Source organism: Salvelinus namaycush, chromosome 13 (genome assembly GCF_016432855.1).
Source record: "Salvelinus namaycush isolate Seneca chromosome 13, SaNama_1.0, whole genome shotgun sequence".
NCBI classification, from domain to species: domain Eukaryota; kingdom Metazoa; phylum Chordata; class Actinopteri; order Salmoniformes; family Salmonidae; genus Salvelinus; species Salvelinus namaycush.
Window position 1 is genome coordinate 45,617,053 of NC_052319.1, and position 72,089 is coordinate 45,689,141.

The window sequence follows — 72,089 nt, forward strand, 5'->3', positions numbered from 1 at the left end:
AGAGTCAAGACTACATTACCCATCCCCAAACACTGTCAACCAAGAGTCAAGACTGCATTACCCATCCCCCAACACTGTCAACCAAGAGTCAGACTACATTACCCATCACCCAACACTGTCAACCAAGAGTCAAGACTACATTACCCATCCCCCAACACTGTCAACCAAGAGTCAAACACTGTCAACCAAGAGTCAAGACTACATTACCCATCACCCAACACTGTCAACCAAGAGTCAAGACTACATTACCCATCCCCCAACACTGTCAACCAAGAGTCAAGACTACATTACCCATCCCCCAACACTGTCAACCAAGAGTCAAGACTACATTACCCATCCCCCAACACTGTCAACCAATACATTAAAAAAAATTGTAGAAGAGCTAGTAAGATGGGTCATTAAACACCATTAGAGATGCACCTGTCTGGGGTTGGACACGACTGGTTATTCCTGTAACTGAGTTATGGCCTGATATGTACTGTTGCTATGGTTACACCTCTTGGGTCTGTTCCAGAACATGAGAGTCCCTTTCAGAGGAGTTAGCAATATGACATGTTTGGTTATTTCTGTAAAGTGCCAAGGACTGTTGCTATGGTCCTACATGCATGAACCTGTCTTAAGGTGAGTACATGTCTGTATTTTTGAACTATTGGTGTGGCTCTACAGGTTCCATGCCCTAATATGAAACCAAACTAAACTTAGTGCAAGGCAATAAGATAACGGTGGCTAAATGCCAGAGGGGATGAGCCATTAAGAGGTGTGACGTAAGGAGGAAAAATGTATAAGAAGTAGGGCTGGGCGATATGGCAAATAAATTATCACAATATCTATATATTTTTTCATTCGATAACGATAATTATCACGATATTATTAATCAAATAATGTTTAAAAGCTGCATATTTGCTTTAAACTCGAGAATGCCTGAACAAACCGTGGTGAGAGCATTGGGCCAGTAACCGAAAGGTTGCTGGATCGAATCCCCGAGTTGATAAGGTAAAAATCTGTCGTTATACCCCTGAACAAGGCAGTTAACCCACTGTTCCCCGATAGGTCGTCATTGTAAATAAGAAGTTCTGCTTAACTGACTTGCCTAGTTAAATAAAGGTAACACTTTAAAAAATATATATGTGAGCTACATATGAAATTATATTTGAAGGAAAATTGTTCCGTGTTTGCGGCCAGGAAACACGTACCTGGGGTCAATTAAATTGATAAGCCTCTTGAAACCTTCCTTTTCTACTGTGCTAATTGGTAGCATGTCCTTAGCAATGCAATGCATAATAGCATTTGTGATGTCTTTGTCTTTTCGGTGTTTGCTTGTATGGCATAAACGCTGTCAGTGTTGCCTGATTCGGGCAAACATCCCTAGATTGGCTGGTGCTTGAGGGGCGTTTATCAATACCGTGGTGCAAACTCAAACTTCCTGCATGTTCCAAAGAGTGATTTTGCTTCAGATGTTGAAAAAGGTTTGCCGTACTACCAGACTTCGTAGCCACCTGTCTACGGCACAATTTGCACCGAACATTACTCTGCTCTTTGTCGGACTTCAAAAAGCCAAATCCCTTCCAAATAACTGAAACAGTTGAACCCTTTTTATCAACCATTTCTTCGTTGGAAGCTGCTCCTTCTCCATGGCTATCACTGACACTGTTTTTGCCTACAACACTAATTTTTCGTGGTTAATAGTGGCTACTCCATCACTCGAGGTGCTAAGTGGTTTTTAGTGGGCATATAACTCTCCACGTGCATATTGTCACTTCTCCGCACGTTCCTGCTGCGTCACAGAGGTGAAATGGCTGTACCTAATTATCGAAAATCAATCAAAACGTTTTTGTATCGTTATTGAGGGAAGTAATTACCTCGATAATTATTGATATTGATTTATTGCTCAGCCGTAATAAGAAGTATGTGCCAAGACTGGAAAGTAGTTGTATTCATGAACCAGCTCGACTTTTATAAAACTATATTTGAACTCACAGGCTCCGGTATTTGAGAAATATGATTGACTGTATATTTCCACGAAATAAACTGCCTAGCTCACAAACTAGAATCAGGGCACCCACTCCGACAAGGTTAATTGACCCACAGTCCCACACGGTGACATGATATCATTAACGTGACGTGCAAATGAGCGATAGAAAACCGATCGGGGAAATGTCACCATTCCAAATTTTTGGGTGCGGGTGCCCCGTGGTGCCCCCGGCAGGATGACTCCCTGGGTGGCTGCCCATGTTGCCTATACCTAAATCCGCCACTGCTTGTTCGCATGTACACTCGCACTCTCACACAGTACAAAGTTGATGTCAATCTATTGTGTAAAAAATATCCATAATTTTACTGGATGATCTTCTGTATTTCCCCCAAAAAATGTTTTCCTTATAATAGCTTTTATAGGTCATTTACATTATTTACCAAAACACGCACTACTGCCTGTTTGGTATTCGGCAGTGTCACTACAGAGACATCAGCCAATTGCCATGTTACCAACCTTTTGTTTTCGTGATAAGTTTCGCCCTGAAAGTTGAACACGCCTGTGGTAAATAATTTAGGGCAGCCAAACTGAACTGGTGGACTGCGGTTCGGACCGGACAACATTGTATTTTGTTATTTAAAAGTTAATACATTATTTTTAGACAGCTTATTATTAATTTTTCAACCCGGGGCGCAGTGGCCTCTATCTCAGCAATCTCTCTTTCTCGCTCTCTCTCGAAGCAACGCCCACCTCTACTAGTGCCCTGTCTAATCCAATCGCGTGGTTAAATGCAAATACAAGAGGCTGCATCTTACCCAATCACAATATTAACATCCTCTGCGGAACCTTGGGCACAAAGAAACAGCAGGGGTTCAAACTGTAGAATCCAGTTCCTACATTTGAATATAAACACTTATTTTTATCAAACTAAACTATGCTACATTTTATATCTGGGACCCTCAGGATGACAAATCAGAGCAAGATTACTGAATGTAAGTATATTGTTTACCTTCAGAGGTGAAAGTATCAAACCAGTTGCTGTGATACAAGTTTTGTTGTGCACTCTATTCAAACAATAACATGGTATTTTCACTGTAAAAACTACTGTAAATTGGACAGTGCAGTTAAATTAACAAGAATGTAAGATTTCTGCCCATATAAGACATGTCTATGTCCTGGGAAATGTTCTTGTCACTTACAACATCATGCTAATCACATTAGCGCAAGTTAGCTCAACCGTCCCGCTGGAAGGACACCGATCCTGTATGTCACGCTCGTCATAATTAGTAGACCAAGTCGCAGCGTGAGCAGAGTTCCACATATTTTTAATAAACCGAAACTCAGCAAAACAAAACAAACAAGCACAAAAACGAACCGTGAAGCTACTGTTGTGCACTCAGGCAACTAAATGTAGAGAAGATCCCACAAATACCAATGGGGAAATGGCTACCTAAATATGATCCCCAATCAGAAACAATGATAAACAGCTGCCTCTGATTGGGAACCATATTAGCCAACCATAGAAATACAAAAACACCTAGATGACCCACCCAAGTCACTGTCACGCCCCAACCAACAGAGAGAAAAAACAGCTTACTATGGTCAGGGAGTGACAGTAACCCCCACCCAAAGGTGCGGACTCCGACCGCAAAACCTGACTCAATAGGGCCCCGGACTAGGGAACCTCATTGTAGGCCCCGTACTGGGGACCCTCGCTGCAGGCCCCGGACTGGGGACCGTCGCTGGAGGCTCCGGACTGGGGACCGTCGCTGGAGGCTCCCCGCGGTAAGCACGGGGAGTTGGCTCAGGTCTATAACCTGACTCCGCCAATCTCCCAGTGTTCCCCTCCCCCCCCAAAAAAAATTTGGGGGCTGCCTCTCGTGCATGCTTTGTCGTGCCAACTCCTCGTATCTTCGCCGTTCCGCTTTTGCTGCTTCCAGCTCCTCCTTAGGACGGCGATATTCTCCAGTCTTTGCCCAGGGTCCCTTGCCTTCCAGTATCTCCTCCCATGTCCATTCCTCCAGAAAACTCTGCTTGGTCTTTTTGTGGTGGGATCTTCTGTAACGCTCGTCTGAAGAAGTGGACCAAGGTGCAGCGTGGTAAGTGTTCATGATCTTTAATACTCAGAACACCAAACAAAAACAACAAAAGGAATAACGAACGTCACGTCTTGCAGGCTTCACAGAGCTAACAAAAAAACAAGATCCCACAACATAGGTGGGAAAACAGGCTACCTATGTATTACATTTACATTTAAGTCATTTAGCAGACGCTCTTATCCAGAGCGACTTACAAATTGGTGCATTCACCTTATGATATCCAGTGGAACAACCACTTTACAATAGTGCATCTAACTCTTTTAAGGGGGAGGGGGGGGTTAGAAGGATTACTTTATCCTATCCTAGGTATTCCTTAAAGAGGTGGGGTTTCAGGTGTCTCCGGAAGGTGGTGATTGACTCCGCTGACCTGGCGTCGTGAGGGAGTTTGTTCCACCATTGGGGTGCCAGAGCAGCGAACAGTTTTGACTGGGCTGAGCGGGAACTGTACTTCCTCAGAGGTAGGGAGGCGAGCAGGCCAGAGGTGGATGAACGCAGTGCCCTTGTTTGGGTGTAGGGCCTGATCAGAGCCTGAAGGTACGGAGGTGCCGTTCCCCTCACAGCTCCGTAGGCAAGCACCATGGTCTTGTAGCGGATGCGAGCTTCAACTGGAAGCCAGTGGAGAGAGCGGAGGAGCGGGGTGACGTGAGAGAACTTGGGAAGGTTGAACACCAGACGGGCTGCGGCGTTCTGGATGAGTTGTAGGGGTTTAATAGCACAGGCAGGGAGCCCAGCCAACAGCGAGTTGCAGTAATCCAGACGGGAGATGACAAGTGCCTGGATTAGGACCTGCGCCGCTTCCTGTGTGAGGCAGGGTTGTACTCTGCGAATGTTGTAGAGCATGAACCTACAGGAACGGGTCACCGCCTTGATGTGAGTTGAGAACGACAGGGTGTTGTCCAGGATCACGCCAAGGTTCTTAGCACTCTGGGAGGAGGACACAATGGAGTTGTCAACCGTGATGGCGAGATCATGGAACGGGCAGTCCTTCCCCGGGAGGAAGAGCAGCTCCGTCTTGCCGAGGTTCAGCTTGAGGTGGTGATCCGTCATCCACACTGATATGTCTGCCAGACATGCAGAGATGCGATTCGCCACCTGGTTATCAGAGGGGGGAAAGGAGAAGATTAATTGTGTGTCGTCTGCATAGCAATGATAGGAGAGACCATGTGAGGATATGACAGAGCCAAGTGACTTGGTGTATAGCGAGAATAGGAGAGGGCCTAGAACAGAGCCCTGGGGGACACCAGTGGTGAGAGCACGTGGTGCGGAGACAGATTCTCGCCACGCCACCTGGTAGGAGCGACCTGTCAGGTAGGACGCAATCCAAGCGTGGGCCGCGCCGGAGATGCCCAGCTCGGAGAGGGTGGAGAGGAGGATCTGATGGTTCACAGTATCAAAGGCAGCCGATAGGTCTAGAAGGATGAGAGCAGAGGAGAGAGAGTTAGCTTTAGCAGTGCGGAGCGCCTCCGTGACACAGAGAAGAGCAGTCTCAGTTGAATGACTAGTCTTGAAACCTGACTGATTTGGATCAAGAAGGTCATTCTGAATGTATGATTCCCAATCAGAGACAACGATAGACAGCTGCCTCTGATTGGGAACCACACTCGGCCAAAACCAAAGAAATACAAAACATAGAATGCCCACCCCAAATCACACCCTGACCTAACCAAATAGAGAAATAAAACGGCTCTCTAAGGTCAGGGCGTAACAAGAGGACTAGAAGTATTGGGACAAATTCACTTGGGTATTAAAGTACTAAAAAGTGAAGTATTTGGGCCCATATTCATAGCATGCTATGCATAAAGCTTGTGACTCCACAAAGGGACATTGTAATGGTGAGAGGTTAGCATGTCTTGGGAGGTATAATATTTGTGCGTCTGTCTGTACATTTCTCACTCCTCATTATTCAGGATTCATTCCGGTTTATCCGTAACCATGGTAGCATCCACATTCATGTACAAGTGTTAAGAAACATTCTATTCTTATTTACAATAAAGTGACTTCAAAATGACACTATACGTTATATACCATTAATTTCTATTGGCACAAAATAATCTGAAACGCAACCAAAACAAACAGCAAATGCAGCCAACAAATGTGTAGAGTCGGAAGCTTGATGTAGTCATAGCGTGCTATGAATATGGGACCAAAGACTTGACTTCGCACTACTTTAATGCACATATTATTTGAATTTGTCCCAATACTTTTGTTCCCCTAAAATGGCGGGACTATGTACAAAAAAGTGCTGTAATTTCTAAACGGTTCACCCGATAATGATGGAAATACCCTGAGATTAAAGGTGACCGTCTTCACTTTAAGATCTGTAGTCATTGTATCATTTCAAATGCAAAGTGCTGGAGTACAGAGCCAGAAGGGGGGAAAAATGCTTCACTGTCCCAATAATTAGAGGGCATTGTACAGTGTATATAACTGTTAATGGTCTTACTCTGAGATGTTGTGATTACACGCCCTGCTTAATGACCAAATTGAGCATCATCTTCTTTTGTGACATCTTACGATGTGATCTTTTGTCTTTAAATTCTTATTTCAGGTGAGGGCTGATTCAACTGGCCCTTCGTAGCCCTGAGCTAATTCTTATTACAGATGAGGACTGATTCAACTGGCCCTTCGTAGCCCTGAGCTAATTCTTATTACAGGTGAGGGCTGATTCAACTGGCCCTTCGTAGCCCTGAGCTAATTCTTATTTCAGGTGAGGACTGATTCAACTGGCCCTTCGTAGCCCTGAGCTAATTCTCATTCCAGGTGAGGGCTGATTCAACTGGCCCTTCGTAGCCCTGAGCTAATTCTCATTCCAGGTGAGGGCTGATTCAACTGGCCCTTCGTAGCCCTGAGCTAATTCTTATTACAGGTGAGGGCTGATTCAACTGTCCCTTCATAGCCCTGAGCTAATTCTCATTCCAGGTGAGGGCTGATTTAACTGGCCCTTCGTAGCCCTGAGCTAATTCTTATTACAGGTGAGGGCTGATTCAACTGGCCCTTCGTAGCCCTGAGCTAATTCTTATTCCAGGTGAGGGCTGATTCAACTGGCCCTTTCTTTCTTTTATTCTAGAAGTGTCCTGGGGATCAATCCAGAACTGGGTCAAAGGCCGAGATGAAGGGGAGGAAAACAGTATCTGAACTGAACGACTTTGAAAATCCTTGGAAGCGTTGCAGTAATTGAATTACAGGCTATATTATATGTAGGTTATTGCAGTAGGCTGTTTATTGCTTATGCCATGTGCTTTGTGAAGAGGGCAGGTTAGAAGGAACACGCTGTAGTGAGCAAACAGTAGGAAGGACAGGCATTAAGAATTTAGATTGAAAGAATACGCTAATCTCTCTCCATCTCTTTCCCCTGTCTGTTATTCTTCCAACCTCCCAGCAAACCAAGATTGGTTCTGTTCTCGAAACACAAAAACTGTCGTTGTGCTGATAATTATAAAATGTTTTTATAATTGACTTAATGTTGCAAGAACGTTCCCAGAACACATTGTCTGTTCTTTAAAGGTTGCCAGAATTTATTTTACTACGTAAGTCAGTTAAGAAAAACTTCTTATTTGCAATGACGGCCTAGGAACAGTGGGTTAACTGCCTTGTTCAGGGGTAGAACGATAGATTTGTACATTGTCAGCTGGGGGATTTGAATTTGCAACCTTTCGGTTCCTAGTCCAACACTCTAACCACTAGGCTACACTGCCACCCCAGAATGTCCTAACCTGTGTTTGAATACCCATACTAAAATACTGTACATACTGAATGAGTGTATATACTATATTATTAGTTCATTTTAGAATTCTGTAAACTAACAGTATCCTTTCAGTTGAGTTTACTAGCTCTTCGCCTGTCTACCGGAAGTTGATGCTGTTGCTATGCAACCTCTTGCTAGCTAGTTAGCATAACAAATTACTAGTTAGACATTTTACGACTTCGGTTGTCTTCTTAAATTCAATCTGAAGTGCCAGAGTGCACTCGTAAATTCAGAGCATTGTACGTTTGTAATTTCTGAGCATTTGGCTCTTGTTCGGGCCGAGGAGTAGGGTTGATTTGAGCGCTCTGACCTTACAACGGCAGTTAAGCACCCAAGCTAACGTTGGCTAGCTTGCTAGCTACTTCCAGACACATGCAAGAACTCTGACCATTTTACTCGCCCTAGCAGAGCTGGTTAGGCGGTTTTTCAGAGCGTTGGTGACTGTAACTGTGCTGCTGGCAACAATTGAATGACGTTTTTTTTTGCCAATGTTTACTTACACGGCCATATTCAACTGGTGTTTAGCCCTCTTAAATGCAGTATTCTGCGCTCTGGTACACTCAGACGAGAGTGCTCTGAAATCGGAGTAGATAGCCAGAGCTACTTTACGAAAGCACCCGAATGTCCATCGAGAACGCACAACGACTATACCACTTAGCTAAGCTAAGAATGACGGGAATAATCAAGTCAATTAACGTTGGGTAGTTAGATAGTATATAGTTAATATACTGGCAAGTTTGATGTATAGATAGCCAACTAGCATTAGGTAGCTAGCTAACATACCGGTACATACTGCTGTAATGATATGCTATGTGGTTCGTAAGGACAGCGTAACTAGCAAATTGTCAGCCAACCTAACGTGTAAGGTAACATATTTGCAAAGTCATTACTTTATTACATTGCTCAACATTTTCTTAACATTTGTCATAATTAGTTTGTTAAAGACAGATGTAGGTTGTTTGTATCAAGTTGAGGGAGTAGAATAACCACATCCATATGTAAAGGACAAATGTAGGTTGTTTGTATCAAGTTTTGAACACTCTACCATAAAGGATCTCTGAGAAACTGATGAAACCATCTCCGGTCTCCCTTACGTGGCTGACGAGGGTTTCCGGTAAGTAAACTACTGTAAGTGGTACATTTGTCAACTGGTACTAGTGCACCAAGTAGGTTATTGTAGTATTCTGAAAAAAACGGTTGATATTGTTTTTTAATGTAATTGTGATGAAGTAACGGTTGATATATTGTTTTTAATGTAATTGTGACAAAGTAGACTATTCATCGGTGCAGGTGTGCCCTTACAGTTGATCAAAGGCTGAGTTATGGAATGTGATTGGCGATCTCCCTCTTCAGCGTGCTGTAAATGTTTGACTAAACAGATCTCTCAGTACTGATGATGATGATGATGATGTAATGTGAATATGAAGTCAGGGGAACTGTTGGTATTTGACATGATTCTTAAGAACAGGAATATAGAAGGATAATTTACTGGTTTCCTTTCTCTAATGTACAATCTTGTATACACATGTATGCACGTGCACTCACACAAACACACTCACACACACACATGCAGTACAAAGTTATTGTCAATCTGGAACTCTTTGGGGCTCTCAGTGAATCCATCATCCCAGAATCCTTTGGGGCACTGGAGCTCCTGAGATTGCGCTACATCTCCCACTGGGCCACAGGATTGTGTGTTTTTTATAGAGGCCCAACTCTATGCAAAGGAGATGTGACGCTGCATGCGGAAAATGTGGTCACACCAGTATTCAAACACAGCTCTAGACTGCCTCGGGCTTTTCCTGTTTTTCATTTAACCAACCTGGAACCAGGTGTGTTGAATTTATCTCTGATCTGATCAATTGGCTCAGTTGGTCAGGTGTGGTGCCTAGTTGGAACAAAATCCTGCAGTACCTTCGACACTCCAGGAACAGGGTTGCGTACCCCTGGCCTCGGCCCTCACATTGAGCAAAGAGACAGCTATTTTAACATGAGTTAAATGTCACGTATCTTGCTCTGTGGCAAATCTTTTTTTGTTTCTTAAACTGTAATTATTATTTATATTATTTTGATCTATATATGTTTTGTGTGTTGTGAGATAAAGCACTGCTACAGAGACCACTCGGGGTTTTAATTGTACGTTGAGACAACCCCTCGTTCCCTTAACAGCAGCTTTGTGTTGAATTTGTAATATTTTATGTTGTCAGCGGACAGATGTGTTTTTGGTGTAAAGAGCATTACCTCTCATCCTGTTAAACTGTTGTGCTTTTGTTCTCGTCTGTCATTTTGAAATGTATCTCTGAAACGTATGTTCTGTGTATAGACAGACGCTTAATGTTCATAGGTCTGGTGTCTGTTGTGAGGTGAGCCACCTCTGCCAGTGATGTTCTTGTAGAGTTGGTTCACTCCACACACACATATAGCAGGCTGGAAAAGGCCGTTAGAGATGGGAGGACAGACTCACTCACTGAGGGGTTTGGTGACTGGCTGTCCCACTAACACAGCTGTGTGTGTGTGTGTGGACACAGATAATAGTTATTGTCTGCCTGGCCTGTTGTATCAGAACTAGTCTGGTGGTGCAGAAAACGTTGTATTTTAACTACAATGACCATAATCCATTGCGCGCCCGTGTTTCTTTTACACCTGCTAGGTCAGCTTAGTGTGGGGCAGACACTGTGAGAAGAGACAGAAGAATGCGTGATGGACAGGGGTAGAAAGAAGTTGAATCGCAAGTTATCTGTACCTGAAAATACATGATCTAAGTGACTGATAGGTTGTATTCAGCAGTCATAAAAGTCTGCCTTATTTACTATGAGGAACTACTATAATAGTGATTTGTCGGACAGCATAGGCAACAGCTCTATAGAGATGAGGACTTGGCATGAAATGTCATCAAATGTAATATACACAAGTTAAATATTTGATTAAAGTAATGTGTGTAAATTATGGTTAATAAGTGATAAGCAGTAATGGACAGTCACTACCATTTTGGGACTTTTATTATTGTTTTACTCTGTGTTCCAGCATTTAACTCGCATAATGCAAAGTGCATTTAAAGTGAAAACGTTAATTATTCTTTTTTATTTTTTATATTAAGAACACTGGTTCTTAATGCAACCGCTGTGTTAGATTTAAAAAAATAACTTTAGTACAACATACAGCATGCAATATTGTGAGACAGCGCTCACCAATTCTTCGCCTTGTTGGAGCCAACACAAACCACAAAAATACGAAATAACATCAAAGATATTCTCTTACTTTTGATGATCTTCCATCAGAATGTTGTGCAAGGAGTCCTAGTTCCAGAATAAATCGTTGTTTTGTTTTAGAATGTCCATTTCTTCTGTTGAATTAGCAACTTTGGCTAGACATGTGGAGGGCACATGTCCAAGAAATCTTTGCGCCTGGAATGAAAAATTCCAAAATTCCCAATAAACGTCAAATAAACTGGTCAAACTCGGTTGAAAATCCTACTTATGATGTTTTTCTCATATGTATCCAATAAAATCAGAGCCGGAACGTTTCGTCGTGTATACCTAACGCTTTTCAGAGGACAATGTGAGGTTCCCTGGTGCGCAGTTGAATACTGACAAAAGAGCGGACCTGTCACTCCAAAAGCTCTCATTCGGTCTCACATCAAGCTAGACACCCCATTCAACATTCTACTGCCTGTTGACATCTAGTGGAAGGCGTATGAAGTGCATACAGATCCATAAATATAAGCCGGTTGAATAGGCAGGCCCTGACACAGAGCCCCATTTTCAGAATTTTCACTTCCTGTTTGGAAGTTTGCTGCCAAATGAGTTCTGTTTTACTCACATATATAATTCAAACAGTTTTAGAAACTTCAGAGTGTTTTCTATCCAATAGTAATAATAATATGCATATTGTATGATCTAGAACAGAGTACGAGGCCGTTTAATTTGGGCACGATTTTTTCCCAACGTGAAAACAGCGCCCCCTATTAAGAAGAAGTTTTAAGGTTTACACATTGCTATTGTACATTAACTGCTTATAATATTGCATTTATTGTTTGTATTGTTTATTTTTGCGAAACAAAAAAAGCATAACTAGTTACTTCTTTAAAATGGTTTCTGTTCAATTGCAAATGTACATACATTTGATACATTTCCCATAGATTTAGAGGGGGAAGGAACTTTGTGTGGAGGGAACACTATTTTAACATTTCTGTATAAAAACGATTTACTGTCAAAAAAAATACTGGTACAATTAACATTATTTTACAGACAGTTCCGTCAAACAAAATACAGAAAATACTGTATAAACACAGTGATTGTCCCTTAATAGACACAGCTGATATTTGGATAAATATTTTTTTTTTAAGTTGTTTTTTTTATGGAATTTCCCTTTAATCTGTTACACCGAATGTCAAAAAAACAAAAACATGTTCTCTTTTTTTTATCAATCTGTTATAATTCACCCCAAGCACTGTTACAACTAACCCAGACCATGGGGTTAATAACACTCCACTCCTTGTATTTCAGACAACACCATGCATTTGCAGTTTATTTACATATGGAATAACCACACCCATATGTAAAGGAGAGATGTAGGTTGTTTGTATCAAGTTTTGAACACTCTACCATAAACGATCTCTGAGAAACTGATGAAACCATCTCCGGTCTCCCTCACGTGGCTGACGAGGGTTTCCGGTAAGTAAACTACTGTAAGTGGTACATTTGTCAACTGGTACTAGTGCACCAAGTAGGTTATTGTAGTATTCTGAAAAAACGGTTGATATTGTTTTTAATGTAATTGTGATGAAGTAACGGTTGATATATTGTTTTTAATGTAATTGTGACAAAGTAGACTATTCATCGGTGCAGGTGTGCCCTTACAGTTGATCAAAGGCTGAGTTATGGAATGTGTTTGGGGCTCTCCCTCTTCAGCGTGCTGTAAATGTGTGACTCAGAAGATCTCTCAGTACTGATGATGATGATGATGTAATGTGAATATGAAGTCAGGGGAACTGTTGGTGTTTCACATGATTCTTCAGAACAGGAATATAGAAGGATAATTTACTGGTTTCCTTTCTCTAATGTACAACCTTGTATACACATGTATGCACTTGCACTCACACACACACACATGCAGTACAAAGTTGATGTCAATCTGGAACTCTTTGGGGGTGTCAGTGAATCCATCATCCCAGAATCCTTTGGGGCACTGGAGCTCCTGAGATTCTGCCACATCTCCCACTGGGCCACAGGATTGTGTGTGTTTTATAGAGGGCCCAGCAACCCCTACGTGTATTATTATTTGTATATTTTTCTACACTGAAGGCATGACGCATTGTATCCTGGCAACCACATTTGCATCTCGTCTCCTCTCTCGCCCAGACACTTACGAGAAGCCATCTAACTTAAGCCCTTGTCCTTGGAGGAAAATCCAAAATGTCCATCTGGACAGTTTACTAGAAACACCACTGCCAAACAAACACAAAGAATAACATGAATTCATATGCCCGCACTCTCACTGAGGCAAACATGCTCATATACTAGTCAGTAAACACAGTGGCTGTGTCCGAATACCCATAGTAGCGTACTTCATACTTAAACTGCATACTATTTACTATTTAGCACGTACTGTTTAGTAAAAAATATGTAGTATGTCGCAGCCCCAATGCAGTAGCGGCTCCTGATTGGTTGAATAGGTGGGGAGGGGCCGAGTGTGGGTGGATTTTTCCAAATCCAACAGAAATGCATCGTCGGACAGTATCTCATTCCCAATTTGATTAATTTCTTTAAACTCTGAATAGAGTAGGAATGGAGCTATAGGCCTAGTCAGGCTGCTTATAGACAGACTATCACATTCAACCTAATGGAGTTATAGACCTCCTCAGGCTGGTTATAGACAGACTGTCACATTCAACCTAATGGAGTTATAGGCCTAGTCAGGCTGGTTATAGACAGACTATCACATTCAACCTAATGGAGTTAAAGACCTCCTCAGGCTGGTTATAGACAGACTGTCACATTCAACCTAATGGAGTTATAGGCCTAGTCAGGCTGGTTATAGACAGACTATCACATTCAACCTAATGGAGTTATAGGCCTCCTCAGGCTGGTTATAGACAGACTGTCACATTCAACCTAATGGAGTTATAGGCCTCCTCAGGCTGGTTATAGACAGACTGTCACATTCAACCTGATGGAGTTATAGGCCTCCTCAGGCTGGTTATAGACAGACTGTCACATTCAACCTGATGGAGTTATAGACCTACTCAGGCTGGTTATAGACAGACTATCACATTCAACCTAATGGAGTTATAGGCCTCCTCAGGCTGGTTATAGACAGACTGTCACATTCAACCTAATGGAGTTATAGGCCTCCTCAGGCTGGTTATAGACAGACTATCACATTCAACCTAATGGAGTTATAGGCCTCCTCAGGCTGGTTATAGACAGACTATCACATTCAACCTAATGGAGTTATAGACCTAGTCAGGCTGGTTATAGACAGACTATCACATTCAACCTAATGGAGTTAAAGACCTCCTCAGGCTGGTTATAGACAGACTGTCACATTCAACCTAATGGAGTTATAGGCCTAGTCAGGCTGCTTATAGACAGACTATCACATTCAACCTAATGGAGTTATAGACCTCCTCAGGCTGGTTATAGACAGACTGTCACATTCAACCTAATGGAGTTATAGGCCTAGTCAGGCTGGTTATAGACAGACTATCACATTCAACCTAATGGAGTTAAAGACCTCCTCAGGCTGGTTATAGACAGACTGTCACATTCAACCTAATGGAGTTATAGGCCTAGTCAGGCTGGTTATAGACAGACTATCACATTCAACCTAATGGAGTTATAGGCCTCCTCAGGCTGGTTATAGACAGACTGTCACATTCAACCTAATGGAGTTATAGGCCTCCTCAGGCTGGTTATAGACAGACTGTCACATTCAACCTGATGGAGTTATAGGCCTCCTCAGGCTGGTTATAGACAGACTGTCACATTCAACCTGATGGAGTTATAGACCTACTCAGGCTGGTTATAGACAGACTATCACATTCAACCTAATGGAGTTATAGGCCTCCTCAGGCTGGTTATAGACAGACTGTCACATTCAACCTAATGGAGTTATAGGCCTCCTCAGGCTGGTTATAGACAGACTATCACATTCAACCTAATGGAGTTATAGGCCTCCTCAGGCTGGTTATAGACAGACTATCACATTCAACCTAATGGAGTTATAGACCTCCTCAGGCTGGTTATAGACAGACTGTCACATTCAACCTAATGGAGTTATAGGCCTCCGCAGGCTGGTTATAGACAGACTGTCACATTCAACCTAATGGAGTTATAGAACTCCTCAGGCTGGTTATAGACAGACTGTCACATTCAACCTAATGGAGTTATAGGCCTCCTCAGGCTGGTTATAGACAGACTGTCACATTCAACCTAATGGAGTTATAGGCCTCCTCAGGCTGGTTATAGACAGACTATCACATTCAACCTAATGGGGTTATAGGCCTCCTCAGGCTGGTTATAGACAGACTGTCACATTCAACCTAATGGAGTTATAGGCCTCCTCAGGCTGGTTATAGACAGACTATCACATTCAACCTAATGGAGTTATAGGCCTCCTCAGGCTGGTTATAGACAGACTATCACATTCAACTTAATGGAGTTATAGGCCTCTATCACATTCAACTTAACGGAGTTATAGACCTCTATCATATTCGACATATACAGAAGAAGAACATATATATCCTATTTAAAAAGGACTGAAAAGGGAAACAGATAATTTGGTTCCATTTCAACATATTTATTAGTGAAACCAAAATACTGTAACATATATCAATTAAATCAAATAGGTTAGTACACACACCAAAACGTTTTGAATCAAAAGGCTATTCCACAGAAAAACGTGGACAGTCGGGTGAATCGCAAATTCGGAACGGCTCGATAGCCACATAATAAACTAAAGCACTGATCGTTGGGGAACAAGATCAGAATGACTGCTAAGGCTTGATTCATTACTCAAATAATGAAATGGGTAGCCTTGGCTACAAAACGAAAACAATCTGTTTAAATCAAAAGGCCTAAATGACACCACAGCCCCGGTGTCGCTTTTTAATTAACTGAAATAAAAGATCCCATAAATGTGTATACGCACAGAAAGCATTATGTCTCTCAAATTTTTGTGCACAAGTTTGTTTACATCCCTGTTAGTGAGCATTTCTCCTTTGCCAAGATAATTCTTCCAGCTGACAGGTGTTGCAAATCAAGAAGCTGATTAAACAGCATGATCATTACACAGGTGCACCTTGTGCTGGAGACAATAAAAGGTCACTCTAAAATGTGCAGTTTTTGTCACACAACACAATGCCACAGCTGTCTGAAGTTTTGAGGGAGCGTGCAATTGCCATGCTGACTGCAAGAATGTATACCAGAGCTGTTGCCAGAGAATTGACTCCTCCAACGTCGTTTTAGAGAATTTGGCAGTACGTCCAACCGGCGACCATATGTATGGCATAGCGTGGGCGAGCTTTTTGCTGATGTCAACGTTGTGAACAAGAGTGCCCTATGGTGGCGGTGGGGTTATGGTATGGGCAGGCATAAGCTAAGGGCAACAAACAGAATGTCATTTTATTGATAGCAATTTGAATGCACAGAGATACTGTGATGAAATCCTGAGGCCCATTGTCGTGCCATTCATCCACCTCATGTTTCAGCATGACAATGCATTGCCCCAAAATCTGTACACAATTCCTGGAAGCTGAAAATGTCCCAGTTCTTCCATGGCCTGCATACTCACCAGACATGTCACCCATTGAGCATGTTTGGGATGCTCTGGATCGACGTGTACTACAGGGTGTTCCAGTTCCCGCCAATATCCAGACAACTTCTCACAGCCATTGAAGAAGAGTGGGACAACATTCCCCAGGCCACAATTAACAGCCTGATCAACTCTATGAGAAGGAGATGCTGCATGAGGCAAATGGTGGTCATGATCCACGCCCCTACCTTTTTTTTATATCTGTGACCAACAGATGCATATCTGTATGTCAGTCATGTGAAATCCATATATTAGGGCCTAATTAATGTATTTCAATTGACTAATTTCCTTATATAAACTTTAACTCATTAAAATCTTTGAAATTGTTTCATGTCGCGTTTTATATTTTTTGTTCAGTATAGTTTAAAAGTTCTGACGAAGGCCATGGAGAACAAGAAACACGTTTCAGGGGGAAAACAGAAATACACTTTGGGGGAAAAAAATACATAAGATGTAGGCTACGATGCAATACTCATGATTACGTTAAGGAGGGGAAAAAACGACTTAGCCTACATTTGAACTCCACTGTAGAAGCTTTGGGAGCTCCCCAATTAACGAGCCACGTTTTGTTGTTAGGCTACTTGAGAATTTGGATCTTTCCCCTCGCAGCACACCTCTACCAATGCATTGTAGGAAAGTGTGCATCGAATTCTACTAGTTGAAGAAACACAATTATTATAACATCCTGGCATTTAAACCATACTTGCTTTTTCTAAACGTTGCATACTATTAAATATTCTATCGTTGCGCACTGAGAACGCGTCATGCGTGGGTGCGTTGTTTCCCGCTATTCGTTGATTTCAGGAGCGCATCTCCATGTCTAATTGCTGTTGTCAAAGCCGAAATGAGTATGACATCCGGACATTTCGATTTTCGCATACTTGTTAATAATTTTTGCATACTCAAACGACCTACTATTTAGGATGCAAGTATGGGTATTCGGACACAACCAGTGTATTAGTGTGCTTTGGTGAGTTAGTCATGGCAGAGAGAGTTTGAATAGTACAAATACTACAAATCATGCATGGTGCTGCAAGCAGAGGTATCGCTTAGATTTTTTTGTTCTATTCTGTTCACTGTCTGTCCTGTGACACTTTGAGATTTACCCATGAGCCCCAGTGTCACAACGTTCCATGGAAGACAAACGGTGTGGGGGGGGGGGGGGGGGGGGGGGTCGTTATGTTGTAGTTTGAGCTTAGCCATTTTGACATTTATTTGTATTCTAATGTCTGCATTCTTTTCACACCTCAGTCTCACAATGACAGTAATGTATGGCTTTCATCTAGCAGCTGTTGATTCATAGAGAGATATGAGTATAGTTCTATGTATTGATATGAGTAAGTATTGTGTGCCTGTTTTGCCCACATGGGTATTTTTGTAAGTGAGAGAGGGTGTGCTTTTTGTACTAGTTAAAACACACCCACTCAGGAAAGGTAATGAGTGCCATCAGGTAGAGTCCATGTCTACTCCCTCTATGACCTGTAGAGACCACTGTGTACTCCATCACCCATCCTGGAGAGACCACTGTGTACTCCATCACCCATCCTGTAGAGACCACTGTGTACTCCGTCACCCATCCTGGAGAGACCACTGTGTACTCCATCACCCATCCTGTAGAGACCACTGTGTACTCCATCACCCATCCTGGAGAGACCACTGTGTACTCCATCACCCATCCTGGAGAGACCACTGTGTACTCCATTACCCATCCTGTAGAGACCACTGTGTACTCCATCACCCATCCTGGAGAGACCACTGTGTACTACATCACCCATCCTGGAGAGACCACTGTGTACTCCATTACCCTTCCTGTAGAGACCACTGTGTACTCCATCACCCATCATGTAGAGACCACTGTCTACTCCATCACCCATCCTGGAGAGACCACTGTGTACTCCATTACCCATCCTGGAGAGACCACTGTGTACTCCATCACCCATCATGTAGAGACCACTGTGTACTCCATCACCCATCATGTAGAGACCACTGTGTACTCCATCACCCATCCTGGAGAGACCACTGTGTACTCCATTACCCATCCTGGAGAGACCACTGTGTACTCCATCACCCATCCTGTAGAGACCACTGTGTACTCCATCACCCATCCTGTAGAGACCACTGTGTACTCCATTACCCATCCTGGAGAGACCACTGTGTACTCAATCACCCATCATGTAGAGACCACTGTGTACTCCATCACCCATCATGTAGAGACCACTGTGTACTCCATCACCCATCATGTAGAGACCACTGTGTACTCCATCACCCATCCTGTAGAGACCACTGTGTACTCCATTACCCATCCTGTAGAGACCACTGTGTACTCCATTACCCATCCTGTAGAGACCACTAGGTACTCCATTACCCATCCTGTAGAGACCACTGTGTACTCCATTACCCATCATGTAGAGACCACTGTGTACTCCATTACCCATCATTTAGAGACCACTGTGTACTCCATTACCCATCATTTAGAGACCACTGTGTACTCCATTACCCATCATTTAGAGATCACTGTGTACTCCATTACCCATCATTTAGAGACCACTGTGTACTCCATTACCCATCATGTAGAGACCACTGTGTACTCCATTACCCATCCTGTAGAGACCACTGTGTACTCCATCACCCATCATGTAGAGGCCACTGTGTACTCCATTACCCATCATTTAGAGACCACTGTGTACTCCATTACCCATCATTTAGAGACCACTGTGTACTCCATTACCCATCATGTAGAGACCACTGTGTACTCCATTACCCATCCTGTAGAGACCACTGTGTACTCCATCACCCATCATGTAGAGACCACTGTGTACTCCATTACCCATCATTTAGAGACCACTGTGTACTCCATTACCCATAATGTAGAGACTACTGTGTACTCCATTACCCATCCTGTAGAGACCACTGTGTACTCCATTACCCATCATGTAGAGACCACTGTGTACTCCATTACCCATCATTTAGAGACTACTGTGTACTCCATTACCCATCATGTAGAGACCACTGTGTACTCCATTACCCATCATTTAGAGACCACTGTGTACTCCATTACCCATCATGTAGAGACCACTGTGTACTCCATTACCCATCCTGTAGAGACCACTGGGTACTCCATTACCCATCATGTAGAGACCACTGTGTACTCCATCACCCATCATGTAGAGACCACTGTGTACTCCATTACCCATCATGTAGAGACCACTGTGTACTCCATTACCCATCATGTAGAGACCACTGTGTACTCCATCACCCATGCTGTAGAGACCACTGTGTACTCCAACACCCATCCTGTAGAGACCACTGTGTACTCCATTACCCATCCTGGAGAGACCACTGTGTACTCCATCACCCATCCTGTAGAGACCACTGTGTACTCCATTACCCATCCTGGAGAGACCACTGTGTACTCCATCACCAATCATGTAGAGACCACTGTGTACTCCATCACTCATCATGTAGAGACCACTGTGTACTCCATCACCCATCATGTAGAGACCACTGTGTACTCCATCACCCATCATTTAGAGACCACTGTGTACTCCATTACCCATCATTTAGAGACCACTGTGTACTCCATTACCCATCATGTAGAGACCACTGTGTACTCCATTACCCATCCTGTAGAGACCACTGTGTACTCCATTACCCATCATGTAGAGACCAGTGTGTACTCCATTACCCATCATTTAGAGACCACTGTGCACTCCATTACCCATCATGTAGAGACCACTGTGTACTCCATCACCCATCCTGGAGAGACCACTGTGTACTCCATCACCCATCCTGGAGAGACCACTGTGTACTCCATCACCCATCATGTAGAGACCACTGTGTACTCCATCACCCATCCTGGAGAGACCACTGTGTACTCCATCACCCATCCTGTAGAGACCACTGTGTACTCCATCACTCATCATGTAGAGACCACTGTGTACTCCATCACCCATCATGTAGAGACCACTGTGTACTCCATCACCCATCATGTAGAGACCACTGTGTACTCCATCACCCATCATGTAGAGACCACTGTGTACTCCATCACCCATCCTGGAGAGACCACTGTGTACTCCATCACCCATCCTGGAGAGACCACTGTGTACTCCATTACCCATCCTGGAGAGACCACTGTGTACTCCATCACCCATCATGTAGAGACCACTGTGTACTCCATCACCCATCCTGTAGAGACCACTGTGTACTCCATCACCCATCATGTAGAGACCACTGTGTACTCCATCACCCATCATGTAGAGACCACTGTGTACTCCATTACCCATCCTGTAGAAACCACTGTGTACTCCATTACCCATCCTGTAGAGACCACTGTGTACTCCATTACCCATCATGGAGAGACCACTGTGTACTCCATTACCCATCCTGGAGAGACCACTGTGTACTCCATTACCCATCCTGGAGAGACCACTGTGTACTCCATTACCCATCCTGGAGAGACCACTGTGTACTCCATCACCCATCCTGTAGAGACCACTGTGTACTCCATCACCCATCCTGTAGAGACCACTGTGTACTCCATCACCCATCATGTAGAGACCACTGTGTACTCCATTACCCATCATTTAGAGACCACTGTGTACTCCATTACCCATCATGTAGAGACTACTGTGTACTCCATTACCCATCCTGTAGAGACAACTGTGTACTCCATTACCCATCATGTAGAGACCACTGTGTACTCCATTACCCATCATTTAGAGACTACTGTGTACTCCATTACCCATCATGTAGAGACCACTGTGTACTCCATTACCCATCCTGTAGAGACCACTGTGTACTCCATTACCCATCATGTAGAGACCACTGTGTACTCCATTACCCATCATGTAGAGACCACTGTGTACTCCATTACCCATCCTGTAGAGACCACTGTGTACTCCATTACCCATCATGTAGAGACCACTGTGTACTCCATTACCCATCATGTAGAGACCACTGTGTACTCCATTACCCATCATGTAGAGACCACTGTGTACTCCATCACCCCTCACCACACCAACATACTCTTGAAAATCCAAGTCTTCATAGTTTTTCAAAGAACAGAAACATAATGAAAAGTGGCAATATTGTCTCTTTATTTTCCAGCTTGGCATTAGTTAAAAACATTTCAGATTAATTGTGTGGTATTAAAATAACATGATTTGATAGATATGATCTTGAATACTGCAATTTTAATAGTGTAAGTAGTCTGTATTAGTCTGAATGGTGAACGTTTGTTTAGTAGCAGGCTTACTATATTCTACCAGCAGATGGCAGCTTGAGGAAAATCACTGACAAGAGGGAGGGAGGAAAGAAGAGAGGGAGGGAGTTCATAAAGAGGGAGAGAGGGAGGAAGAGGGAGGGAAGAAAGAAAGAAGAGAGAGAGGGAATGAAAGCGAGTGACTTGAGGAGAAAATGGGCAGATTATTTGTGTCCCATGTCATCATCACTGAAGACCGTGCTATCCCATGTTCAGAGAGTAAGTCTGTCTTTCTCCTTCTCTCACTCTTCCCAGCTCTCTCTCTCTCTGTGCCTCTCTCTGGACTGACTGTTTCTCCCCCTTGCGTCTGCTAGACGGGTGAGGAGTTCCACTGGGTCTGCCAACAGATGTGGAAGGCTAAGTTGCTGCGTCTGGAGCGGAGCTAAATCATAACGGCTGAGAAGCACATGTCTCCCTGACTGCTGCCAGAGCTCTTCCCGGTAAGTAGCCATACTTTTAATAATCAAGCCACATCTTGTCTCATTTATCCTATGGGAATGTGTCAAAGTGCCTGATGTCTGTATGTGTGTGTGTGTGTGTGTGTGTGTGTGTGTGTGTGTGTGTGTGTGTGTGTGTGTGTGTGTGTGTGTGTGTGTGTGTGTGTGTGTGTGTGTGTGTGTGTGTGTGTGTGTGTGTGTGTGTGTGTGTGTGTGTGTACGTGACAGTCTCAGACAGAAAAGGAGATTTTGAGGAGGAAGGAAAGGGAGGATTTGGAGAGGCAAAGAAAGAGGGAGGATTTGGAGAGGCAGAGAGAAAGAGGGAGGATTTGGAGAGGCAGGGCAAGAGGGAGGATTTGGAGAGGCAAAGAAAGAGGGAGGATTTGGAGAGGCGGAGAAAAAGAGGGAGGATTTGGAGGCAGAGAAAGAGGGAGGATTTGGAGAGGCAGAGAAAGAGAAAGAGAGGGAGGATTTGGAGAGGCAGAGAAAGAGGGAGGATTTGGAGAGGCAGAGAAAAAGAGGGAGGATTTGGAGAGGCAGAGAAAGAGAGGGAGGATTTGGTTGGGGGCTTGCGGCCGCATGCGGAACATGATGTCAGAGGAATGCTCTGTGCCGCTCCTCGTAGCTGACTGGAACAGCAGCCACCTTCCTCTCTCACTCCCTCCCCGTCTCCCTTCAGCATCCGGCACAGCAGCTGGAGCTTGCAGCAAATGAAGGGAGGGGGGGGAGGAAGGGAGCAAGGGAGGCAAAGGGGAGAGAGACAGAGGGAGAGGCAAAGTTTGGTGTGACATAAAGAGAGGGGGATGAGTTGAACTGGGACAGTAAAGGAAGGAAGGGAACAGAACAGTAGTTTATAGAGCTACACTGAGCTCTATAGTATTGCAGACCTGTGAGTCATGGCTGTGGTCTGTATAGGAATGGAACAGAACAGTAGTCTATAGAGCTTGGGCTCCGGTAATGCAGACTGGGCTGTGGTCTGTGTACTTAGCGGGGATCCGGTGACTGAAGGATACAGAGGCTGCATGGAGCAGTCAGACACCTTAACACAGAGTGGGAGTAAGTTGACACAGTGTTGTATGGAGACATGGCTGCTGAGCGTCTAGTTTAGGTTTAAGGCCCGTGGTATATTCTGTTTAAAGACTGAGAATGTCTTGATGTTTTGTGATGGATAAGAGATGTTTGATGCGAGGCTGAGGAGTGGGGATCGACAAAGCCGAATCCTCTGTTAGTCTGGGTTTTCAACCAAACATATCCTCTTACATAGTCTGCCAGCCTGGCACTGTAGTGGCAACTGAAGCCATCTACAGCGCTATATGCTGGTTATATAAGAGATAAATAAATAGGATTCTTTGTGACCAGAGCCATCCTTCTATTTTTCCAGACATGTTTCAGACAACTAAGAACATTTTGTCCAACTGTGATGCCAATCACATCGGAAAGTCCTCTCCTTTAAAAAACAAAAAAGGGAAAAAGTTATTCTGGAAGACCTTATTCATCCCACTTTTCCTCTGCTCCTCGATGGGGAAAGAAAGAGGCAGTGTTTTATTTTTTCCTGACTGTTTTATTATGGCTGGCCTCTGCCTTTACTGCAGCACGGTGCAGGCATGTTTATAGACAGTCCTATGCCATCCGCAGTAGCCCAAGGCCTGAAGGACCTCTCCCCAATAAAGTTGGAGAGCAAAAAAAATAAAATAAAAAGGCACAATTACGGGCGCCTGGAAATGAAGAGCTGAATTCAGTCGCCTGTCTCTCACGGACCTCCAACCAATAACGTGGCATTTTAAACAAGAAGCAGCTAAGTTACTGTAGTTACAGAGCAGCTATTTATCATGTGCTATTCTGAGCGAGTGAGTATGATTGTGTTCTTCTGTGACAGAGGCAGAAGGCAATCTGACACATTTTTCCCACTTGGTAGGATTTGTCTTGGTTTCAATTTTGCTTTGTTTTTGATTTTTCTTGGTGTCTATATTAAGTTGAAATCTATCTCAAAGTACACTTTGCTCTTTAAAAATCTGCATAACTTTCCCCCCCATCCTACAGATTTGTTTACAGGCTTCAGGATATCCACTCGGTGAAGATGTAGTCCATTTGGTTTCCGTGGAGATGTCTCTAAACAGGGCCTCCTCTTGTCGCTGCCCTCCTGCCCTGTTGCCGTGGCTACTGTGGACTCTGTGGGTTCTACTCCTCCCCACGACCGCCGCCTCGACCACGGGCCCCGGCAACAGCACCCTGCTCTTCAACAGTGCCGCCCACGGCAACAGCCTCCGGAAATGCAGCTGCTCCACCCAAATCCAGGACTGTGACGAGGCGTTGGCAAACCTGCTGTGCAGCTGCCGCACCATGTCGCACTCAGAGCTGACCCCTGGGGGCCTGAGGGAGCAGGGCAGCTTGACCATGTGGCTCAGAGAGCCCTGGGTCCTCACAGAGCTACTGAATGGGAGCGTGGTGCCAGACCTGCGCCTGTCCTACTGTGGACCCGGGTCCCTGGCCATCCCCACCCAGTACCTGGCCCTGTTCGGTCTCCGTAGGCTGAGGGTCCACATCGCTGCCCAGGGTGCCCCACACCCGGAACAAGTCCTCACAATCGCCTCTGGGACTGAGGATATAGAGGGTATGGGGTCCCTAGCCTCCACTGACCCCTCGTCTTCTATCCTTCATGTATCCTTCCTGGATGTAGCACTGCTTAATGGCTTGTCGTCCCTAAAGGCCTACAGTGTGAGCGCCCCTCCCATGCCCACCCTCTCCCAGTACTTCCCCTACCTGCCCCTGTACCCCTCCACCACCTTGGACCAGCCCCTGTACCCCTCCACCCCTCTGGACCAGCCCCCAGATCCCCAACAGGACTGCCTCTTCACCTTCATCTACTAGACCTGTAGGCTCTGAGCAGAGAGCAGGGCTGGGTCAGTCCCTCAGCTAAATAGATCTATGGGAATTAGACTGGGCTGGATGGATAACACTGAAGTGGTAAGTGCAAGAGCTCCATTCACCCTGATGTTACTGAATGCGCTTGATGTGCAGAGAGCTATGCTGCTTTTCAATTTGTTTCTATATGGTCCGTTTCTACGCTGCAGAAAACACTATTCCAAAATCCACAAGAAGACTCTGGACAAGACAACCATCTCTGAGAAGAAGAAGGAGGCATCTGTTAGTATCAATGCAAGAGCGAGGCAGAGAAGAAGAGATGGAAAGAGACTGAGAACGAGACAGAAAACAAGACAGAGAACGAGACAGAGAACGAGACAAGGACGGCATCCGTCTGCTACATTCATAACAAATGCTATCTGACAGTTAGCTTTGCCAGCTGCTCTTTTCTTCAGTTATTCGGTGCAGATGGCCTATTAAAGCATGTTGTTTTGAAGCAGGTTACCATGGCTCCCCTTTAAATGGGTCTTCCTGGTTGGAACCCTAATGGATCGTCAGGTCATGTGACTGTTCTTAGTTGAACTGTACGGTTGTGGACCCCACCTTAAGCTGGACTTGGTTGGGTTTTTAATTCAAGATGAAGCTGACGTAGAAGCCTTCTGGACTGGTGTGCTCTGGAGACTGGGTCCGTCCGGCCCATGCTGGATTGATTACATCACTGTGTTTCTGGTGTTCTAGAATACAGGGTTGTTCTGGAACGGCCTTGGTCTCACCCCTATGGTCCACAATATGTTCTTCTGCTCATGTTCTAGAATGAGCATGTCTGTACCCTTTTAGTTTTTAAGTAGTACCCTGGCCAGGGATTAGACCAGGTTAGTAAAGGTTAATACATTTTACCCTTGTTTTTTATTTTTTATTAAAAGAGGGGGAAGAAGGAACATGACGAGAGGTGTTAGGAAATATTTTCTGATCTCCACTCAAAAAACAAATAGCACGTGTTTTATTTTCAGCTGACATCCGGAGAGAGACATAGTCACGTCATTCATCTAAAACCACCCTCACAAACCGACTGCAGCCAACACTTCTGTTCTGCGTGTGTGTGTGTGTGTGTGTGTGTGTGTGTGTGTGTGTGTGTGTGTGTGTGTGTGTGTGTGTGTGTGTGTGTGTGTGTGTGTGTGTGTGTGTGTGTGTGTGTGTGCGTGTGCGTGTTCCTAGGCGTGCAAGTGTACATGCATATTCTTATATACGTCTTGTAAATAATTGTTGAAGATGGGTGAAGTGATGCTTCAGTTCCTCTGCCTGCCCTGTGGTGAGCAATGATGGGTATTATCTGTATTAGGTCACGCCAGAACACACTCACTAATGACTGTTGGGAAATTAAGGTTTCTGTATTATGTCACGCCAGAACACACTCACTGATGACTGTTTGGAAATGAAGGTTTCTGTATTATGTCACGCCAGAACACACTCACTGATGACTGTTTGGAAATGAAGGTTTCTGTATTATGTCACGCCAGAACACACTCACTGATGACAGTTGGGAAATTAAGGTTTCTGTATTATTCTGCATTGACATGACACTACAACATTCAGACGCATCAGAACCCAACCAGATCCATGTGTTTAAGAGAGCTGGGAATGTTGAATATGGTTTCTAATTCTACACATTCGGTTACATAGCATTATATTTAAAAATTCCCAATGTCATGTTAATGAGGACCGAACACATCTCGGATACAAGCTCTCAAGCACAGGCTCGCTCTGTAGACAGAAATCTGTCATTAGTGCTTCCCATTTGGGGAACTTAGGTCACACCTCTGGGGAACCATTTACTGTGGATTAAACATTTAGGCTAGGTCATCACAAAATGTGTCACTCCTCACGCTCCCTGTCTGCACCGTAAAGTATATCTCAGTCACTCACAATCCAGGCAGAATGATCCATGAGCCTCCGTAGTAGGAGATGGGTGTTTGTGTTTCATGTCATGTTTATTAACTAGTGTTGCTACTTTGATTTTAAAGCACCTTTTGATTCAAGCACCTTTTTTCTTCTTCACTGTATCATATCAGGACATGTTTTGAAGGTGTATATATACAGTTGAAGTTGGAAGTTTACATACACCTTAGCCAAATACATTTAAACTCAGTTTATCACAATTCCTGACATTTAATCCTAGTAAAAATGCCCTGTTTTAGGTCAGTTAGGATCACCACTTTATTTTAAGAATGTGAAATGTCCAAATAATAGTAGAGAGAATGATTTCTTTCAGCTTTTATTTCTTTCATCACATTCCCAGTGGGTCAGAAGTTTACATACACTCAATTAGTATTTGGTAGCATTGCCTTTAAATTGTTTAACTTGGGTTAAATGTTTCGGGTAGCCTTCCACAAGCTTCCCACAATAAGTTGGGTGAATTTTGTCCCATTCCCCTTAACAGAGCTGGTGTAACTGAGTCAGGTTTCTAGGCATCCTTGCTCGCACACACTTTTTCAGTTCTGCCCACAAATTTTCTATAGGATTGAGGTCAGGGCTTTGTGATGGCCACTCCAATACCTTGACTTTGTTGTTCTTTAGCCAGTTTGCCACAACTTTGGAAGTATGCTTGGGGTCATTGTCCATTTGGAAGACCCATTTGCGACCAAGCTTTAACTTCCTGACTGATGTCTTGAGATTTTGCTTCAATATATCCACATAATTTTCTTCCTCATGATGCCATCTATTTTTTGAAGTACACCAGTCCCTCCTGCAGCAAAGCAACCTCACAGCATGATGCTGCCACCCCCGTGCTTCACAGTTGGGATGGTGATCTTCGGCTTGCAAGCCTCCCCCTTTTCCCTCCAAACATAACGATGGTCATTATGGTCAAACAGTTCTATTTTTGTTTCATCAGATCAGAGGACATTTCTCCAAAAAGTATGATCTTTGTCCCCATGTGCAGTTGCAAACCGTATTCTGGCTTTTTTATGGCGGTTTTGGAGCAGTGGCTTCTTCCTTGCTGAGTGGCCTTTCAGGTTATGGCGATATAGGACTCTTTTTACTGTGTATATAGATACTTTTGTACCTGTTTCCTCCAGCATCTTCACAAGGTCCTTTACTGTTTTTCTGGGATTGATTTGCACTTTTTGCACCAACGTACGTTAATCTCTAGGAGACAGAAGGCGTCTCCTTCCTGAGCGGTATGATGGCTGCGTGGTCCCATTGTGTTTATACTTGCGTACTATTGTTTGTACAGATGAACATGTTAGCTTCAGGCGTTTGGAAATTGCTCCCAAGGATGAACCAGACATGTGGAGGTCTACATTTTTTTTTCTGAGGTCTTGGCTTCTTTCTTTTGATTTTCCCATGATGTCAAGCAAAGAGGCACTGAGTTTGAAGGTAGGCCTTGAAATACATCCACAGGTACACCTCCAATTGACTCAAATCATGTCAGTTAACCTACCAGAAGCTTCTAAAGCCATGACATCATTTTCTGGAATTTTCCAAGCTGTTTAAAGGCACAGTCAACTTAGTGTATGTAAACTTCTGACCAACTGGGATTGTGATACAGTGAATTAATCTGTCTGTAAAGAATTGTTGGAAAAATTACTTGTGTCATGCACAAAGTAGATGTCCTAACTGACTTTCCAAAACTATAGTTTGTTCACAAGAAATTTGTGGAGTGGTTGAAAAATTAGTTTTAATGACTCCAACCTCAGTGTATGTAAACTTCCGACTTCAACTGTATGCTTTGCAGAAACAGGTATAAATCACATATACCTGTAGATAAGTACAGGCTCTCTGGTGTTGGGACTGGCTGTATAAATCATTCTGGGTACTTGCCTTCTACGACATATTTAATACGTCATCAATAAATCATGTATCACAGTTTGGTGGCTTTGATTTGTGTATAATTTGGTTCAAGGCAGATTATTGACTGCTTTATAAGGTAGAAATCATTTGTTTATAGGTGCGTGTGGGTTATGACCTCTGTCTACACACCATTAATGTTGTATATGAGTATTATGTTATTAAAACCAACAAAAGTGATACGATGTCTAAAATGCAATTATTTCTTTGTCGATGTGCGCACACATATACAGGTGTCAGTGTATGGCCCATAGAGGGCACCTTGGAGCTATACAAACGGCAAAGTACAAAAACATTGAATGTTTTGAGGGGCACCGACTCAAGTCCATTCCCTTTTTCAGATGTATAGTTTATGGAACAGTAGCAAAGACTTAGTTTCAGAAGCTGGACAGAATCTGGTATGTAGCTTTAAGGATATGTATTGGTGCATTTAAATCAACATCTGTATGTGTCTTACTCGTGGAGGCAGGTGAGATGCCTTTGGATATACGGCGTAAAAAAAAATGTCATTCGCTTATTGGGTTGAAAGGTTGTGAGGTTGAGCATCCCACTGTTACTGTTCTAGATGACTGTTGGGAATATACTAGTAGACTGTTGGAAAGCTTGCTGATGACAGTGGTTTAAGGGAGTTGGAGGTTGGCCCTTTCTGTGTTGATAGGGGATGTTCCTCCATGGTTACTTCCAGATCCTGTTGTTGATCTAACCTTGGTAGAGAAAAGGAAAGATGGGTCAGAAGTCAGTGATAAAGGGAAACTGGTTGACAGTTACATTAGTAGAAGTTCTTATGCTTTTTTTTAACCGCTTCTCACAGATGGATCCAAGGACCCAGATAGTGGAGCACAGGAGCAGGCATTTACCTTCCTGAATTTGATGTGCAGATATGTAGAAGACTAACAGATGAACTGTCAGTATATTCAGTTGAACTGCTGGCGATAATAGTTGCCCTCCAGTGGGTGGAGGACATACAACCTGTTAGAATTATAGTATACTCAGATTCTCTGTCTGTATTGAATAGTTTATCATCTGGTAAATCTAATAGGAGTGATCTACTATTGGAGGTATTCATGTTATTATGGAGAATTGAGAGAATGGGTGTAGTGAGATTCTGCTGGGTCCCAGCCAGCACATTCAGGTGTGGAAGGGAATGAAATTGTAGACCAGTTAGCCAAAAGAGCTTTGAAACGAGATATAATTTATGTTAATTTTCCACTGGGTAGAGGTGAGACCAAATTTAAGATCAGAGCCATTTTGATAGATGCAGAAGAGATGGGACTCTGAGCCCAAGGGCCGGCATTTATATGCCCTCCAAAGAAATGTCGGTGGACCAAGATTCAAAGTTCAGATCAGGAAGGAAGAGGTGGTGTTTGCTCGATTGCGCTTAGGACGTTGTACATTGTACTCATCATTACAACTGGTTAGCAAGCATGTGAATGGTTTGTGTCTGAAGTGTATGGTCGCGAAACTGTGGAGCATGTGTTATATTGTTGTAAGTATGTTGAAGAGAGGGAAAGATTAAAGTGTAGGGTCATTGAGGTTGGACGGGGTTGGGGGGGTTTGGAAGGGATTTGTGGGATGGGGGAGGGTCTATTAGAAGTTAGTAGAGGTTTTTTTTCTTTCTCAGAAGTACTGAGTTAGGTACGAGGATTTAGAAATGTTGCAAACCGTGATTGGCCACACACTCCAGCCCAGTAGGTGGCGGCATGTAGCTTTAACGTTGGTTTGCGGACCGCCATTATATCGTAGAAGAAGAAGTCCATTCGTTGAGGACTATGGTTCCGGATAAAGAAAAAGATAGCTGAGGTGGATCCTGAGTTCGAATCAAGCAGCGCGTCGAGCAAAGTTGATGAAGACGAATGTTCTGAATGGACAACGGTAGTAGTGAAAACTGGAACAAAAAGGAAATTGGCAAAAATTGGAGTGGAGGATATGTGTATGAATGATAATGAATCGCTTCTTGTTGGAATGCATATGTGGGAAACCCGTTTGAGGTGTTGAAAATGGTGAGGTATGCACTGGGAAAAGTGGAGTACAAATTGATTAATTGTTTTTCTGAAGAACAGAGGAAGATTGCAGTGAGCCTGAAAAGAATCTGAACAACAGAAGTGTTGGGTTTTGAACTTCGCTGTAGAGCACCCGTCAAAGGAGTCATCTCAGGGGTGGCGACGGATGTTCAGGTTGAATACCATTACCTGAAGAAAATTCCTGCTGTGGTTGGTTCCCGGCGTCTGATCCGCTGCCACTGGGTGAATGAAGAAAAAGAAAGTCTGTCGGACCTGTCGTTTTTTTTGATAAAGAGCTTGTCGGGTCCGCTCATAGTGTACATGGGGCATTAGGCGGCCGAATATTGCAGCAGATTAACGACCTAAACTGACCAAGATGCACTTCCAACAACAACACACAAAACCTCACATTCTGCCCACAAACAATTACAATTTCTCACAACCAGTGGCATATGGGCTTTTTAGGTGAGTGCCTAAGCCGCATTTGATAAGCAGTACCCACTGCAAAAATATTTTGCTTGTCCATTCCCTGCGTGCCTCTCCAGGGTGGAGGGACGCATCTCTTAAGCGCTCCACCAATGTTTTTCATTCATCTAACGTAAATCATGTAGCAGATATAGGATATGGTAGAAAGAGTATGGCCTTTTCTATAGCCTAAAGACTGGAAATTTAAAAAAATATGAGGCAGACACTTTTTACATCATGCAGGTTTCTCCAGATCAAATACCGGAACCTAAATGGCACTCAATCAAATAAAAAATGTGATGTCATGTTAATAACCTGTTTGGGCTGCAGGGGCAGTATTGAGTAGCCAGATAAAAGGTGCCCATTTCAAACGGCCTCGTACTCAATTCTTGCTCGTACAATATGCATATTATTATTACTATTGGATAGAAAACACTCTCTAGTTTCTAAAACCGTTTGAATTATATCTGTGAGTAAAACAGAACTCATTTGGCACAAACTTCCTGACCAGGAAGTGGAAAATCTGAAATCGATGCTCTCTTCTAGGTCCTGCCTATAAATGGGCATGATACGTATTAGTATACATGCACATCATACACCTTCCCCTGGATGTCAAGAGGCTGTGAGAGAAGAAATTGAGTGTTTATCTTGGTCTGAGTTGGAATAAATCGTCTTGGAATGACGTGTCACCCATTTCCTTTTTTCAGGAAGGCGCGAGGTTGGACCTGGAATTGCCTTCTGAAAAGCTTTCGTTATAGGCGACTACTATCTCCGGCTTTGATTTTATTTGATACATGTGACAATATCATCGTAAAGTATGTTTTTTCAATATAGTTTTATTAGATTTTTGAAATTTATTCGGGACGTTAGGCGTGTTGCGTTGTGTGCCTTTGTTCAGAAAGGAGACTAAACGTTCTAAATCCAAACAACGATTGTTCTTGACAAAGGACACCTTGTACAACATTCTGATGGAAGATCAGCAAAAGTAGGACCCATTTTATGATGTTATTTCATATATCTGTCGAACATGTTGTACTAGTAGTTTGCGCCCAGCTTTTGGGTACTCTCTCGCCATACCTAAGCTGGATGTCGTAATGAAGTTATTTTTAGAATTCTAACACGGCGATTGCATTAAGAACTAGTGTATCTATCATTTCCTATACAACATGTCTTTTTTAGTTATGTTTATGAATAGCTATTTGGTCAGAATATGTGTGTCAGAAAAAGTGTCAGAAAAAAATCCGGACGTTGTGGGAAAAAGTAGCTACGTTAGCACAATGTATAACCACTGATTTCAGCTCTAAATATGCACATTTTCGAACAAAACATAAGTGTATGTATAACCTGATGTTATAGGACTGTCATCTGATGAAGAATATCAAGGTTAGTCAAAAATTATATATCTTTTACTGGTTTGTTACGATCGCTAACTTTTGCTGCTGGGAAATGGCTTGTGTTTCTGGCTATTGTGGTAAGCTAATATAATGCTATATTGTGTTTTCGCTGTAAAACACTTAATAAATCTGAAATATTGGCTGGAATCACAAGATGCCTGTCTTTCATTTGCTGTACACTATGTATTTTTCAGAAATGTTTTATGATGAGTATTTAGGTATTTGGCGTTGGTGTCTGTAATTATTCTGTCTGCTTTCGGTGCAATTTCTGATTGTAGCTGCAATGTAAACTATGATTTATACCTGAAATATGCACATTTTTCGAACAAAACATAGATTTATTGAATAACATGTTATAAGACTGTCATCTGATGAAGTTGTTTGTTGGTTAGTTTAGTTGGTTCTTGGTTAGTTAGGTTGGCTTTGTGCATGCTACCTGTGCTGTGAAAAATGTCTGTCCTTTTTTGTATTTGGTGGTGAGCTAACATAAATATACGTGCTGTTTTCGCTGTAAAACATTTTAAAAATCGGACATGTTGGCTGGATTCACAAGATGTGTACCTTTCATTTGCTGTATTGGACTTGTTAATGTGTGAAAGTTAAATATTTCTAAAAAATATATTTTGAATTTCGCCCTGCACTTGAAGTGGCTGTTGTCATATTGTGGGCGGCCTCGGGCTTGCAGCCAGAAGAAGTTTTAACAAAACATTTCCTAAAAACAGGACAGGTCAAAGTAAAATGGACAATATGGATGATCACATCTGTTGTCCAGGAATTTCACTCCATTGTCATGATCAGTGGTTTCAAGTTTGTATCGGTCAATGTTTGACAAGCTGATCATAGCGAAACAAGAAAAATACTTCTACATTTCCCGCTGTGTAAACACTTTGCAAAAAGGCTCGAGAAATCCTGATGAAGTTGGGTAACTGATTTCAGAGCTTAAATAGACAAATGAATTAGTCACAGGAAACAGAACTAATAAAGCCAATGCAACTTCCTGTTTTACAAATGGTGGGCCTACCACATGGATGGGCATTCATAAAATTCCATTGCGGGATGACATTGTAGGCCACACCCCAGTAAGCACAAGCCGACATCTAAGTTTACCACATAGATGGACATTCATAAAAATGTAATTTTAGGCAACACTGTAAGCTATACCTCAGCACAGGAGGACGTCTTTTTTTGTGCAGTTCCGGACAGGCATTGATTTCAACGTCCACGGACATATATTTTTGATCCGGACTAAATCTGAACCAATCATATGTTAGGTTCAGTTTTTGTCCAGTCTGGACCATTCTTGATTTGGCCCAAACATAGACGTATATAAATTACTTATTTTCAACTTTCATTCAGAACCGAAAATTAACCTGATTTCAACATCCAGAAAATATGTATTTCTCAACATCTGGAAAAGATGCCTTTTCAAAATCCTGGAAAATGTTTTTTAAACATATGGAAAATGCCTTTTCACCTTTCATTCAGAACCTAAATTGAACCTAAATTGAACCTATCTTTATCTGGTAAATACGTATTTTAGACGTCCTTTTAACGTCATTTTGCTTACTGAGACTATTCTAGTTTTGTGCGGGGGCGACATGTTTTGGTCTCTCCTATCCCGGCATAACGGCAAGGACCGGTCTTGTGCCGAAAATCCCCCCCTGCCAGAATCCTCCATTCGCGTGAACGCGCACGTACTCAATTCTTCATTGCTTGCTAGTTGAGATTTCTGATCACGTTAGGCTACGCCCTGGTGAAGTGTAGATCGTACCGTGAAATTCTTACTTACAAGCCCTTAATGAACAATGCCGTTTTCAGAAAATATAGTTAAGAAAATATTTACAAAATAAACTAACCCAGACTTCCTGGAGTGCCCTGTAAACGTGAAGGACATTGAGGTGACAAAAATCAGTGCGGTCAATCGAATCTCCTATGCAGAAGCGATGAACAGAATTGAGAAAACAAGTGATGCTAGTGAAGATGTGGTAGTGGACGCATCACAGTCTGTAGTAAATGTTTGCTGCCAGCCAAAATATAGCCTGTGCGTTAAAAAGTTGGATTTTGTGGCGTTCATTTCCACAGTTATAAACTGTGCGGCACAAGTCTCAAAGAAGTAAAAGAAACCTGGACATTATTGTGTTTGCGGCAGAAAGTTTTGGGGACTTAAGGATCTTATTTCTGAAGACCCGCCCTCCCAGGTTCCCCGTGAGCCTGTGTATGGATCATATGTTTTATTTTGTTAACAGAAAAGTTGTTTGATTTAGTTTATTTTTTGTTCTTTTTTTTTGTTCCATTTTGGGGAATCCTGTTTCCATCCCGCACAGCAGGTTGCCGGATGCACATTAAATTGTGCGATCGTCAATATACCATAGAAGAAGTCCATTCCACAGATAGAACATTGAGACAGATATTTCACCAGATGTATAAATGTACAGCATCCGCTTGGCGTTCAAACTCACTACCAAATATGGTAGTGAGAGGAAGCCCAGTGGCCGGTAGTGGTAGAAGACGGTAGAAGATTTTGGTCGACATTCTGCACATTTTCTCATCGATTAAACATTTTTATCTCAATACAGTTTTCTGTTCCCAAAACTAGAATATGTTATAAACAGAGTGGACTACATTTTGTAGACGTTAACCTTTGCCAAAGTTATAAAAAATCGCATTGTTTAGAAGGAACGCAAAGGCGAATTTAGTTATTGCACACGCGCACTTCACAGAGTAGGCGTTCCCTAACGTGAATATGCAGATATCTGCTAGAACGGACGAATAGGATCTCATCTCAATATGACTTATTTGTTTCCATTGCAAACGACAGGCTGTGGTCTATCTTGGTTTAGTTATACAATTTTTTTGTCATTTGGGAGCGTTCGACCGGGTTACAATGTGATTTCACGGAAACGAGTGACGTTTGGAAAACACGTGACTGAAAGAAACGAATAAATTACTAGTATTCACTGCACGGCCAGACTGTTTATGTGTTTACATGTCTATTTTTCTCTTCTGCTTTTACGCACAGGAGAAATATCACGTTCTTTGAAAGGGATTCATCAAGGAAGGCATGTCTTCAGGTAAAATTATTTATTAATGTCAGCATTTAGTTCGGATCAAGGAACAGTGTAGCGTAACGTTACCCCTTTACTAGCGAAGTCATTATTAGAAACACTAGACTTGGAAGACTACACAAATCTCTATCTTTTATATTATTCATTAAAATTGTTTGTTGTGTTTAATAATTTCAAGAGTTGCAGACTGGTTGTAGACAACATATTTATATAAACACATAACAGTAGCCTAAAGTAAGCATAGATTGAGTCAAGTATTGTTCACCTGTCCCAACATTAGATCATACAACCTGGTCGTTATATCAATAGACTTCAAACAAACCTCACAGTACTGCTCTACCTTTTCTTTTGTGTGAGTGGGATAACTTCATATTCACTTCTGTATTCAATATCTTTTGTTTTTCAGAACATTGACCAACAATGGACCAGTCCTCTATAGAATTGTTTAAAAGGTTTTAGGAATAAAAAGATATGAAACGTTTCCTTCTAACTATTTATTTGATGTTGCAGTGTTTTTATGGTAAGTTGTCCACTGCTATTATGGGTTTAAGAACAGGTTCCACGTAGCATTGTTTACTGCTGAGCAGTGTTGAGTTTCCCAAACTAGGGGTCAATTTGAAAATGAGGTTGCAAAAGAAAATTTGGGGTAGATTCTAGATGCGGTTGTAATTAACAGACCGGTTTCTGTTTTCTTCCTACAAATGTGGCTCTCTTTTTAACGTTTTAAGCTTAACAATATTATGATGCCGTTACTGAAAGATACGACTCGGGAACACTGTTTCCAGCTACTATGCCCACAAGCCATTAGAATAGCGTGGGCAAGACCAGGCACTAAATCAGACTGAGGGGGAAAGAACATTGTCAATGATGGTGTTATTTTCTACACAGAAGATCATACAACATTATTGCCTGGTGGTCTTCTGAACTTCTCAATACCTTTCTGATGCATTTCAGTCACTTCAAACCATACTGTCTTTTAGATTGAAATACTGTCAGACTGATTTGTAATAAACTGTCATAGTCAAATTAAGAAAGTAACCATTGGCCGTTGATTACATAACATGGTGGGGTTACTGGCAGCTAGGTAGAAGTTATTGATTTACTGTACCTTGGCTGGGATAAGATACTGAAGTCTCTAGTTGCTCTCACACATACACCCACAAACAGTCTGTGTCTGTGGGCAGTATAGTGGATTGTACTGACATACTGTATGCTATCTTCATTTATGAGTTTAATGATAATGACCCTCTCTGTATCCCCTTTTGCCATCCTAGCACTGTGTACCCTCCCTGCTCCAGTCAATGTTACCATCGATTCTCTCAACTTCCACCATGTTCTCCGCTGGATCCCTGGGCCAGGCACACCACCCAGGACCATGTACAAGATCTTTCGCAGGTTGTCACCTACACCCCCCCCCCCCTTCCCCCATATTAAATTATAGATTATAGTATCACCCATCATCATGATTTTGTTTGTGTTTATCATATTGGATAATTCTACTACTGCATTGTGGTTAAGGTTTATGGACTTTAGACAAATGATGGGGATCTGATTCCCATGACACTTGATATGACTGGGTTGTAACGTGTGTCAGACGTTAGGTGTAGTAATAATGATGATGCTATAATTACAGTTTTTTAAATCATAACTTTCCAATGAGTGTTTTAGTGAAAAGCAATGTCTTCTGTCAGAGCATTTAGTTTTTCACTTTGTGGAGATGAGCGCTGGTCTTAGAAATAAGCTTTTGAATTTTTCACCTTTGCGTGTGTATTGCAACATTTTAGTCTATTCAGAACAATTTGCCTATCTTACCAAGTGTGTTTGCACCCTCATAGTGTCTCAACTCCAGAGACAGTACTCTGCTATGCAGATCTTACCACTGAAAAAAAAAGGCCTGTGAATCTTTTTTAATGTCATTGTATTAGGATCCCCATTAGCTGACGCCAAAACGTTCGCTAATCTTCCTGGTGTCCAACACAGAACTAACAAGACATTACAAACAATTACAATTTACATTAAGACATTATTAAGATTTAACAAGTAGACATTACAGACAATTAACACACCTGGTACTGGCAGCAAGTTATTGATTTACTGTTCCTTGTTTGGGATACAGTGGCAAGCAATGTTCCCTCTAATTTTTCTCGGCACTGAGCGAATTTCAGGTCTGTTGAGCGCAAACTTGAACATTGTGAAAATTCTGTGCAACTTCCAGAGTGCGTTTACTGTGAACACTGAGGCTTTACCCGCTTTAAGTTAATTTTAACAGTAGCCAAGTAGGCTACTGTGGCTATTTGATCATAACGTAGGCCTACCAGAGTGGCCTACCATCAGAAACAATGGAGAAGATGCATCCCATAACATTTTAACATGGAAATAGCTGTTCTATCATTCAGCCTACAGTAGCAGCCAATGTGTGGTGTTCAATGTAGACCTACATTGAACATGAGACTTTTCTAAAAAACATGCAGGGCTTGACATGAACCTGTTTGTCCACTTGTCCTTCAGACAAGGAGGTGACTGAAAATGTTGCGTTGTTTGATGCAAGAAACCACTTCACAAAATAAAATACATTATTATTCCCATACAATTATTACAGAGAATAAGACAAATTATGCAGCCCTCTGCCTATTGGCTACTTAGCTTATTCAAGCATGTCTCAAAATACAACATTGCACCTTTAAGACAAAAAAAGCTCTTTACCTGACTCGCTTTTCAAAGAGGTCTAGAAATGTTGCGCACCCAGCTCACTCAGGTGCTTCGCTATATCACATTTGACATTGTCCGTAAGCTTGAGTTCATTTGCACACAAAAAATATCATACAATGATGGAAAGACCTGTGTGTTGCCCTTGTTAATGCAGACAGAAAAGAGCTCCAACTTCTTAATCACAGCCTCAATTTTGTCCGGCACATTGAATATAGTTGTGGAGAGTCCCTGTAATCCTAGATTCAGATCATTCAGGTGAGAAAGGCCTGTCGTGTGAGAAACTCGCCAGGCAAGCGGTCAGACAAGTGAAAATTATGGTTAGTATAGAACTGTAAGCTCGTCTCTCAATTTAAAAAAACGTGTCAATACTTTTCCCCTTGATAACCAGCGCCCTTCTGTATGTTGTAAAAGCTTTACATGGTCGCTGCCCATATCATTGCATAATGCAGAAAATACACGAGAATTCAGGGGCCTTGCTTTAACAAAGTTAACCATTTTCACTGTAGTGTCCAAAACGTCTTTCAAGCTGTCAGGCATTCCCTTGGCAGCAAGAGCCTCTCGGTGGATGCTGCAGTGTACCCAAGTGGCGTCGGGAGCAACTACTTGCACGCGCGTTACCACTCCACTGTCTCCCTGTCATGGCTTTTGCTCCATCAGTACAGATCCCAACACATCTTGACCACCAAAGTCCATTTGATGTCACAAATCTGTCCAGTACTTTAAAAATATAATCTCATGTTGTCCTGGTTTCCAGTGGTTTGCAGAAGAGGATGTCTTCCTTAATTGACCCCCCATAAGCGTAACGGACATATACAAGGAGCTGTGCCAGGCCCGCCACGTCTGTTGACTCATCCAGCTGTAACGCATAGAATTCACTGGCTTGTATGTGAAGCAGTAGTTGTTTGATGAAGGCATTGTCTGTATAGTTTTATCTGCCTTTTCCCCCAGCATTGTCCCAGCCCATATCTGCGGCAGCAGGAAGAATTAAGTCCTCCACAATAGTATGGGGCGTGCCTGTCCTAGCCACTCGGTAGCTCACCATATAAGACGCTTCTAGCCCCTTCTTATTAATGGTATCTGTTGCTTTTATACATGTCTTACTACTCCAAAGTCATCTTTATTCTTGCTCCAAAAACTCCCGTGGCTTATTTTTCAAATTGTCATGTTTCATTTCTAAATGTCTGCGCAAGAGTGAAGGTTTCCCGCGAGAGAGTAACGGTTAATGTGATTGGATGTTAATCATTTGACTAGGCTACCTGTATTTGACATTGTGTTGTTATTTCGCCAGATGGTTTATTTTATTTTTGGCAGTGAAACGAGGCTACTCAGGGGAGGGGGAAAAAACTCGCCCAAATGTATAGCCCCCGTTGGAAAATCTAAATGTGCTGTTTGATTATAATATTTTTGGTATTTAAAAAAAAAAATGTGAATCACATTTTTTATTTGGCGTACCCCCGACGGCATTGCGCGTACCCCAGTTTGGGAAAACCTGATATAGAAGATATCGCCGTAGTCTAAAGCCGGAATGAATGTAGACTGAATTATTTTGTTTTCTGCTATTTAACGAAAGACATTCCCTATTCCTAAACACCTCTTAACTAACTCATCAGTTAGCTTTTTGAAAGATAGCTTTTCGTCAATCCAGATACCCAGATATGTATAACCCTGGACATGATCAATGTGGGCATCATCCAATGTACATATGTATAAATCATCAGATACGTTTCCCAATATGGATAAATCACATTTCCAATCTTTTTGGAATATAATATATGCATAGATAAATACTCTTAAGCCATTATGGAACAGGAAAGACTACTAAACCAGTAATGTGGCAACACGCGCCACTCTGAGAAAGAATATATCTTGTTGAGGACTGAAGACCACATTGATTCAAAGTTGTAATTATTTGGAATCCAAATTAACTAACTGTATTTTGTCAATAAAGTAATTTAACTAGGTCTACTTTGTAATTTTATTCGCTACATTAAAAAATGTACCTCCTCATTTCTATCCTAACAGAGAAAACAACATGACCCTACAGCTACTACATCAAACCAACATGACAAATCAGAAGCTGGATCTGAAGCACCACAAAGAAGAACACAGATTGTGTGTTCAGGCTTCCCACGACCTCTTAGAGTCGCCCTTGGCCGGGATCACCTTCACCCCTTTCACACAGAGTACGTCTGCTGGTAATTCTGTCTTGCTAATAGGCGGATGACTATACTTCTGCTAGGGATTTTAACCAAGTGTTTGTGTGAGGGCCATTATTTACATTAGCCAAGTTAACATCACATAACACAATCTAGACATGTATTTGTGTGTCAATGTGTCTGTTATAATATGTTCTTGTAAAAAAAAAAAAAAAAAAAAAAAAAGGAAAGTATTTAATTGTGAAATGATGCTACTGTATCATTATATCTTCCACAGCTGTTATTGGTCCTCCAACATTGTCTTTGGATGGATGTGGCAATTGCCTGGTAATCAACATCACACTGCCTGAGATGGGAACCATTCAAAAGGTCTATGGGAGCACCGTATCCTTTCAGATCGACTGGAAGAGAGCAGGAGAGACTCAGGTGAAAACAACAATGCCTATTCTTTCCCTGTCTTCATTGTAGTGTCAAATTCTATTCAAATTATTTTTTTATTTTACAAATGATGACCATTTCATCTCAATCATATTCATTTTCAGTTCAAAGAGACCCGTACAAGTCATTTAAGTTATATGCTGGAGAACTTGAAGGTGGGTGCAGAGTACTGTGTGAGGGTGCATACGAAGATCACCACCAACAAGAAAACACAGCTTTCTGAGTGGAAGTGTGCTCACACCAGTATTGTGGAGCCTAACAGAGGTGAATATTGTCTATAGTTATGCTTCATCACTTTTACTATGCCAGATATTAGGTCATGTGTTACTATTTTACATATTGCATGGAACTCTTATGTTATCAGGATTATTCTGTTCCTTCAGTGCACCTTGGACAGGGGTCTAAAGATGACTTGTCTCCCCCCCCCCCCCCCCCCCCCCCCAGTCCCTGCTGTTGTAGCCGGGGTGTCGGTTCTCCTCATTGTGAGTGGAGCAGGCCTGATGGTTCTCATGTTTGTCCTGTTCTACACTGGGTTCCTGTGCAAGTTAAAGACCCGCCTGCCTAGATCACTGGTGAGAAATGGCTCTATCTTGTAGCTAACCACACCCTACACTCATTTGTTTCAATTCAATGTAAAGGGCTTTAGTGGCATGGGAAACATATGTTTACATTGTCAAACCCATCTCTCTCACAACTCTCTCACTGTTTGTCTGTGATATTATTTGTTTGGCTTTGCCGTTGGTCCAGGATGTGAATTTGTGGAGCTTAAGAAATGCAAAGCCAAAGTAAATTCCTGCAAAAGGCAAATAACATTAACGTCAACTCTTTCATGCCCTGTAGTCCACATAAAGTTAAATCAGCTTCAGGCAGTGACATCACTGTGCCTTTCTCTGTGTCTAACACAGCCTCTCTCTTCTCCCTCTCCCCATGCAGACTGCCCTGGTTGAGGGCTACCTAGTCATCCCAGAGAGAACAGTTCCTGACCTGGTCTCTATATCCTCTGAGCCAGAAAAACAAGGAAAGGCCCTCACATCAAAAGCACACCACAACAGAGAGAACTCAAACCGAGCAGGGGAGGAAGAGGAGGAGGAGGATGAAGAGGAGGAGGGAAACGGTGCGGTCTACATGGACCGCGACGTGGGGCTCTCCTTTGATAGCAGCTCCAGCACCACACAGTCCCAGGATGCATCAGGGGCCAATGTTGCCCTTCTTAACGGAGCAGGGCTTTCTGGGGGGTTGAGTTTTGAGGCAGCTGCTGAGGAGGAAGAGGAAGCTCCTGTGGTTGTGGTGGTGCTTGAAGGTCAGGGTCAGAGAGAAGTCAAAGGTGAACTAGCGAAGATCATTTCCAGTCTAGACGGAGACCAACCCAGACCTCTGGGACTTGTAGGGTTGGGTGGAGAGGAGGAGAAAGAGATGAGGGAGGTGGAGGAGGAGAAAGAGATGAGGGGTGAGACCTCTGGTAATGTCAATCTGTTCTCTGTGACTCTGGGGGCTTTAAAGAGGGAGGAGGAGGAGCATGAGAATGAGACAGATGTTTTATTAGGCTGTTCCAAACAGGAGCAGAAGCCTCTACTTCCCATAGACTCCTTACAGAGGACATTAGGACTAGACAGCATGGGATCACAGGGTGAAGAGGAGGAGGGGGGAAATGGTTACTACATGGACTGCGCCCCCAAGCTCTCCTCTAAAAGCAGCGCCGGCACCATACAGTCCCAGGATGCATCAGGGGCCAATGTGGCCCTTAACACAGTAGGGCATTCTGGGGGGTTGAGTTTTGAGGCAGCTGCTGAGGAGGAAGAGGAAGCTCCTGTGGGTGTGGTGGTGCTTGTAGGTCAGGGTCAGAGCGAGGTCAAAGGTGAACTAGTGAAGGTAATTTACAGCCAAGACAGAGATCAACCCAGACCTCTGGGACTTGTAGGGTTGGGTGGAGAGGAGGAGAAAGAGATGGAGGAGAAAGAGAGGGAGGAGACCACTATTAATATCAATCTGTTCTCTGTGACTCTGGAGGCTTTAAAGAGGGAGGATGAGAATGAGACGGATGTTTTATTAGGCTGTTCCAAACAGGAGCAGGAGCCTCTACTTTCCATAGACTCCTTACAGAGGACATTAGGACTAGACAGCATGGGATCACAGGGTGAGATACAGGAAGATACAGGCCGAGTACTGACACCGCCACAGACAGACTGCACACACAAATACTCAGAATATTCAGATAGACATGCTGTCAGCTGTACAAAGACATACTCTGACTGCCTGGTAACGCACACTGGCACTGTGCAGTCTCACAATGAGACAGAGGAGGAGGAAGACTTCTCAGGCTATATGGGACATTGATGTGTGCGTGCCATTTAGGCCTACAGTGTACGTGTCTTAGCCGATAATTGCACAGATATTCCACTTGGTTGAATATGCCTTCTATCACGTGCATTCCTTCCCAAATGTTGTCTTCTGTTGAGAAATGTGTATGTAAAACAAAGGTATTCACACTTTCCCGATCCTCACCCCAAAACTAATGACAGCCTAAACATGTCTCTAAGTGTTATCAGGATTCTGTTCATTCAGATACATTTGATTTTTTGAAATTATCTTTATCAAAAACGTTTGTATATTGTCCCATGTACTATTAATTTGTATTTTTTGTTTGTTATTTGGCGACATTAATGCAGTTCCACCCACCCCGACTTTGAATACCACTGATGTGTGTCAGTTTCATTTATTGTAATGTACGTGCAATTTCATGAAAGAAGAATTAGAGCTCAATAATCAAATCGTGACCCGGTTTTTGTGTGGAATGTGTGTCTTTTAGGCTATTGTTTCCAAAAGTTATTCTGTGGGAAATTCCTTGATACGTCGAGATTTATATGTCGTGTTAAAGTACACTGCTATCTAAAAAAACGAATTGCTTAGTGTGAAACAATGTCCCCCAGGTAAAGCCAATCTGTTCGTATAAAGATCTGTGGTTGGTTGCTCAACATTGTCGTCATTTCCAGTAGCAGCGTTGTTATGCCGCGTTCACAACAACTGGGAACTCGGGAAAAATACGAGGTCAAATTACGTCGTCGTTGATCTTCAGGTGGGAAAGTCTGATCTCTAGAAAGAGGCCCGAGTTCCCGATTTGGAATTCCGAGTTGGATGACCGTTAAATAATTTTCCCAGTCGTAACTCGTTTTTTAACGCATGTAAGTCGGATATTTCCGAGTTCCCAGTTGTTTTGAACGCGGCAAAAACCTTTGAATTTCTTCAAGCTGGCAGCAGTTGCGGAAAGCACCCCAATTGTGGCAGAGGACTGGCTCTTGTTTAACGTTCTGTTGCCAACCAGGCAGAAATGTGAACATCTCATATCGGTAGCTATGCTTTATTGTTATTGCATTATGCTTGTAGTTATCAAATGATATATACAGTTTGGCCTAGGCTTTGTTAGCGAGAAGCTAACGGAATCATGGCATTAGTGGAACCGACAGCGAACGTTAGCTAACTGTTGTTTTGCTAGCGGTTATCGTGTTTTGTTCTTACTATCTCCGTTGCACGCTTGTTTTGGTAATGTCGATGTAACTAGTTGGCAGGGGTGTAAAATTACTTTTTAAGTACTACTTATTTGCTTTACTATTTATATTTTTGACAACTTTTACTTCACTACATTCCTAAAGAAAATTATGTACTTTTTACTCCATACATTTAACCATAACACCCAAAAGTGCATGTTACATTTTGAATGCTTAGCAGGACAGGAAAATGGTCCAATTCACGCACTTAATAAAGCGAACATCTCTGGTCCTCCCGCCTGCCTCTGATCTGGCGGACTCACTAAACACATGCTTCGTTTGTAAATTATGTGCGAGTGTTCCCCTGACTATCCGTAAATAAAATAAAAAACTACATTTATGCGGTCTGGTTTGCTTAATATATGCAATTTGAAAAGATTTCTACTTCTGATACGGAAGTATATTTAAAGTCAAATACATTTAGACTTTTACTCAAGTATCCACCACTGCTAGTTGGCCACCCAAAACGAGAATTAGTGATATCAACTCGTTATGCCACATAGCTACACAAGTTCCCATTTACATTATCACAAAGAAGCAGATTTCTGTAAAAAAAAAAATATTTAAAAAAAATTATAAGGAAAAGAAACACATTCTGACACGACCCCGGTTGCAATAGCCTAATGTAGCTTACCAAATTAGTCCGTTTTTTCCCCTTTTATCTTTCCAAAATTCCAGCACAATGTTGTTTTGAGTTGTGTGAAAACAAGTGCTCCTCAAATGATGAACCCCCAGACCCCTCAACACCCCCTGAACACTGTTAAACAGTACATCTGCAACTCAATCACCTGATCCTTTGAACCAACTAAACAAACACCACACGCAAAGAGACCATGTCGCCTATCTGTCCTTTCAGCTAGAAGAGGATGGACATGAGAGCTGCTGCACAGTGGAGTCAAGGTGGAGGATGTAAGAGTCAGCTTGATTGACATGACCACTGAGTGTTGTGGCAATGGTGTCATGACTCCAGTGATATGGATGGTCACCTGGTTACTACAGGCACATTCAGGTGAGACATTTTTGCATAGCTTGTCCCCCCCCTCTGCATCTTGTACAATATATTTTCCTCAGTAACGTTACAGCTTCATAATTGCAGTCATCATTACTGTATTTCTGAGGGGTAATACTTAAAGTAACAGTCCAGTGTGATTTCTTTGAAATAATGACCTATAATTAGTTACAATATGAGTGAAATAGACTTTTTTTTTTTTAGATGGAAAACAAATTAAATATGTTAAAAAGAAGCTTTCCTGTGTTTGAATGGTGTGGCCGTACCCCAACAACAAAATGGTGTGGGTGTAGGCCTATACTTTAAGTTACTTTTATCAATAAGGCCTGAGTGGGTGTGGTATATTTAAGCAATATGGCTAAGGACTGTTCTTACACACGACACGAAGTGGAGTGCCTGGATACAACCCTTAGCCGTGGTATATTGGCCATATATCACAGACCCCCCCCCCCCATGATGCCTTACTGCTATTAAAAATGGATTACCAACGTAATTAGAGCAGTAAACAAGTGATTGTGTGTCATAGTATGCCGTGGTATACGGTCTGATATACCACGGGTTTTCAGCCAATCAGCATCCAGGACAAAAACGACACCCTAAATGTAACGTATCTTCCTCTTCTTTCTCAGTTATGTGTGATCTGCCTGCTCCAGTCAATGTGACTCTCTCCTCCAGACATTTTGTCCACCAGCTGAGGTGGGATCCAGGCCCTGGGTCCCCCAGGGGCGTGTACTACCGCGTGATGGTTCGCTCTGACAGGTATATGTGTGTATGACGTAGTTGTGTCATTCTGTATGAGTATCTCTCTCTCTTTCATCCTCTCAGTTGAATAGGCCAAAACTGCCTTCCCTTGATGTGTTTGCTCTTTGAATGATTCAGTACTGTAATCACAACATATTGTTAGATTCTGGGTTAAACTTGGAACATTGTTATATTCAGAAGTATCTTATTTAAAGAGTGATAGCGACTGGTTTTTACATCAGAAGTTAATGGTTATCTGTAGGAGCCAGATGGCTTTGGAATGTGTTGGGTGGACAGGAGGAAGTCACGGGATTGCTATAGGGGATACGGGTGGTGATCTGAGGATTAGGCAAATGAAGGGTTGAGGTCAGGTCAGATCCCCTTAAGGGAGAAATTATGGTTTATTACTTTGTCTTCCCGTCAAACCATAATAGATGTAAGGATTGGCGAGAAGGAGTGCATCTAAATTGGAGTGTATATACTTGTGTTGGTGGAAACATGTTTTGTCTAATGCAGTTGTATTGACCCTCTGGGAAGAATAAACTTGGTTCAGCTTTCATTTTGTCCGTTGAGTTTTTTTAGTCTTGAGAATTAGAACCGAACAATATCATACACCTAGATGAAGATAGACTTGTCAGAACATGACTTGGGAGTGTCTTCTTGTATTTTAGCTCAATGATACACACACACCATACTAACTACTGTGTAACGTTAGGCCAACTAGCAAACAAATAAGTTAGTCTTGAACTTCTCTCTCTGTCTATCATTACCGCTCTCTTTTTTCCCTCATTTAAATTAGGGGTGTCCAGTCTTGGGAGGTGGTGGCTGGTTGTGAGCACGTGGAGTCCCCACTGGTGTGTAACCTGACTAAAGCATTCTCAAGCCACAGTCGCACCTACTACAACCATGTGTACGCTGTGTCTGGGAACCAAGTCTCACCCCCGGCCAACCAAAGCGGCTTTAAACCCATCGCTGACAGTGAGTGTCAGCGTTTCCTCAGTCACGCCAAAGGAGAGCAGGCCAGTGCTTATCAGGGTTGTGGGGGGAAGGAGGGTACCAGGGAATGGAGTTTGTAAGGTTAATGTTAAAATACTTTGGAGTTGTGTTCAGGAGCACTAGCTTGTCAAATACAACCACAAGTAGGCTGACACGTTCTTCATTTTAAAAACATGTTCTCCCCTGTTGGAGAGACTTTTTAAAAACAGCTCGGTTGAACAGCAGCCACTAAGTGCTGTTTGTCCCTCTGTGTGTCCTGTAGCCCTCCTGGATTCGCCCGTGGTGAGTGTTAAGGCCTGTGGCAGCACTCTGTGTGTGGACCTGAGGCCTCCTGTGGACGGCCTGTGGGATGTCTACAACAGGTTCCACTACAGTTTAAGCATCAGCAGCAGCAGACATGGAGCTACGGTGAGGACAGGAAGAGCCAAAAATGCCTAAGGGTTGGAGCTATATGGGTCAATTTGAAATTGAGTGACAGATTCACACACAGTATAACATCATGACTGCATCATCAGAGACGCTTTACTATTGCATGGCATGTTCTCGTTTCAGTGCTGAATAACTCTGTGTATTCAAGCCATGATGCATTGGTTTGATTGGTTTCTGTTGTGTGTCCAGTACTCTGAGAAGATAGCTTCTCTGAAAGAAAAGATTCTAGAGAACCTGGCTCCAGGCAGAGAGTACTGTGTCTCCGTCAGAATAATAGATAGCGAGGGGAGACGCAACAAGAACTCATCCTACAGCCAACCACACTGTGCCGTAACTGCTGCCAACTACAACGCAGGTACAGTGTGTGTGTGTGTGTGTGTGTGTGTGTGTGTGTGTACATATGTGGTCTTTGTGTTCTGACTGCCTATCTCTCTCCACAGACACAGAGATCTCAGTGGTTTTGTGTTTGCTCGTGTTGTCTGGGCTGTTTACTACTACCCTATTGTTCCGCACTGGATTCATCTGTCTGAGACAACACCTTCCAGAAGTACTGGTAAGCTATAGACTGATACAGATAGATCTATTATAGCCCTGGTTTCAATCAATCAATAACATGTATTTTATAAAGCCCTTTTAACATCAGCAGTTGTGCTTCACAGATACCTAGCCTAAAACCCCAAAGAGAAAGCAATGCAGAAGCACAGAAACTAGGAAAAACACCCTAGAAGTTGGAATACTCGATCAGAAGGGGTCTGGGACTAGCCTCCAGAGTGGCGCAGCGGTCTAAGGCACTACATCACAGTGCTAGAGGCGTCACTACAGACCCGGGTTCGATCCCAGGCTGTGACGCAGCCAGCCGAGACCAGAAGACCCATGAGGCACTGACTGAAGAGTGTTGGGTTTCTCGTAGCATAAAGTCACGTCACAAATCTTAGCTCATGCTAAAATGTCAACAGGAGACTCAGACAGTGGAGACTGACAGCCCTGCACAATTATTTTTTTTAAATCTTCAACATAGAAATGCTACTATAAATAACCCATGATTCACCAAACTATATTTTGAAAGGGGAAGCAAAGTACTTTAAGCACGTTTTACTTTTAGTCCACTAACCGAAAATAATTGTATGGATTTTTTCCGATTAATAATGTAAAATTAACAACTGTACAGAAAGATTCATGTGTAGGATAAATTACAGAGGAGGAATTTCTTGACGCAATTAAAGCCTTTAAGTCCGGGAAAACTCCAGGGTTGGATGGCATACCAGTGGAAGTACACTAAACTTTTGATGTATTCAGAAGACCATGATTAGCATGTTTTAACCACTTCTATAGAAATGGTAGATTACCAGATACTCAACAAGAAGGTCTAATTTTCATTATTACTGAAACAGGACCCAAGTGGTAAATATAAAGATCTGGTCCATTTAAAAAAAAATGGAGGCCCCTTACATGTCAGTGTTCTAGCAAAATGTATAGCGCATAGAATTAAAAAGGTATTGTTGGATATTATTCATCCTAATCTGACAGGTTTTTTACATGGACGATACATTGGAGATAATATAAGACAATTATTGGAAACATTAGAACACTATAAAAAAAATCTGGAAAACCAGGCCTGATATTCATAGCTGAGTTGGAAAAGGATTTTGATAAAGTACGACTGGAATTTATATATAAATGCCTGAAATATTAACATTTTGGAGAATCTCTTAGAAAATGGGTTAAAGTTATGTATAGTAAACCTAGGTGTAAAATAGTAAATAATGGCTACTTCTCAGAAAGTATTAAACTGTCAAGAGGAGTAAAACAAGGTTGCCCACTATCGGCATATCTATTTATTATGGCCATAGCAATGTTAGCTATTAATATCAGATCCAACAATAATATCAAAGGGTTAGAAATCCAATGCTTAAAAACAAAGGTGTCATTGTACGCTGATGATTCATGTTTTCTTTTAAGACCACAATTAGAATCTCTCCACGGCCTCATAGAGGATCTAGATACTTTTTCTAATCTCTCTGGATACAACCAAATTATGATTAATGTACTATATTACATATAGAATCACACACAAAAAAAACTTTTACATTACCGTGTAGTTTACCAATGAAATGGTCTGACGGTGATGTAGACATATTTGGTACACATATCCCGAAAGAGAGAAATTATCTTACTACAATACATTTTAATAGAAAGTTAGCAAAAATAGACGATTTTGCTACCTTGGAAAGGAAAATAACTGTCTCTGTGGAAAAATCACCTTGATTAACTCTTCAGTCATGTCCCAGTTGCCCTATTTGCTTATGGCCTTGCCTACATAGCGACCAGTTTTTTTTTTTTATATGAGCAAAAAATATTCAATTTTATTTGAAATGGCAAGCCAGACAAAATTAAGCGGGATTATTTATATAATGAAGATGAATTCGGAGGGCAGAAATTATTCAATATTAAAGCATTAGACCTTTCACTAAAGGCTTCAGTCATACAAGCGTTATACTTAAATCCGGACAAGTTCTCTAGCAAATTAGTAAGAATGTCTCACCCCATGTTCAAGAATGGCCTTTTTACTTTTAATTCAGATTACAAACTCACTTTCGGATATTTGAAAATGAAATAATCTCCATAGTATAGCTATTTTTAAAACAAGCCATAGAAAGTTGGTTGCAATTTCAGTTTAATCGACCAGAAAAGATAGAACATATAATTCAGCAGATATTGTGGTTAAATTCAAATATAGATTTAAAAAAAAAAAAAAAAAAAAACATTACCAAAAAAAGTATCATCTTTATAAATTATATCATAAATATGACTGGTGGAGTTATGTCACACATGCAGTTTACAGAAATATATGGAAATGTCAGCTCTACCCAAAATTACAATCAACTAATTGCAGCAAAACAACGGCGGATTCAAAACTTCGAATTTTTCTATTTAAATTATTATACAACATTTGATACATTTTATTTGGTCCATATGTAGATTGTTTTTGGTCGCAGGTCCAGGAATGGTTGGAGAAGTGCAACATTTACCTGGAGCGAACTCAGCAGTTAGCTCTACTGGGTGATTTGAAAAGTCAGTCAGTCGATTAATAATATAATAATACTTTTAGCTAAAATGTTTATCTTTAATTTACAATCTGTAGAAACTATGAGAATAGAAAGGTTCAAAACTTTTGTGAAACATCACAGCACAGTTGAAACATATATGGCAAATAGAAATCACAACTGGATGGTGTTCAGAAATAGATGGGAGGGGTTGAGGGGAGCTGAAGGATGGGATTAGAAACAACAATGTAAAATATACTGTGTCCGTGTATAGAAATTCAGAACTTTTGTGAAAGATAACAGCACAGTTGAAAAATATGGCAAAATAGAAATAAAACTGGATGGACTTCAGAGATAGATGGGTTCATGGTAGCTGAAGGATGGGATTTAAAAACAAAACACAAGATAACTATTGTAAAATATGTTGTGTCAAGTAAAATGTATAAGGTGGAAGTAGAAGCCGAAGTGTTGTTGTTCATTAGTTTACTCCAATTAGAGGAGGAGTGGTAAAGTTAGGGGGAAATAATAAAGGTAAATATATATACAGTACCAGTCCAAAGTTAGGACACACCTACTCATTCAAGGGTTTTTCTTTATTTTTACTATTTTCTACATTGCAGAATAGTAGTGAAGACATCAAAACTATGAAATAACACATGTATTCATGTAGTAACCCAAAAAAGTTTTACACAAATCCAAATATATTGGAGATTCGTCAAAGTAGCCACCCTTTGCCTTGATGACAGCTTTGCACACTCTTGGCATTCTCTCAACCAGCTTCATGAGGTAGTTATCTGGAATGTATTTCAATTAACAGGTGTGCCTTGTTAAGTTCATTTTAGGAATTTCTTTCCTTATAAATGCGGTTTGACCCAATCAGTTGTGTTGTGACAAGATAGGGGTGGTATACCAAATAGGGCAATCTTCAGTATAAGGCCAAGTTCATATTATGGCAAGAACAGCTCAAATAAGTAAAGAGAAACGACAGTCCATCATTACTTTAAGACAATCCGGAGAATTTCAAGAACTTTTAAAGTTTTAAAGTGCAGTCGCAAAAACCATCAAGCACTATGAAACTGGCTCTCATGAGGACCGCCACGGGAAAGGAAGAACCAGTTACCTCTGCTGCAGAGGATAAGTTCATTAGAGTTACCAGCCTCAGAAATTGCAGCCCAAATAAATGCTTTACAGAGTTCAAGTAACAAACACATCTCAACATCAACTGTTCAGAGGAGACTGCGTGAATCAGGCCTTAATGGTCAAATTGCTGCAAAGAAACCACTACTAAAGGACACCAATAATAAGAGACTTGCTTGTGGCCAAGAAACACGAGCAATGGACATTAGCCTGGTGGAAATCTGTCCATTAGTCTGAGTCCTGATTTTTGGTTCCAACCGCCGTATCTTTGTGAGATGCAGAGTAGGTGAACGGATGAACCCCGCATGTGTGGTTCCCACCGTGAAGCATGGAGGAGGAGGTGTAATGCTGTGGGGGTGCTTTGCTGGTGACACTGTGATTTATTTGGAATTCAAGGCACACTTAACCAGCATGGCTACCACATCATTCTGCAGCGATACGCCATCCGATCTGGTTTTCCCTTAGTGGGACTATCATTTGTTTTTCAGCAGGACAATGACCCAAAACATACCTCCAGGTTGTGTAAGGGCTATTTGACCAATAAGGAGAGTGATGGCGTGCTGGATCAGATGACCTGGCCTCCACAATCACCAGACCTCAACCCAGTTGAGATGGTTTGGGATGAGTTGGATCGCAGAGTGAAGGAAAAACAGCCAACAAGTGCTCAGCATATGTGAGAATTCCTTCAAGACTGTTGGAAAATCATTCCAGGTGAAGCTGGTTGAGAGAATGCCAAGAGTGTGCAAAGGGTGGCTACTTTGAAGAATCTAAAATATATTTTGATTTGTTTAACACTTTTTTTTTGGTTACTACATGATTCCTTTTGTGTTATTTCATAGTGTTGATGTCTTCATTATTATTCTACATTGTAGAAAATAGTCAAAATAAAGAAAAACCCTTGAATGAGTAGGCGTCCAAACTTTTGACTGGTACTCTATATGGTTACAAAAGAAATATATAGGGGGATTGGAAGTGATGCAGACAATTACATTGACGGAAGCTACAATCTGTCGGCACTGTTAAAGCTGATCTACACCCTAACAAAAATAAAGACAGCCCTGCACAACGCTGGAAAGAGCTGCAGGTCACACACACGCATACACCCCCCCACTGTGATACATGTGATTGTGCTGTGATCACAAAGACTGAAACGGCTCCGTGTTTACCAGATAGCTGCAGCCCCAGGCTCCTGAAACCAACATGGTTCAAACAAAAACCCCCTCTTCTTTCTCTCTCATAGTCTCTTTATCGAATACTTTGTATACGGTGCATTCGGAAAGCATTCAGACCCCTTGACTTTTTCCACATTTTGTTACGTTACAGCAGTATTCTAAAGTTTATTAAATAAAACATTTCCCTCAGCAATCTACACACAATACCCCATAATGACAAAGCAAAAACAAGTTATTAAACATTTTTGCAAATGTATATAATAAAAAATGTAAAAAACAAAACGGTCTGTTGATTGACTGTTTTGTTTTTATCAACGTATTTCATTTTTAAAACATTTCGGTAGCCGTGGTCTTATTCTGTGAAACGTGTCTGACTACCCACCTCCTAACCTCACAGATGAACTCTATCTCTTCTCTGCAGAGCTCAATACAACACCGCGAGGAGAACCTACATCCAGTGCCCTATAATGAGGAACCATTTCCCTCAGTGCATCTAGTGCCACCATCGCCCCCTTCAGGAAGCACTGGGAAGGACAGCGAGAGTGAGGAAGAAAGTGAGGCAGAGACAGAGCGAAGCAGTGGGGGAGGACAAGGGTACAAGACACGAGGGATCACTGCTGGTCTGACCTCTCATAACCCCCTCTCTTCCTCCTCTTCCTCTAGAACAGAGATGTTCCTACACCCCTATCTAAGCACCCTCTCTCCGGCATATCCCACTGCCACATCCACAGACACTCAGACCACCGCTGAGACACAGCCCAACCGCCCTCACTTTCCTCTCTTCATAACCAGCGACCAACAGCCTGAATCTCTGCTCAGACCTGACGGCCTCTCAATGTCCCTATCAAACAACCAGCCACTGCCTAGACCCTTACAAACCAGTCAGCTTACAGAGCCAGCTCAATGTGCCTCACGGGGACAGGACTTGAGCTTGAGTCTCTCCTCAGAGAGAGACACAGGGAATGCAGAGGGATTACATCCGGAGGAGGAGGAGAGCTGCCTGGATATCAACCTGCTGTCTGTAACCCTAGGTAGTAGACATGAGGAGACGAAGAGGCAGAGAGAGATGGTGGAACCAGAACACCTCTCTCTGGGGGAGCCCCCTGAGCCCACCACTCCCTTCCTGCCCTCTGACACCAAGTTTCGGGCCACAGAGCCTGCCATAACACAGACGTACACAGCTACGTCTGAGGAAGAGGAAGATGAGGAGTATTCTGGTTACATGAGGCGATGAGAGAAGTAATTGCTTGCACAATTAACCAACTATCCATTCCATTTTTTTTGCCAGGAGTTTTTTTAATTTGTTAATGAAACCCCATATGGTGCTGACTAGTGGACATTGTGTACTCTTCTGGCATAAATATCAGGCTTCCCAAGGTAGCCTGAAGTGGCTTCCTAGTCCTTCTTCCTTTTTGTTATTTACCTTTATTTAACTAGGCAAGTCGGTTAAGAACAAATTCTTATTTACAATGACCGTCTACCGGGGAACAATGGGTTAACTGCCTTGTTCAGGGGCAGAACGACAGATTTTTACCTTGTCAGCTCGGGGATTCGATCCAGCAACCTTTCGGTTACTAGTCCAACGCTCTAACCACTAGGCTACCTGCCGCCCCTTTATCTGCATTAGGTGAAAATAACTGTTTATCTCTCCACTATATTGCTTTGACTTTTCTTGTATTTTCAGACCAGTTCAAATTTAAAAGAGAAGAGCCAATGTATTTGCCTGACTGCCCAGACTCCTTGCTCCGGCCATATGCTACGCTACGCCCACGGACGTTCGTTTGTTCTCCGCAATGAGTCTGAATCCGAGTACCTCCCCGATGATTTCTAGAATGTAAACACACTCTAGCCGTTCTGATTGGTCCCAGAAACTGATGGATTGGACCAGAGCCGGAACACACATGGATAAAGCTGCGTTTAGAAAATGTGTCATTGGCTTTGATACTCTGATTGGTTAGAGATGATCCAATCGCTGATGACTTTGTTTTGTACAACACCCCTCCTTTTGATGTCACCACCAATGATTTAATTGATGTCAGTTTCAGACTGAAGTATGTATCGAACGACAGAACATCGGAAGTATTTAGTTTGAGTCCTCGGCCAACCAATAGTATTGAATATGGACTATACTAAATTATTGCAGTTTTTAAAGTATTTAGAATGATGTTTTTTTACATCATTAAATTGTTAAAGTACATATTACCTCAGCGGGGTTCTCAAGTTGCTAACTTGAATGTGAGAGCCATTATCAAAAGTTACATTAGGTTTACAAGTACTTTGGAGTTATACTGTATTATCGATGTTCACAGACGGCATTAGTACTACTGGCTAATGCTAACGGGCAAACGTCAAGGGCATCACTGAACAAGCTATACAATACAGTATTCTGTACTTATTCACAAGTTTAAGGTCAACATACTTTTTAGTGTTTATGCGATCATCGTAGTAGTACTTGCTTTTTGCTATACTGTAAGAAACACTGTTACATATTCAGGAAAAAGTAATCATTTTGAAGTGTGTATTATACAAATTTTGCAATCGACGTTTATCGGTAAAATAAATGTAATATTTGTCAACGCCAATTTTTTTTTCTGGATCTTAGACTTTTTTTATCCTTATTAATTTTGTATGTAATAAAATATTTTTCTACCATCTTAACATTTGTTTTATCGTTTGTTATAAACACAGTTAAGAAACTATTCAGTACAACAGAAGTTTCATGTTCCTGACATATGTACACTGTATCCTTCAAACCACAGAAACACAACTAATACAGTATACACTTCCAATATTACATCAAAATGGACAGCAAATAAATACACTGAGTGTACAAAACATTAGGAACACCTTCCTAATATAGAGTTGCACCCCTCAGAACAGCCTCAATTTGTCGGTGCATGGACTCCACAAAGTGTCTAAGGCGTTCCACAGGGATCCTGGCCCATGTTGACTCCAATGCTTCCCACAGTTGTCAAGTTGGCTGGATGTCCTTTCGGTGGTCGGCCATTCTTGATACACACAGGAAACTGTTGAGCGTGGAAAAACCCAGCAGTGTTGCAGTTCTTGACACACTCAAACCTTGCACCTACTACCATACTCCATTCAAGGGCACTTAAATATTTTGTCTTGCCCATTCACCCCCTGAATGGCACACACACAATTTGTCTCAAGGCTTAAAAATCCTTCATTAACATATCTCCTCCCCTTCATCTACACTGATTGAAGTGGATTTAACAAGTGACATCAATAGGAGATCATAGCTTTAATCTGGATTCACCTGGTCAGTGTATGTCATGGAAAGAGCAGCTTCCGTTATCTACAGTATCTTATCTTCATTCTTTGTATTCTCTGAAACCTAATTTTCATTACATGTTTGATTTGTGTATTATCTCTGGTACTAATATTTTGCTCTACTGTAATATTTCTCTCTGGCTGTCCTGTTTAATACCCGTCTCTCTGGCTGTCCTGTTTAATACCCGTCTCTCTGGCTTTCCTGTTTAATACCTGTCTCTCTGGCTGTCCTGTTTAATACCTGTCTCTCTGGCTTTCCTGTTTAATACCTGTCTCTCTGGCTGTCCTGTTTAATACCTGTCTCTCTGGCTGTCCTGTTTAATACCTGTCTCTCTGGCTGTCCTGTTTAATACCTGTCTCTCTGGCTTTCCTGTTTAATACCTGTCTCTCTGGCTGTCCTGTTTAATACCTGTCTCTCTGGCTTTCCTGTTTAATACCTGTCTCTCTGGCTGTCCTGTTTAATACCTGTCTCTCTGGCTGTCCTGTTTAATACCTGTCTCTCTGGCTGTCCTGTTTAATACCTGTCTCTCTGGCTGTCCTGTTTAATACCTGTCTCTCTGGCTTTCCTGTTTAATACCTGTCTCTGGCTGTCCTGTTTAATACCTGTCTCTGGCTGTCCTGTTTAAATCCTGTCTCTCTGGCTGTCCTGTTTAATACCCGTCTCTCTGGCTGTCCTGTTTAATACCCGTCTCTCTGGCTTTCCTGTTTAATACCTGTCTCTCTGGCTGTCCTGTTTAATATCTGTCTCTCTGGCTGTCCTGTTTAATACCTGTCTCTGGCTGTCCTGTTTAATACCCGTCTCTCTGGCTTTCCTGTTTAATACCCGTCTCTCTGGCTTTCCTGTTTAATACCCGTCTCTCTGGCTGCTGTCCTGTTTAATATCCGTCTCTCTGGCTGGTGTCCTGTTTAATACCCGTCTCTCTGGCTGGTGTCCTGTTTAATACCCACCTCTCTGGTTTTCCTGTTTAATACCTGTCTCTATGGCTGGTGTCCTGTTTAATACCTGTCTCTCTGGCTGTCCTGTTTAATACATGTCTCTCTGGCTGTCCTGTTTAATACCTGTCTCTCTGGCTGTCCTGTTTAATACCTGTCTCTCTGGCTGTCCTGTTTAATACCTGTCTCTCTGGCTGTCCTGTTTAATACCTGTCTCTGGCTGTCCTGTTTAATACCTGTCTCTCTGGCTGTCCTGTTTAATACCTGTCTCTCTGGCTGTCCTGTTTAATACCTGTCTCTCTGGCTTTCCTGTTTAATGCCTGTCTCTCCGGCTGTCCTGTTTAATACCTGTCTCTCTGGCTTTCCTGTTTAACACCCGTCTCTCTGGCTGGTGTCCTATTTTTAATACCCGTCTCTCTGGCTGCTGTCCTGTTTAATACCCGTCTCTCTGGCTGCTGTCCTGTTTAATACCCGTCTCTCTGGCTGCTGTCCTGTTTTTAATACCCGTCTCTCTGGCTGCTGTCCTGTTTAATACCTGTCTCTCTGGCTTTCCTGTTTAATACCTGTCTCTCTGGCTGGTGTCCTGTTTAATACCTGTCTCTCTGGCTGTCCTGTTTAATATCTGTCTCTCTGGCTGTCCTGTTTAATACCTGTCTCTGGCTGTCCTGTTTAATACCTGTCTCTCTGGCTTTCCTGTTTAATACCCGTCTCTCTGGCTTTCCTGTTTAATACCCGTCTCTCTGGCTGCTGTCCTGTTTAATATCCGTCTCTCTGGCTGGTGTCCTGTTTAATACCCGTCTCTCTGGCTGGTGTCCTGTTTAATACCCACCTCTCTGGTTTTCCTGTTTAATACCTGTCTCTATGGCTGGTGTCCTGTTTAATACCTGTCTCTATGGCTGTCCTGTTTAATACATGTCTCTCTGGCTGTCCTGTTTAATACCTGTCTCTCTGGCTGTCCTGTTTAATACCTGTCTCTCTGGCTGTCCTGTTTAATACCTGTCTCTCTGGCTGTCCTGTTTAATACCTGTCTCTGGCTGTCCTGTTTAATACCTGTCTCTCTGGCTGTCCTGTTTAATACCTGTCTCTCTGGCTGTCCTGTTTAATACCTGTCTCTCTGGCTTTCCTGTTTAATGCCTGTCTCTCTGGCTGTCCTGTTTAATACCTGTCTCTCTGGCTTTCCTGTTTAACACCCGTCTCTCTGGCTGGTGTCCTATTTTTAATACCCGTCTCTCTGGCTGCTGTCCTGTTTAATACCCGTCTCTCTGGCTGCTGTCCTGTTTAATACCCGTCTCTCTGGCTGCTGTCCTGTTTTTAATACCCGTCTCTCTGGCTGCTGTCCTGTTTAATACCTGTCTCTCTGGCTTTCCTGTTTAATACCTGTCTCTCTGGCTGGTGTCCTGTTTAATACCTGTCTCTCTGGCTTTCCTGTTTAATACCCGTCTCTCTGGCTGGTGTCCTGTTTAATACCTGTCTCTCTGGCTTTCCTGTTTAATACCCGTCTCTCTGGCTGGTGTCCTGTTTAATACCTGTCTCTCTGGCTTTCCTGTTTAATACCCGTCTCTCTGGCTGGTGTCCTGTTTAATACCCGTCTCTCTGGCTGGTGTCCTGTTTAATACCCGTCTCTCTGGCTGGTGTCCTGTTTTTAATACCCATCTCTCTGGCTGGTGTCCTGTTTAATACCCGTCTCTCTGGCTGGTGTCCTGTTTAATACCTGTCTCTCTGGCTGTGCTGTTTAATACCCGTCTCTCTGGCTGTCCTGTTTAATACCCGTCTCTCTGGCTGTCCTGTTTAATGCCTGTCTCTCTGGCTATCCTGTTTAATACCCGTCTCTCTGGCTGGTGTCCTGTTTTTAATACCCGTCTCTCTGGCTGGTGTCCTGTTTAATACCCGTCTCTCTGGCTGTCCAGTTTAATACCTGTCTCTCTGGCTGCTGTCCTGTTTAATACCTGTCTCTCTGGCTGCTGTCCTGTTTAATACCCGTCTCTCTGGCTGGTGTCCTGTTTAATACCCGTCTCTCTGGCTGGTGTCCTGTTTAATACCCGTCTCTCTGGCTGCTGTCCTGTTTAATACCCGTCTCTCTGGCTGGTGTCCTGTTTAATACCCGTCTCTCTGGCTGTCCTGTTTAATACCTGTCTCTCTGGCTTTCCTGTTTAACACCCGTCTCTCTGGCTGGTGTCCTGTTTAATACCCGTCTCTCTGGCTGCTGTCCTGTTTAATACCCGTCTCTCTGGCTGCTGTCCTGTTTAATACCCGTCGCTCTGGCTGCTGTCCTGTTTAATACCCGTCTCTCTGGCTGTCCTGTTTAATACCTGTCTCTCTGGCTTTCCTGTTTAATACCTGTCTCTCTGGCTGTCCTGTTTAATATCTGTCTCTCTGGCTTTCCTGTTTAATACCTGTCTCTCTGGCTGTCCTGTTTAATACCTGTCTCTCTGGCTGTCCTGTTTAATACCTGTCTCTCTGGCTTTCCTGTTTAATACCTGTCTCTCTGGCTTTCCTGTTTAATACCCGTCTCTCTGGCTTTCCTGTTTAATACCCGTCTCTCTGGCTGTCCTGTTTAACAACCGTCTCTCTGGCTGGTGTCCTGTTTAATACCCGTCTCTCTGGTTTTCCTGTTTAACACCCGTCTCTCTGGCTGGTGTCCTGTTTAATACCTGTCTCTGGCTGTCCTGTTTAATACCCGTCTCTCTGGCTGCTGTCCTGTTTAATACCCGTCTCTCTGGCTGCTGTCCTGTTTAATACCCGTCTCTCTGGCTGGTGTCCTGTTTAATACCCGTCTCTCTGGCTGGTGTCCTGTTTAATACCCGTCTCTCTGGCTGTCCTGTTTAATACCCGTCTCTCTGGCTGTCCTGTTTAATACCTGTCTCTCTGGCTGTCCTGTTTAATACCTGTCTCTCTGGCTTTCCTGTTTAATATCTGTCTCTCTGGCTGTCCTGTTTAATACCTGTCTCTCTGGCTTTCCTGTTTAATACCTGTCTCTCTGGCTGTCCTGTTTAATACCTGTCTCTCTGGCTGTCCTGTTTAATACCTGTCTCTCTGGCTTTCCTGTTTAATACCTGTCTCTCTGGCTGTCCTGTTTAATACCTGTCTCTCTGGCTGTCCTGTTTAATACCCGTCTCTCTGGCTGCTGTCCTGTTTAATACCCGTCTCTCTGGCTGCTGTCCTGTTTAATACCCTTCTCTATGGCTGTCCTGTTTAATACCTGTCTCTCTGGCTGTCCTGTTTAATACCTGTCTCTCTGGCTGCTGTCCTGTTTAATAACCGTCTCTCTGGCTGGTGTCCTGTTTAATACCCGTCTCTCTGGCTGTCCTGTTTAACACCCGTCTCTCTGGCTGGTGTCCTGTTTAATACCCGTCTCTCTGGTTTTCCTGTTTAATACCCATCTCTCTGGCTGGTGTCCTGTTTAATACCTGTCTCTAATGCTGTCCTGTTTCATACCTGTCTCTATGGCTGTCCTGTTTAATACCTGTCTCTCTGGCTGTCCTGTTTAATACCTGTCTCTCTGGCTGGTGTCCTGTTTAATACCTGTCTCTATGGCTGTCCTGTTTAATACCTGTCTCTCTGGCTTTCCTGTTTAATGCCTGTCTCTCTGGCTGTCCTGTTTAATACCTGTCTCTCTGGCTGTCCTGTTTAATACCTGTCTCTCTGGCTTTCCTGTTTAATGCCTGTCTCTCTGGCTGTCCTGTTTAATACCTGTCTCTCTGGCTGTCCTGTTTAATGCCTGTCTCTCTGGCTGTCCTGTTTAATACCTGTCTCTCTGGCTGTCCTGTTTAATACCTGTCTCTCTGGCTGTCCAGTTTAATACCCGTCTCTCTGGCTGCTGTCCTGTTTAATACCCTTCTCTCTGGCTGTCCTGTTTAATACCTGTCTCTCTGGCTGTCCTGTTTAATACCCGTCTCTCTGGCTGCTGTCCTGTTTAATACCCGTCTCTCTGGCTGCTGTCCTGTTTAATAACCGTCTCTCTGGCTGGTGTCCTGTTTAATACCCGTCTCTCTGGCTGGTGTCCTGTTTAATACCCATCTCTCTGGCTGGTGTCCTGTTTAATACCCGTCTCTCTGGCTGGTGTCCTGTTTAATACCCGTCTCTCTGGCTGCTGTCCTGTTTAATACCCTTCTCTCTGGCTGTCCTGTTTAATACCTGTCTCTCTGGCTGTCCTGTTTAATACCTGTCTCTCTGGCTGCTGTCCTGTTTAATAACCGTCTCTCTGGCTGGTGTCCTGTTTAATACCCGTCTCTCTGGCTGCTGTCCTGTTTAATACCCGTCTCTCTGGCTGCTGTCCTGTTTAATACCCGTCTCTCTGGCTGCTGTCCTGTTTAATACCTGTCTCTCTGGCTTTCCTGTTTAATACCTGTCTCTCTGGCTTTCCTGTTTAATACCTGTCTCTCTGGCTTTCCTGTTTAATGCCTGTCTCTCTGGCTGTCCTGTTTAATACCTGTCTCTGGCTGTCCTGTTTAAATCCTGTCTCTCTGGCTGTCCTGTTTAATACCTGTCTCTCTGGCTTTCCTGTTTAATACCTGTCTCTCTGGCTTTCCTGTTTAATACCCGTCTCTCTGGCTTTCCTGTTTAATACCTGTCTCTCTGGCTGTCCTGTTTAATACCTGTCTCTGGCTGTCCTGTTTAATACCTGTCTCTCTGGCTTTCCTGTTTAATACCCGTCTCTCTGGCTGTCCTGTTTAACACCCGTCTCTCTGGCTGGTGTCCTGTTTAATACCTGTCTCTATGGCTGTCCTGTTTAATACCTGTCTCTCTGGCTGTCCTGTTTAATACCTGTCTCTCTGGCTTTCCTGTTTAATGCCTGTCTCTCTGGCTGTCCTGTTTAATACCCGTCTCTCTGGCTGGTGTCCTGTTTAATACCCGTCTCTCTGGTTTTCCTGTTTAACACCCGTCTCTCTGGCTGGTGTCCTGTTTAATACCTGTCTCTCTGGCTGGTGTCCTGTTTAATACCTGTCTCTCTGGCTGCTGTCCTGTTTAATACCCGTCTCTCTGGCTGCTGTCCTGTTTAATACCCGTCTCTCTGGCTGGTGTCCTGTTTAATACCCGTCTCTCTGGCTGGTGTCCTGTTTAATACCCATCTCTCTGGCTGGTGTCCTGTTTAATACCCGTCTCTCTGGCTGGTGTCCTGTTTAATACCCGTCTCTCTGGCTGGTGTCCTGTTTAATACCCATCTCTCTGGCTGGTGTCCTGTTTAATACCCGTCTCTCTGGCTGGTGTCCTGTTTAATACCCGTCTCTCTGGCTGGTGTCCTGTTTAATACCTGTCTCTCTGGCTGGTGTCCTGTTTAATACCTGTCTCTCTGGCTGCTGTCCTGTTTAATACCTGTCTCTCTGGCTGGTGTCCTGTTTAATACCTGTCTCTCTGGCTGGTGTCCTGTTTAATACCTGTCTCTCTGGCTGGTGTCCTGTTCTGTGTGACTATCATTTTATATTTTTTTGTTTGCGTCTCCCTCTCTCTCTATATATGTTCCAGTGGTGTGCCTGCTCCCAGCCATTAACAACGTGTCCATTGTCTCCTTCAACCTTGAGCACACTCTGACCTGGCTGCCTGGTTCAGGGAGTCCTGCCAACACCCACTTCACAGTTCAGAGCCTCAGCTACGCTCACACTTACACTTCAGTCCCATGCTTTCATTTTTCTGTCCTTCTAGTGTAGCTGCTGAGTAAGTGCTTTCATTTTTCTATCCTTCTAGTGTAGCTGCTGAGTAAGTGCTTTCCTTTCAGCTGGTTACGTGGTAAAGGCAAAAATACTGAATCACTGCAGTCTAGGACAGGCACACCCCTGGTAGAAATAGAGAGAGGGGGAAAAAAGTGATTTAATCCATGTTAGGGCTGTAACGTGGGGAAGGGGGTCTGAATACTTTCTGAGTGCACTGTATCTACTTCATTTGGAGGTTGTTGTTCTTTTACAGTGTAGAGATACGTCAAAGGATACATGTACCTAGAAAAGAAAGCTAGTTCTGAGAATGTGGTCAAACCCACTCGCATTCTCTTTGAATAGAACCTGACAATAACACCAGGACTGAGGATGACAAAGCAGATCAGTATCTTGTCTAAAATAATAATTGAATCCGGCACATTTTTCCTCTCTGCGGAGTTGTTTACCTCGTATGGCAGATGTAGATACGTGTGGTTTTGCCCTCTACTTCCTGTCACCAGAACACGCTCGGTGTTCAAGGAAACTCACCTCTCGTTCTAAGAATTACACCAACACAGGTCCAAGGGGAGGGGGCTCATCTCTAACCCACAGGTCCAAGGGGAGGGGGCTCATCTCTAACCCACAGGTCCAAGGGGAGGGGGCTCATCTCTAACCCACAGGTCCAAGGGGAGGGGGCTCATCTCCCATCTCTAACCCACAGGTTCAGCGGGAGGGGGCTCATCTCTAACCCACAGGTTCAGAGGGAGGGGGCTCATCTCTAACCCACAGGTTCAGCGGGAGGGGGCTCATCTCTAACCCACAGGTCCAAGGGGAGGGGGCTCATCTCTAACCCACAGGTCCAAGGGGAGGGGGCTCATCTCTAACCCACAGGTCCAAGGGGAGGGGGCTCATCTCTAACCCACAGGTCCAAGGGGAGGGGGCTCATCTCTAACCCACAGGTCCAAGGGGAGGGGGCTCATCTCTAACCCACAGGTCCAAGGGGAGGGGGCTCATCTCCCATCTCTAACCCACAGGTTCAGCGGGAGGGGGCTCATCTCTAACCCACAGGTTCAGAGGGAGGGGGCTCATCTCTAACCCACAGGTTCAGCGGGAGGGGGCTCATCTCTAACCCACAGGTTCAGAGGGAGGGGGCTCATCTCTAACCCACAGGTTCAGGGGGAGGGGGCTCATCTCTAACCCACAGGTTCAGGGGGAGGGGCTCATCTAACCCACAGGTTCAGGGGGAGGGGGCTCATCTCTAACCCACAGGTTCAGGGGGAGGGGGCTCATCTCTAACCCACAGGTTCAGCGGGAGGGGGGTCATCTCTAACCCACAGGTTCAGGGGGAGGGGCTCATCTCCCATCTCTAACCCACAGTTTATTTGTCAATAGGGATCGGCAGGTAGCCTAGTGGTTAGAGCTTTGGGCCAGTAACCCAAAGATTGGGTACCTGGAGCCAGGGCCGGAGTATTGTGTGACCGTGACCCTCAGTCTGTCCCCTCTGAGCTCCACTGTGCCTTTACCAGTTCTACTGCAACAGCACAGGTAATGTACCAGGACCTAACAGCACAGGTAATGTACCAGGACCTAACAGCACAGGTAATGTACCAGGACCTAACAGCACAGGTAATGTACCAGGACCTAACAGCACAGGTAATGTACCAGGACCTAACAGCACAGGTAATGTACCAGCACAGATAAACGGAATACCGAACAACTGAGACATAAACTGAACAAGTTCCACAGACATATGACTAACAGAAATGGAATAATGTGGCCCTGAGTCAAAATCAAAAGTAACAGTCAGTATCTGGTGTGGCCACCAGCTGCATTAAGTACTGCAGTGCATCTCCCCTTCATGGACTGCACCAGATTTGCCAGTTCTTGCTGTGAAATTTTACCCCAATCTTCCACCAAGGCACCTGCAAGTTCCTGGACATTTCTGGAGGTAATGGCCCGAGCCATCACCCTCTGATCCAACAGGTCCCAGGCGTGCTCAATGGGATTGAGATCTGGGCTCTAGGCTGGCCATGGCAGAACACTGACATTCCTGTCTTGCAGGAAATCATGCACAGAACGAGCAGTATGGCTGGTGGCATTATCATGCTGGAGAGTCATGTCAGGATGAGCCTGCAGGAAGGGTACTACATGAGGGAGGAGGGTGTCTTTCCTGTAACGCACAGCGTTGAGATTGCCTGCAATGACAACAAGCTCAGTCCGATGATGCTGTGACACACCGCCCCAGACCATGACGGACCCTCCACCTCCAAATTGATCCCGCTCCAGAGTACAGGCCTCGGTGTAACGCTCATTCCTTTGACGATAAACGCGGTTCCAACCACCACCCCTGGTGAGACAAAACCGCAACTCGTCAGTGATGAGCACTTTTTGCCAGTCCTGTCTGGTCCAGCGACGGTGGGTTTGTGCCCATAGGCGACGACGTTGCCGGTGATATCTGGTGAGGACCTGCCTTACAACAGGCCTACAAGCCCTCAGTCCAGCCTCTCTCAGTCTATTGCGGACAGTCTGAGCACTGATGGAGTGTGCGTTCCTGGTGTAACTCGGGCAGTTGTTGTTGCCATCCTGTACCTGTCCTGCAGGTGTGATGTTCGGATGTACCGATCCTGTGCAGGTGTTGTTACACATGGTTTGCACTGCGAGGACAATCAGCTGTCCATCCTGTCTCCCTGTAGCGCTGTCTTAGGCGTCTCACAGTACGGACATTGCAATTTATTCCCCTAGTCAGATCTGCAGTCCTCATGCCTCCTTGCAGCATGCCTAAGGCAAGTTCACGCAGATGAGCAGGGACCCTGGGCATCTTTCTTTTGGTGTTTTTCAGAGTCAGTAGAAAGGCCTCTTTAGTGTCCTAAGTTTTCATAACTGTGACCTTAATTGCCTACCCTCTGTAAGCTGTTAGTGTGTTAACAACCGTTCCACAGGTGCATGTTTATTAATTGTTTAAGGTTCATTGAACAAGCATGGGAAACAGTGTTTAAACCCTTTACAATGAAGATATGTGAATTATTTTTGATTTTTACGAATTATCTTTGAAAGATCCTGAAAATTGATGTTTCTTTTTTTTCTGAGTTTATATATACAGTTGAAGTCGGAAGTTTACAGACACTTAGGTTGGAGTTATTAAAACTTGTTTTTCAACCACTCCACAAGTTTCTTGTTAACAAACTATAGTTTTGGCAAGTCGGTTAGGACATCTACTTTGTGCGTGACACAAGTAATTTTTACAACAATTGTTTAGACAGATTATTTCACTGTATCACAATTCCAGTGGGTAAGAAGTTCACATTCACTAAGTTGACTGTGCCTTTAAACAGCTTGGAAAATTCCAGAAAATGATGTCATGGCTTTAGAAGCTTCTGATAGGCTAATTGACATAATTCGAGTCAATTGGAGGTGTACCTGTGGATGTATTTCAATGTCTACCTTCAAACACAGTGTCTCTTTGCTTGACATAATGGGAAAATCAAAAGAAATCAGCCAAGACCTCAGAAAAAAAAATTGTAGACCTCCACAAGTCTGGTTCATCCTTGGGAGCAATTCCAAACGCCTGAAGGTACCACGTTCATCTGTACAAACAATAGGATGCAAGTATAAACCCCATGGGACCACGCAGCCGTCATACCGCTCAGGAAGGAGACGCGTTCTGTCTCCTACAGATGAACGAACTTTGGTGCGAAAAGTGCAAATCAATCCCAGAATAACAGCAAAGGACCTTGTGAAGATGCTGGAGGAAACCGATACAAAAATATCTATATCCACAGTAAAATGAGTCTTATATCTACATAATCTGAAAGGCTGCTCAGCAAGGAAGAAGCCACTCCTCCACAACCACCATAAAAAAAGCCAGACTACGGTCTGCAACTGCACATGGGGACAAAGATCATGCTTTTTGCAGAAATGTCCTCTGGTCTGATGAAACAAAAATAGAACTGTTTGGCCATAATGACCATCGTTATGTTTGGAGGAAAAAAGGGGAGGCTTGCAAGCCGAAGAACACCATCCCAACCGTGAAGGACGGGGGTGGAAGCATCATGTTGTGGGTGTGCTTTGCTGCAGGAGGGACTGGTTCACGTCACAAAATAGATGGCATCATGAGGCGGGTAAAGGATGTGGATAAATTGAAGCAACATCTCAAGACTGGAAGTCTGGAAGTTAAAGCTTGGTCGCAAATGGTTCTTCCAAATGGACAATGACCCCAAGCGTACTTCCAAAGTTGTGGCAAAAAAGGACAAAGTCAAGGTATTGGAGTGGCCATCACGAAGCCCTGGGCAGAACTGAAAAAGCATTTGCGAGCAAAGAGGCCTTCAAACCTGACTCAGTTACACCAGCTCTGTCAGGAGGAATGGGCCAGATTCACCCAACTTATTGTGGGAACCTTGTGGAAGGTTACCCAAAACATTTGACCCAAGTTAAACAATTTAAAGGCAATGCTACCAAATACTAATTGAGTGTATGTAAACTTCTGACCCAGTGGGAATGTGATGAAAGAAATAAAAGCTGAAATAAACCATTCTCTACTATTATTCTGACATTTCACATTCTTAAAATAAAGTGGTGATCCTAACTGACCTAAAACAGGGAATTTTTACTAGGAATAAATGTCAGGGATTATGAAAAACTGAGTTTAAATGTATTTGGCTAAGGTGTATGTAAACTTCCGACTTCAACTGTACATCATCTCTCAGTATGTGATCACACATTTTGGTACTTGTTTCTCTACGTTAACAATTATGTATATGTTCAACCAAATTGAGAAATGAGTAAAGAGCGGGATGAGGCACAGGTTGGATTTGAGGAGGTTCTTCGAGAAAGCTATCGCACAGCATTACACTTTCAATTTGTAGCTGTAAGTGATATTTCTTTCCATTTCCCCAGTATATTTTTTGGGCAGTTGAATTGTGGGTACATACCATAATGTTGTTGTGTTCAAATTTTAATCACAGACAGATTCCCATTCTATATTTAAGCAATAAGGCAAGAGGAGGTGTGGTATATGGCCAATATACCACGGCCAAGGGCTGTTCTTAGAAACAACGTAATGTATAGTGCCTGGATACAGCGCCCGAGGAGCCTTATTGCTATTATAAACTGGTTACCAACGTAATTAGAGCAGTGTAAAGAAATGTTTCACATACTTGTGGTATACAGTCTGATATACCACGGCTGTCAGCCAATCAGCATTCAGGGCTCAAACCACCCAGTTTATAATTGATTTTAATAAATACTTTAGGATCAGAAGGAGCTAGCTGCAAAGCGACAGTCACCCTGCTCCTGCCACTAGCCTTGCCCCTGTCCAATGGATAGAGAGGGACAACAGAGGCAACATAATTCCCCAAAGACCTGGACAAAAAAGGTCTAAGAAGGTCTCAAGACATTGTAAGGGTTATGTATCTATTTAGTTTTGTGTGTTTGTTAACGCATGTAAATAAAACATGTAAATAGAGATTATATGCCAGTCCTGGCTGCCTCATGTTAATTATATATTATTCTCATCAAAAAGTCACAGCGGAGGACATGGACCTTACCGGAACAGCTGACCATATTGCAGCTAATGGCAGGGGTGAGTATCGCCCTAAATAGATCTTGACCTGGGGCAGGGGGTGTTAAACTCAATCCACAGACTGCCAAGTGTCTGCAGGTTTTCGGTTTCAATTAAGACCTAGAAAACCAGCTGATGGGAGTTCCTTACTAATTAGTGACCTTAATTAATTCATCAAGTACAAGGGTGTAGCGAAAACCTGCAGACACTCGGTCGCCCGTGGACTGAGTTTGACACGTGCCCTGGGGCATCTGACCCTAAAGCAGGGTTTCCCAACCTTCTCCTCCTCCCTAAACCGCCACACCTGATTAAATTAGTCAAAGGCTTGATGATTAGTTGACTTATTGAACCAGGTGTGTCAGTACCCATCCTCCTGCAGTACCAATGCTCCTGCACCTATCCCCACAAGATACAAGTATAGTATGCTAGAATGCCAAACAAACTTTAAAAAATGTAATACAGGCAAGCTATTCTTTTCATGAATTCTGTCATTTTAATTAATAAATGTTTTAATCGCCACGACTCCCTGATGCTGGTGCTGGGGAGTTTCACAGGTTCATGTAACCCCAAAGTGACTTGGGCAGAGGCAGGCCTTGTGTGCACAAAAGTGTGTGTGTGGGTGGGGGGGAGGTAATGGTGGATTGCAGGCAGTCTGCTGAAGGATACTTTTTGGTTTGTAGTTTGCCCATAGCCACAGCAGTTTGTGGGAATGCTTGACGTAAGAACAAAGCCACTTTGAACAAAGCAGGGTGTGTGTATATACTAATCAAATGATCATTTGAATGAATTAGCCGTTTAATATTTGTCCCTTACTTATACCTCTGTATGTTAGAGTGGAAAGATACGTGGCAACGCATTCCAGAAGCTATTAATCAGGTGGATGTTAAAGTCATGCTGTATAGAGCCATGCTGTATAGAGCCATGCTGTATAGAGCCATGCTGTATAGAGCCATGCTGTATAGAGTCATGCTGTATAGAGTCATGCTGTATCAGTGGATGGTAGAGTCATGCTGTATAGAGCCATGCTGTATCAGTGGATGGTAGAGTCATGCTGTATAGAGTCATGCTGTATCAGTGGATGGTAGAGTCATGCTGTATCAGTGGATGGTAGAGTCATGCTGTATAGAGCCATGCTGTATCAGTGGATGGTAGAGTCATGCTGTATAGAGCCATGCTGTATCAGTGGATGGTAGAGTCATGCTGTATAGAGTCATGCTGTATCAGTGGATGGTAGAGTCATGCTGTATCAGTGGATGGTAGAGTCATGCTGTATAGAGTCATGCTGTATCAGTGGATGGGAGAGTCATGCTGTATCAGTGGATGGTAGAGTCATGCTGTATAGAGTCATGCTGTATCAGTGGATGGTAGAGTCATGCTGTATCAGTGGTTGGTAGAGCCATGCTGTATAGAGCCATGCTGTATCAGTGGATGGTAGAGCCATGCTGTATAGAGTCATGCTGTATCAGTGGATGGTAGAGCCATGCTGTATAGAGCCATGCTGTATCAGTGGATGGTAGAGTCATGCTGTATAGAGCCATGCTGTATCAGTGGATGGTAGAGCCATGCTGTATCAGTGGATGGTAGAGTCATGCTGTATAGAGCCATGCTGTATCAGTGGATGGTAGAGTCATGCTGTATAGAGCCATGCTGTATCAGTGGATGGTAGAGTCATGCTGTATCAGTGGATGGTAGAGTCATGCTGTATAGAGTCATGCTGTATAGAGTCATGCTGTATAGAGTCATGCTGTATAGAGTCATGCTGTATAGAGTCATGCTGTATCAGTGGATGGTAGAGTCATGCTGTATAGAGTCATGCTGTATCAGTGGATGGTAGAGCCATGCTGTATCAGTGGATGGTAGAGTCATGCTGTATAGAGCCATGCTGTATCAGTGGATGGTAGAGTCATGCTGTATAGAGCCATGCTGTATCAGTGGATGGTAGAGTCATGCTGTATAGAGTCATGCTGTATCAGTGGATGGTAGAGTCATGCTGTATCAGTGGATGGTAGAGTCATGCTGTATAGAGTCATGCTGTATCAGTGGATGGGAGAGTCATGCTGTATAGAGTCATGCTGTATCAGTGGATGGTAGAGTCATGCTGTATCAGTGGATGGGAGAGTCATGCTGTATAGAGTCATGCTGTATCAGTGGATGGTAGAGTCATGCTGTATAGAGCCATGCTGTATCAGTGGGTGGGAGAGTCATGCTGTATAGAGTCATGCTGTATCAGTGGATGGTAGAGTCATGCTGTATCAGTGGATGGGAGAGTCATGCTGTATAGAGTCATGCTGTATCAGTGGATGGTAGAGTCATGCTGTATAGAGTCATGCTGTATCAGTGGATGGGAGAGTCATGCTGTATAGAGTCATGCTGTATCAGTGGATGGTAGAGTCATGCTGTATCAGTGGATGGTAGAGTCATGCTGTATAGAGTCATGCTGTATCAGTGGATGGTAGAGCCATGCTGTATAGAGTCATGCTGTATCAGTGGATGGTAGAGCCATGCTGTATAGAGCCATGCTGTATCAGTGGATGGTAGAGTCATGCTGTATAGAGCCATGCTGTATCAGTGGATGGTAGAGTCATGCTGTATAGAGCCATGCTGTATCAGTGGATGGTAGAGTCATGCTGTATCAGTGGATGGTAGAGTCATGCTGTATCAGTGGATGGTAGAGTCATGCTGTATAGAGTCATGCTGTATCATCAAGCAATACCGCTTCAGGAAAACCTCAGGGTTTCTACCTTCTTCTGTGTTGATGTTTTGTTCAGGGTGTAATTCTACCTTCTTCTGTGTTGATGTTTTGTTCAGGGTGTAATTCTACCTTCTTCTGTGTTGATGTTTTGTTCAGGGTGTAATTCTACCTTCTTCTGTGTTGATGTTTTGTTCAGGGTGTAATTCTACCTTCTTCTTTGTTGATGTTTTGTTCAGGGTGTAATTATACCTTCTTCTGTGTTGATGTTTTGTTCAGGGTGTAATTATACCTTCTTCTGTGTTGATGTTTTGTTCAGGGTGTAATTATACCTTCTTCTGTGTTGATGTTTTGTTCAGGGTGTAATTCTACCTTCTTCTGTGTTGATGTTTTGTTCAGGGTGTAATTCTACCTTCTTCTGTGTTGATGTTTTGTTCAGGGTGTAATTCTACCTTCTTCTGTATTGATGTTTTGTTCAGGGTGTAATTATACCTTCTTAAAGTGCATGCTGGTCTTCATTGAATTATGAGGTATATGTTTGTGATATTATATTGCAGTTGGTCTTCTTTTTAGAAGAAGATTAATTGTCAATTAGAAGGTCATTTTCCAAGAGGCCTTTGCCCACTTAGGTATTTGACATGTGGCTGTAATTCAGAAAAA

The 72,089-nt window shown here is 43.1% G+C and overlaps 3 protein-coding genes across 4 annotated transcripts; all 3 read left to right on the top strand.

Moving 5' to 3' along the window:
* Positions 1 to 22,211: 22,211 nt before the first annotated feature.
* On the top strand, positions 22,212 to 26,241 carry LOC120058014 (uncharacterized protein C21orf62-like). Its single transcript, XM_039006500.1, has 2 exons — positions 22,212 to 22,330; positions 24,368 to 26,241. The coding sequence occupies exon 2, from the start codon at positions 24,431 to 24,433 to the stop codon at positions 25,193 to 25,195; it is 765 nt and encodes a 254-aa protein (XP_038862428.1). The 5' UTR covers positions 22,212 to 22,330; positions 24,368 to 24,430; the 3' UTR covers positions 25,196 to 26,241.
* A 9,560-nt stretch (positions 26,242 to 35,801) lies between these two features.
* On the top strand, positions 35,802 to 44,036 carry LOC120058558. Of its 2 annotated transcripts, XM_039007339.1 has the most exons (8): positions 35,802 to 35,965; positions 36,366 to 36,479; positions 37,234 to 37,354; positions 40,691 to 40,851; positions 41,102 to 41,250; positions 41,367 to 41,526; positions 41,707 to 41,834; positions 42,196 to 44,036. In XM_039007339.1, the coding sequence occupies exons 2-8, from the start codon at positions 36,431 to 36,433 to the stop codon at positions 43,594 to 43,596; spliced, it is 2,169 nt and encodes a 722-aa protein (XP_038863267.1). In that variant the 5' UTR covers positions 35,802 to 35,965; positions 36,366 to 36,430; the 3' UTR covers positions 43,597 to 44,036. The 2 variants fall into 2 exon arrangements, with proteins under 2 accessions (XP_038863267.1, XP_038863268.1); XM_039007340.1 differs by lacking the exon at positions 36,366 to 36,479.
* Positions 44,037 to 44,159: 123 nt separating this feature from the next.
* crfb2 (cytokine receptor family member b2) lies at positions 44,160 to 54,848 on the top strand. The gene is made up of 8 exons (XM_039007341.1): positions 44,160 to 44,606; positions 45,661 to 45,813; positions 46,443 to 46,572; positions 47,354 to 47,532; positions 47,813 to 47,958; positions 48,169 to 48,334; positions 48,420 to 48,532; positions 53,754 to 54,848. The coding sequence occupies exons 2-8, from the start codon at positions 45,735 to 45,737 to the stop codon at positions 54,564 to 54,566; spliced, it is 1,626 nt and encodes a 541-aa protein (XP_038863269.1). The 5' UTR covers positions 44,160 to 44,606; positions 45,661 to 45,734; the 3' UTR covers positions 54,567 to 54,848.
* The last annotated feature ends 17,241 nt before the right edge of the window (positions 54,849 to 72,089 follow it).

Bases quoted from the DNA above. Each gene is read 5' to 3' on its own strand.
- crfb2 (XM_039007341.1), top strand. From the start codon at position 45,735: ATGACCACTGAGTGTTGTGGCAATGGTGTCATGACTCCAGTGATATGG. The intron at 48,335-48,419 runs GTACAGTGTGTG...CTCTCTCCACAG, and splicing joins TGCTGCCAACTACAACGCAG to ACACAGAGATCTCAGTGGTT. The intron at 48,533-53,753 runs GTAAGCTATAGA...TCTTCTCTGCAG, and splicing joins AACACCTTCCAGAAGTACTG to AGCTCAATACAACACCGCGA.
- LOC120058558 (XM_039007339.1), top strand. From the start codon at position 36,431: ATGAAACGTTTCCTTCTAACTATTTATTTGATGTTGCAGTGTTTTTAT. The intron at 36,480-37,233 runs GTAAGTTGTCCA...TTGCCATCCTAG, and splicing joins GATGTTGCAGTGTTTTTATG to CACTGTGTACCCTCCCTGCT. The intron at 37,355-40,690 runs GTTGTCACCTAC...CTATCCTAACAG, and splicing joins ATGTACAAGATCTTTCGCAG to AGAAAACAACATGACCCTAC.
- LOC120058014 (XM_039006500.1), top strand. From the start codon at position 24,431: ATGTCTCTAAACAGGGCCTCCTCTTGTCGCTGCCCTCCTGCCCTGTTG.